Below are 72,089 nucleotides of genomic sequence, written 5' to 3'. Positions count from 1 at the left end.
CTGTTCCCAACCCATCACTGTTATAATCAAGTCCACCCATTTTGATGCTAGTCACCTTGTTCTCTTTCCTTCCACTTTTCCCAGCATTATTCTTTATGTGTGCCCAATGTGTGATCATTCCAATTTAGAAATAAATCATTAGCCTGGTAATGCAGGGAAACCCAGACTATTATCCGGCAAACATAAGAATCCAAAAAACAAAGCAAAAAGCCCTGGTTTTAAATGCACATTCGAGGAAAATATTGACAAAAGTGGATTGGAATCATAGACAGGCTAAAGGCTAATGCTTGCCGATTCCTCCTCATTATAGCTTTTGTTGCTTTGAATTATTCATTTTATGGTTTCTCACATGAGGAAAAAAAAATTCTTACAATTGTTCTAGATTGGTAGGTATAATTGAAGGGTTGAGAAGTTTTGGGATAGAGTATTGCGGAGCTGGCAGCAGATTGGACAGTGAGGAGGTTGGGGAGGAACATGGGCCAGTCCTGGAGTCTGGGGAAGGTTCTGACGAGGGCTCTGTGTTGGAGGCAGAGATGGGGCCACGGTCATCTGACAGTTATCAGCTGCCTTTAGAGTCAGACATCAGTGAGGCAGACAAACAGCTGGAGCCTGTTCCCAGTGTGTGCGTGTGCAGAGTTGCCAGACGAAGGGAACAGGTAAGGAACAAGGGTCTACTTAGCAAAGTCACAGGTGGGCGGTGAATGGCCCCTCCCATAGGGAATAAAAGAGGAGTGAAAGGGGAGGGGTGATTGCAGGAGACAATTAGTTCATTCCTGCATTCTTGCAAGTATTGTGGCGTCTGAAAGATATTGGTCTGGCCACTCTCCAAGCCTGACAAAGGTTGGTAGTTGTGATCTATCTTGAAAGACTGTGAGCCAGGACTTTGCTGGAGAGGAATCCACTGTAAATTAAATAAAAGAGGTTTATCGGGATGAGGACTTGGCTTCGTACTGCTGGGGAAGCCTAGGTCAGAACAGAGGATGACTGGGAGAATTGGTTTGGTCTATTGGTTAAGGCACCAGACTAGAAACCAGGATTCTGTGAGTTCTAGTCATGCTTTAGTGTGAAAGGCAGGTGAGTGACTTTAAGTCAGTCATTGTTTCTCAGCCTAACTCCCCTCACTTGTTCTTGTGGGGAAAATAGGAAGAGGAAGAGGTATTAGGTGTGTTCACTAGCAGGTCATTTATACAGATAGTAAATGAATAAAAACAAAAAATATAAATAAGTTTAAAGTTTTATATGAATACTCACTTCGTAAAGAGCATAGAAAGGAATGTTAAGGATATGGGTAGACAGAGGGTGATTTTTCCAATCTGGCTTTTTTTTTATAGAATTAATTAGGTAATTATTTGTACAAATGGCCCTGTTAATTTTAAGTGTTATGGAAGCAAGGATGTAATCATGCTTTCCTCAGCATGACAAGAGGCAGCCTATTTAGGAAAGTATTTGAAGCTGCATCTACCAAACAAAATGTTTCTTTCGTTATATATTTATTATATTAGCTCTTTTCTCTAAAGAGATGTGAATAGTCTTGCCTTCACAGTAATGCTATGAAGTTTATCGGGAAAGCAAAAAGTTTGTTTCTGGAGCTTCACAATTAAACAGGGATTTGAATTCTTTGCTTTTTTTCCATATCAGATTCTCAATTTATAGATCTCTGGTCACACAAAATTATGGCAGGTTTTCTTGTGTGTTGCAGAAATGGCTGATCCTGGGCAATGAAAGGTTGTATCCTAGCACTCTGACTTTGAGAGAAATAGGTTTTCATAATCTCTATTGTCTTTTTGGCCATTAAAAAGTCCAAAAGTAAAATAGAAATCAGCCATGCTTTCTTCTTGTTGCATAGCATAAAGGCATTATAGGTGCCTTTGGGAGAAAATCCAGGGATAAACAAAATCAGTTTTTATTTTTAAAAAAGAAGCTAAGGTGTTTAAAAAAACTTCCTGCAAATTACAAAATAAGATAGCATTCTAAAAAAATAGTCCTGGGCTATTATAAATTTATCATTTTTTTTCCTTGAGAGAAGTTGCAAATTAAGATTACAGCCTAGCGGAAGAGTCTACATAAAATATATTCTTCCTCCGCTTAAAATCAAAGCTCTAAGGTCACCAGAAACATGAAAATTCCTAATTATGCTTAAAAGAAATAATATCAGATTTATACTTTTTTCAAAAATATGTAAACAAACACAAACAGAAAAATAATAAAAGAGTAAAGCATAAATGATTAAAAAACTAAAATGTTGAAGAGGTTATAGAAGAAAAATTCAATCCTCTGGACGGACGGACACACACACATACCAATTTGCTGGCAAACCTAAATTCTGATCAGAGGCTATATGTTATGATCTTGGCCCCATGGTTTTGGATGCTCAGTTGGCAGTCTTTTCCTCCAATTCTACCATTGTCTTTTTAAAGAAGTCAAATCTGCTCTTCCTAAAATAGAGAGTTGGGATGTGGCATCTCCCTGTATATGTGTCTAAGAGCCATTCCCCAAAAGGGAATGCTTTCTGTGTTTATCAGGAAACCTAAAAGAATTGAGAATGTTTCACTTGATGGCCTATATCCATAACTAGCTGAATACCTATGCTTCACAATGAAACTATGCAATCGGGCTATGCAGGAGAAATTCGGTTCACAATCCATTAGCTCAATGATGGTCAGTAATTGAAACACGTAAGGGAATATTGCTCCTGCTGCCTTGAACCTGGAAGCAATTTCATAGGTGGAAGGCATAGACATTTTGGTGAGGTACTGATGTTTAGTACTGTAAGGAGCCCCAGACTGCTCCTGAGTGGAACGTCTGCCAGTTTGAACTGAAGTAACAGAATGCGAGGCAACTGGCAGTTGGAACAGAGTTCTTTTCAGGGGGGAGGGGGAGTAGAATGTCTAACTTCTTAACATCAGAACATGTTAATATAAGGCAACTGGCAATTGGAACAGAGTTCTTTTCAGGTGGGAAGGGGGAGTAGAACTCTTTAGCATCAGAGTGTGTTAATTATTGTATAAGGAATACTAATGATCTGATGGTCATTTAAAAAAAAACATTTCTTAGCAAGTACCTAGAAGCCAAAAGGAACATACATGCCAAATTTCAAAGTTTGTAGGCTTTATGGTTCTGGAGATTTCCTGATGATTGAGTGATATTTGCCTTTTATATATATATAAATGAATAAATGAATATGTGTGTGTGTGTGTGTGTGTGTGTGTGTGTGTGTGTTTTCGTAGATTTTCACGGGTGTAGGTATGCTGGTTTTGTTATATATATATATATATATATATATATGTTTTCTGAGGTTTTCGTGGGTGTTTGTATGTACATCTTTGGTTGTTCGGTTTTCTCCCGCGTAGATTTGGAAGTATCTTCACGATGTTTCGATGAAGTCTCATTCATCATCTTCAGGCTGGTGCTTCCGGCTTGGTGCTTCCAGGAGCAATGTGAGATCTCAGCCGGTTCCTCTTTTTAACTGCCAGTGGGGGTTTGAGCTGATTGGGTGGGAGCTTGGCTGCATTCTGATTGGGTGGGGGTGTATTCTGATTGGTAGGGGGCTTGGCTGTGCTCTGATTGGATGGGAGTTTGGCTGTGCTCTGATTGGATGGGGGCGTGTTCTGTTTGGGTGGGGGCCTGGTTGTGCTTGTGTTAGTCTGAGTTGCAGAGGGATTTGAGCTGGTGAGCTGCGTTACTGTTGTTTGGCTTCCCGTTTGTGGTCTTGCCACATCTCCGTGGTGGGCATCAGTTTGCTTCATGTATGGGTTGGAGGGGTTTAAAGTGGATAATAATGCAGCTGTGGTCTGGCTTCTGGCTTGTGGTCATCATCGGTGTGGGTTTGGGCTTGCTTTTTGCGTGGATGTGTGATAGTGACATCCTGTGTGGTTTTCGTGAGTGTGGGTCTGGCATCATTCTTTGTGTTAGGGACTCGTTTGTCAGTGAGGGCGGGTTTCCAAATGGCTGGTAGGCGGGAGGTATCATCTCGTTTATTCATGCTGTGTGGTCGTTTTTCTATCTCAATAGCTTCTCTGATTATTCTGTTGTTAAAGTGTTCAATTTTGGCAATAGTTCTGGTGTTTTTAAAGTCTATATCATGTCCTGTGGCTTTGAGGTGTTGGACCAGGGAAGAAGTTGGTTCCTCCTTTCTGACTGAGTTTTTGTGTTCTTCAATGCATGGGATTTCATATACTCCTTGATTTTCTAACTCTATTTTGTCTTTGGGGTTTCTTAGGATGGTGGATATTTTTCGGTTTGTGTAGAATGCTGTCTTGATGTTGTGTTTGTGGAGGATCTTGCTGATTCTGTCTGTGGTGCCTTTTATGTATGGGAGGAGGGCTTTGCCGTTTTCTTGTTCACTGTCTTGGATTTTACACACACAAACCACTATTTGCACGCACTCTCACACCACCACCCAGCACAGATCAACTCTGTAGCCAAGACACTCATCTCCAGAACAAAACGCTTAGCTGACGAACAACACCTCAAAACTGAACTACACACTCTCACCAACGTACTAACATCCAACGGATTCCAAAGAAAAAATATCACTAACCTAATCCAAAAAGAAAACCCCACTAAAATCCATTTATATTTGTGTTATATTTGTACTGATAAATAAATAAAGGGAGACTAGTATAGATCTATTTCGAGCTAATTAACTCTCATCAGCTAGCCATACCCTTACTGGGATTCGAATCTGGGCTGTATTATATCTTAGGAACGGGTCTAATACAGCCCAGGTTCGAATCCCAGTAAGGGTATGGCTAGCTGATGAGAGTTAATTAGCTTGAAATAGATCTATACTAGTCTCCCTTTATTTATTTATCAGTACAAATACAACACAAATATAAAAAGGCAACATTAAAAATAAAAATATGGTTTTCTGCCTGCATGGTCTTCTGTGATAAGCCGAAGGACAGAAAGAGGGAGTAGTGACCTTCCTCCCATATTTAGGCATACCAGGGGTTGTGTATATGTATGTATGTATGTATATATATGTATATATATATTTATATATATATATATATATATTATTTATCAGTACAATTACAACATATGTGTATATATATATATATATATATATATATATATATATATATATATATATATATATATATATATATATATATATATATATATATATATATATATATATATATATATATATATATATATATATATATATATATATATATATATATATATATATATATATAGTAGATTAGGATGTCCTAATGGCTCCCTAGGACACACCATCTACCAGAAAAAAACACACACCAACCGCTACTTAAATGCACAATCCCATCACCACCCTGCACAGATCAACTCTGTAGCCAAGACCCTCATCTCCAGAACCAAACGCCTAGCTGACAAAGACCACCTGAAAACTGAATTACACAAACTCACAAATGTATTAATCTCCAATGGATTCCAAAGAAAAACAATCACCGACCTAATCCAAAAAGAGACTCCCCCAAAAAACCAAGACACAGAACAGGACAATGGCATCGCCCTCCTCCCTTATATCAAAGGCACCACAGATAAAATCAGCAAAATTCTCCACAAGCACAATATCAGGACAGCCTTCACCACTGACCAAAAAATAGCCAACATCTTAAGAAACCCCAACGACAAAATCCGGCTAGAAAACCAAGGAGTCTACAAAATACCATGCAAAATCTGCCCAGCAATATACATAGGACAAACAAACAGAAGGATAAATGCACGCATCACAGAACACAAGAACGCAGTAAGAAAAAAAGAAAAAACTTCCTCCCTTTTCCAGCACCTTAAAGCTACAGGACATGAAATCAACTTTGAAAGAGCCAGGTTAATCTCCAAAACAGAACACCTCCACAAGAGAATAATCATGGAAGCCATCGAAATAGAGAAACACCCCCACAACATGAACAAACGTGATGATACCTCCCGCCTACCAAACATCTGGAAACCAGCCCTAGCCAACAAACGAACACCACCCACCACCCAAGCCGTTAAAATACAAAACAACAATGCACACACAGCCTGCACCAATCAGCACCAATCTACCAATCATGATACAACCACACAACCAATCATTCCACTTACTGAAACAAACCCAGCACCCCATCCCCTCCCACCAAGACTTACAGAAAGACGGCAGCTCCGGTCACATTTTAAGCCCACAGCTTGAAGATGGGAGGTGAGATCCTGCCGAAACGTTGCAAAGACAATCTCAACCTTACACGGGAAAAGACCTTTCACAGGTGTAGGTATGCTGGTTTTGTTGTATTCGGGTCTTTTCCCGTGTAAGGTTGAGATTGTCTTTGCAACGTTTCGGCAGGATCTCACCTCCCATCTTCAAGCGTGGGCTTAAAAAAAAAAAAAAAGCCCATGCTTGAAGATGGCAGGTGAGATCCTGCCGAAACGTTGCAAAGACAATCTCAACCTTACACAGGAAAAGACCCGAATACAACAAAACCAGCATATATATATATATAATCGGAGCTTCCGTCTTTCTGTAAGTGGAATGATTGGTTGTGTGGTTGTATCATGATTGGTAGATTGGTGCTGATTGGTGCAGGCTGTGTGTGCATTGTTGTTTTGTATTTTAACGGCTTGGGTGGTGGGTGGTGTTCGTTTGTTGGCTAGGGCTGGTTTCCAGATGTTTGGTAGGCGGGAGGTATCATCACGTTTGTTCATGTTGTGGGGGTGTTTCTCTATTTCAATGGCTTCCATGATTATTCTCTTGTGGAGGTGTTCTGTTTTGGAGATTAACCTGGCTCCTTCAAAGTTGATTTCATGTCCTGTAGCTTTAAGGTGCTGGAAAAGGGAGGAAGTTTTTTCTTTTTTTCTTACTGCGTTCTTGTGTTCTGTGATGCGTGCATTTATCCTTCTGTTTGTTTGTCCTATGTATATTGTTGGGCAGATTTTGCATGGTATTTTGTAGACTCCTTGGTTTTCTAGCCGGATTTTGTCGTTGGGGTTTCTTAAGATGTTGGCTATTTTTTGGTCAGTGGTGAAGGCTGTCCTGATATTGTGCTTGTGGAGAATTTTGCTGATTTTATCTGTGTTGCCTTTGATATAAGGGAGGAGGGCGATGCCATTGTCCTGTTCTGTGTCTTGGTTTTTTGGGGGAGTCTCCTTTTGGATTAGGTTGGTGATTGTTTTTCTTTGGAATCCATTGGAGATTAATACATTTGTGAGTTTGTGTAATTCAGTTTTCAGGTGGTCTTTGTCAGCTAGGCAAAGCTACAAAATCTACAAAAAAACCTAATGGCTCCCTAGGACACACCATCTACCAGAAAAAAACACACACCAACCGCTACTTAAATGCACAATCCCATCACCACCCTGCACAGATCAATTCTGTAGCCAAGACCCTCATCTCCAGAACCAAATGCCTAGCCGACAAATGCCTAGCCGTTTCCAGATGTTTGGTAGGTGGGAGGTATCATCACGTTTGTTCATGCTGTGGGGGTGTTTCTCTATTTCGATGGCTTCCATGATTATTCTCCTACCAAACATCTGGAAACCAGCCCTAGCCAACAAACGAACACCACCCACCACCCAAGCCATTACAATACAAAACAACAATGCACACACAGCCTGCACCAATCCGCACCAATCTACCAATCATGATACAACCACACAACCAATCATTCCACTTACTGAAACAAAGCCAGCACCCCATCCCCTCCCACCAAGACTTACAGAAAGAAGGCAGCTCCGTTCCCATTTTAAGCCCACATTTTGAGCCCACGCTTGAAGATGGCAGGTGAGATCCTGCCGAAACGTTGCAAAGACAATCTCAACCTTACACGGGAAAAGACCCGAATACAACAAAACCAGCATACCTACACCCGTGAAAATGTATGAATATATATATATATATATATATATATATATATATATATATATGTGTGTGTGTGTGTGTGTGTGTGTGTGTGTGTGTGTGTGTGTGTGTGTGTGTGTGTGTGTGTGTGTATGAATGAATGAATGAATGAATGAATGAATGAATGAATGAATGAATGAATGAATGAATGAATGAATGAGATGGCTTAGGGTTTGGCAAAGGAATTATTTAAATGTTTGCATTTTTTCAACCCTGCATTAGTATTTAAGTTCTATAAGCTGAATACTCTACATATTTAAACAGGGTTGAATTTCACTAACATTTCTGGAGTACTGACTTTAGCCACAGTTTTTACAAATAAACTCTATTAAGGGGGAAAATCTTTAGAAATTTGCATTATAAAATTATGAATACAGTATGCAGAGAAAAAAATTATTGGATAATTGGATGTGGGACAAAACAGATCCTCCTGCAATTATGATGAGTGATGTATTGTGGTTCATTTATCAGAAAAAAAACACTTCTTGGTTGAGTGAGACTGAACCAAGAGCTTCAACAGAGAAGTTACAGAGAGTGCCTTTTTGAAAAAAGAAGAAAAACTCATGCAAATAATCCCATCAATCTACAGTATAAATAATCACTTTTTCCTTTTATCACTTTTGTCTTTCCATTATTGTACTCTCTGGAGACTACAGATAGCCAAACCTTTGATCTGTGCTATCTACTATCCTTCAGCTGTCCATAACTTTACAAATCCAACATTCACTATTTCCACTTAATTTCCATAAATGTTTTAAAAAAATAAGTAAAAGAGCAGAAAAAGTAACAGCTAGACTTTTTCTCAGCATATAAATGTATGCAAAGCAGACATTTCACTATTTAGACCAGAAAATAAAATGTGAGAAAAGCATTAAAGTCAGATTGATCAAACAGCATGATTAGTAGTGAATAAAAGTAAATAACTCTATTTTCCTCTACAGTTTCTTTTTATTCATTGAAAGTGTTCACCAAACAATGGATGCAGCAAAAGTGCCCATTGACTATTTTATTTAGAATTGCAAAGGCTCCTGATTTGAATCTTTGAAAAGGCTTATTAAGGACACAATGACTAAAATATAGTTAGAGGTTAAGTACAGTCAGAGATTTTAAATGGCTCAGAAATAAGGAAGCAATGAGATCAGGGGTGGCCTGCTACGGGTTTGGCCAGATTCAGGAGAACCCATAGCTAACATTATGGCCAGTTTGGAGAACCTCCAAATCCCACCTCTGGCTGGCCCCACTTATCCCACCCTTCCCTGCCCCTCCCAGGAGTTGCCATGTGGCCCATTTTGGATGTTAGGTAAGTGCAGGGCTCTGGAGGCTCAGGTAGGGGGTGGAATGGGCCTCCCAGAAGTTCCGGAAGGCCAGAAACGTTTCTGGTCTCCACAGCGCCTCCGGAGCCTAGGGGAAGCAGTTTTTTTCCCTCCCAGAGGCTCGAGAAAAGCCTCCGGAGCCTGGGGAAGGCGAAAATGCCCCCCCCCCCCATGGTGCAGGAGGTCGGCTATGCCACTCCCACCGTGGCCACACCCACTCAGCAACTGGGCAGAGAACCCGTTGCTGAAATTTTTGAAGCCCACCGCTGAATGAGATAGAGGTTGTCAACAGGGAGAAGGGTTCACAACAACAAGGGACCCCATCCATGTCACTGCTTGATCGTGGGCTTCCAAATAAAGAGGATTGGTAGGTGACAGCGCATGGATAAAATATGTGCCTAGCATTTGTTATGCTTTTCAAGATTGAATATGGAAAGTGTATGAAAGACTTAACATACACACACACACACACACACACACAGCCTGATTACCTCTCAACACAATAGTAGATGAAATTCAATTTAGATAAGTGCATGGTAAATTGGCAGACTACAATGAATGGAACAATCAGAACTACTTGAACATACTGATGTGTTGCGAATTCAAACTAATTCTAAAAGGAGAAGCGTATCTCTTGACAGCATTGGGGAATGCCCGAAGTGCCAAAATGGTGGATAAAAATCATTCTGTTTCAAAATTGGAAGGAAGGCGACTTTAAAATAGATTTCCCTAGCTTGGCCCTCTTCTACTGAAATGTTAGAACTATAACTCCCCAGAATTCTCAGCCAAACCTGTTCAGTTTGCAGTCTCACTATACCTGGAGGGCTTCTGTTCGGGAAAGATTGGTCTGAAGCAGGGGTGGGCTTCAAAAATTTCAACAATGGGTTCTCTGCCCGGCTGCTGGTGGGTGTGACCATGATGGGAGTGGCCTATTTGGCCTCCTGCACCATGGCGGGGGGGGGGCATTTTCACTCTCCCCAGCCTCCAGTGGCTTTCCTCGAGCCTCTAGGAGGGCAAAACTGCCTCCCCGAGCTCCAGAGGTCCTCCGGAGGCCGGAAACGGCTCCAGAACTCCCGGGAGGCCTGTTTTACCCCCTCCCTGAGCCTCCGCATGGGCACTGCATTTACCTCGCTTCCAAAATGGGCCGTGTGAAGACTCCTGGTAGGGGCGGGATGGGAGGGGGCTGGTGGGAAGGGCCAAACAGGAGTGGGATTTAGAGGTTCTCTGAACTGGCCATAACATTAGCTACGGGTTCTCCTAAACCCAGGCAAACCCGTAACAGCCCACCCCTTGTCTGAAGTATAGGTAGTCCTCTACTTACAATGGTTTATTTAGTGACTGTTATAACACCACTAAAAAGGGGACTTTTATGTCCATTTTTCACACTTACACTCCCATAGCCACATGATAAAAATTCAGACACTTGACAACTGATTCAGATATATGACCATTGCTGCATCCCAGGGTCATGTGATTATCTTCTGTGATCTTCTGCCAAGCAACGGCAATGGGGAAGCCTGATTTACTTAGCAACCATGTTAGCAAATTAACAAACGCAATGATTCACCACTGTGACAAGAAAGGTCGTAAAATGGGACAAAACTCACTTAGCAAATGTCTCATTTAGCAACATAAATGTTGGGCTCAATTATGGTCGTAAGTCGAGGACTACCTGCAGAGGAGAGGATAATTGTTGACAAAAATGAAACAATGCCATGGATACATGAAAGTCAGTCTAGTCCAGGGGTGTCCAAACTTGGGAACTTTAAGACTTGTGGACTTCAACTCCCAGAATTCCCCAGCCAGCTGGCTGGGGAATTCTGGGAGTTGAAGTCCACAAGTCTTAAAGTTCCCAAGTTTGGACACCCCTGGTCTAGTCAAATATGTGGGCAATATTACCAGGCTGTGACCGGGTTGCATAAGCTCCACTTGTGTGAACTGCGCACACAACATGTATGCCTGTTGCTTGTTCAAAACCATCCCTTCTCTCCCCCCCCCCCACCCATTGTTGCTGCCGTCGCCACCACCAGTCCGCAAAGCTGAAAAGGTTGACCGACCTACAAGAACAAATAACCAAGACAATCTTATTACTAAACCCAAGCCTGAAAGCCATATTGAAATGCAAATGGAGGCATTGAAAACAAAAAATATTAATGGTGAATAGAATTCATCTCATTCATTGAAGAGAGGGGAGAGGGAGAGGGAGGGAGGGAGAGAGAAAGAGAGAAAGAAAGAGATCAAATTCAAATGTCTGAGCCTAAGTTAGAGAGAATTGATTCAATACTGAAAGATGTACAGTAGTGAGCAGTTTTTCTGAAAAGGTAGGACAGCACTTTCTATTTTTAAATGGGTAATTTGTTTTAATTTTAAGAATAACAAAAAGCATGCAATCCTTTCTCTCTTCAGAATAGATTATATAGAGACAAAAGCAGTTGATATTTGAATGCAATATATAACCTGATATTTGGATGAAATACCACCTGTCTTCTGAACCTGTATTAGAACTTGCCCCTTTGCATGAGACTACCTGTAATCAGGGGGCATCAATGCAGTTTTTTAAAGTGTATTCCAAAGGAATATAACTATGGGCCAAATCTTAACATCAGGATTAGCCTGCTACAATGTTGAATGATACACCTATTTTAAGCAGTGGATCAGGAAGTGAATCTAGAAAACCATCAGCTAGTGCATTTATATTGAAAAAAGCCTGGGTATCATTGCCAGGCTTCATTGAAGAATTTAGAGAGCAAGAGAAATGAAGAATTCTGATAATATATACAAAGTATATATAATATGACTGGTTATAATATTAGTCAAGTGTATATCTCCTGCAGTTTTGCCCAACAGAGTAGCAAGCATCTCAATTTTTTGTTAGAGAACAGAGGGAAGTAGAATCTGTTGTGGCCCGCCAGTGGCCTGTGGAGCTAACAGCAGATTTGGACAGTGAGGCAGTTGGGAAGGAATATGGGCCAGTCCTGGAGTCTGATGAGGGCTCTGGTCAGAGACAGAGAGGGGGCCGGAGCCATATGCCAATTATCAGCTGCCTTCAGAGTCAGACATCAGTGAGGCAGACAAACAGCTGGGTCCTGTTCCCAGTGTGTGCATGCACAGAGTTACCAAACGAAGGGAACAGCTAAAGAACAGGGGTTGACTTGGGAGTAAGGCCACAGGTGGATGATGAATGGCCCCTCCCAGAGGAAATAAAAGAGGAGCGAAAGGGGAGTGGAGTTTGCAAGAGACAATTAGTTTGCTTAATTGTCAAGAATCTTTGACAAGTTTTGCAGTTTTGCAGACTACTGCAATGCTCTCTACATGGGGCTGCCCCTGAGCACCCGGAAGCTTCAGCTGGTCCAGAATGCAGCCGCACGGGTTGTCATGGGGGTACCTAGGTGCTCCCATGTTACACCCCTTTTAGGCGGCCTGCACTGGTTGCCGGTTGTTTTCCGGATGCGATTCAAGGTATTAATTATGACCTTTAAAGCGCTCCATGGCTTAGGCCCAGGGTACCTGCGAGACCACCTACTGCCATCTGTAGCCTCCCACCATCCAGTACGATCCCACAGAGTTGGCGTTCTCAGAGTGCCGTCGGCCAGACAGTGTTGGCTGGTGACCCCCAGGGGGAGAGCCTTCTCTGTGGGAGCGCCTTCCCTCTGGAATGAGCTGCCCCCGGAGCTTCGCATAATCCCTGACCTCCGGTCCTTCCGACGCGCCCTAAAAAGTTGGCTTTTCCAGCAAGCCAGCCTGGCCTGTTAATTTTAACTCATTTTAAATGTATTGTCTTATAAATTCAGTTTGTTTTTTGGATATGGATTTTTTTTTAAAAAATTTTTGGGATGTATGTTTTTTAATGTTGTACGCCGCCCTGAGTCCTTTTGGAGAAGGGCGGCATATAAATCCAAATAAACAAAACAAACAAAAACAAACAAACAAACAGATATCGGCCTGTCAGCTCTCCAAGCCAGATAAGGTCTGTGACTGTAAATCCTTCCTCAAAAGACTGCTGGATGTGAATGAGAAGAATTCACAGTAAATTAATAAAAGGGGTTTTTGTCGGGACAAGGAGTCTGCTTCATGCTCTTGGGAAGCCTCGATCAGAACAAAATCCTAGTACTGCATGCCACAGCCAGGTTGCATACTAGAGCCATCCAGAATAATTTGGGCACTGCCTAAATCCAAAATAAAATGTAAAAAATAAACAAGCTGAAGTAGCCATTCCAAGAACTCTACCTCAATTATACACATCACTATAAAATGTCAGTTTTTTGAGAATTAGCAATTTGCATTTTGGCATGGTGGAACTACCTACGGAGACGACTGCCAAAGTTTTGCGCTTCCCAATTCTCTCATCAGCCTTTTGCCACTCTTCTAAATTAATTAAATTCACGCAGCACTTCTGTCTGTGGCTACTGGAAATGCATATCAAACAAGACATTTCCCCAATGGCATCTAGATCAGTGCTCATTGTCTAATAAAAAGACCTTTTTAAAAAAAGTTTGAAAGTAAATATGTTTTAATTTAATAAGCTGGTTGCAGTTATGGTAGAGGACTAGCAAACTCTTATTATGAGCCAAAGTCTCTTCTTCCATGAAACAGTAGATGTCTCTTATCTGCAATATGGCCATTGATCTTAAAATTAAATAGGTCACCAGAGAATAGCAATAGCTCTCTAATGTTAAAGGTGAATGACTAAATTTACAAGCCCTGCCAACTCTGAAGTAGTGCAGCAGTTGGCCCTCCTTAGAGACTATCCCACAGGTGCTCAGAAAATGAATTTATAATGTTTAATATCTTGTGCTCAAGGAATTCATTACTGGCCAAGGCCACCATTACTAATAAGCTACACATCCAGAGTCTGCTGTTTAATTTGGCAGGCTAAGAACCTTGCAAATACCTGTGTGGCCTTCTGTGGGGAGAGTTAGATGTGAGTTTAAAAAAAGCTTCTACACTGATTGGATTTTTCCCCTTCCTTTGTTTCCTCTTGTGTAATTTTAAATCTGAAAGTTCAAAGATGAAAAATGGCAGTCTTTGGGGGTTTATGAATTGAATGCCTTCTGACCCGGCTGATACATAGTTTGTTTGTTTTTATTGTGCCATCTTTTCCAAAATTGCTAAGAGGGAAAGTTGGCATGGTCTGAATAAGTGTAGTTAATATTGAATAAGTGGTAATGTCTCTTTAGGTAGAAGTAGTTTGGCCCGTACTGAATAAAGTCTCATGTGAAAATATTCTCTAAGGTATCCAGCCAAAGTTTCTCTATTTCTCAAGCTGAGTTCAAGCATGCAGCTTGAACCCTGAAGGCATTTTTGGAAGGGTTTTTTTCCCTATATCAATGTGCCTTCAAACACAATTCTCACATGGCAACATGTGAGAAATTAGACTGCTTAATTTTATGTAGACAGTCTAATGGCCAGAATGAAATACTAATGTGTTCTGCACAGCTTGTTTTAGAGCTATATTGCTGGAGTTTATTGTGTTCCACTCTGTATTTCATTGGGAGAGGGGTGTTTTATAATGTACTTCACACAGAAAATATTTCTGATTAGGTGGAACAAACTTAAAATATACAACACAATAGCTAAATAAAATGCAATCCTTTTTTCTATGACTGTTCCACTGGAAGACTGTTCACAGTAAATGTATCAAGTGGAAGATTAGCTTCTGCCTAAATTCCTAATATAAGCAACATGTTATTCAAATAGCTGGTAAATGTTGTTTATTAGGGATAAATAAATATAGGCTATATATCACAGCTGTCAGTAGAATAGGCAGAGTATTTATCTCATTTATTTATAATTCACTTACTATGTCAATGGGACTACAAGCTAGTTTGCAATTGTAGCCTCTTCAAAATAAGTAAATATAACCTGGTTTTCTGACATGTTGAAGGATGTCTGTAAACCATTATCCAATCCAATCCAATTCTTATTACATCTTCTGCACCAAAAATCCAATAATGGTTAGTATCACTCAAGTCAAAGAGAATACCTAACATGAGAGCCTCTGGTATGGTATCAGTAGAAATAGGAAGCATTTAAGTCTATATTACTCATAGTGCTACAAGTATATCATCAGAGGCTCTATCACCCTAACCCTATTTATTTACTGTCAAGATTACTAAATTGAGTACATTTTTCACAGGTTCTATGATCAATGGCCTTAGGAAAGAAAAGCAAGCAGCAAGTAACCTCGACAGAGTGATTTCGTGAATCTGCTTTAACAGATTATTGTTGGAAAACAACAGTGATTAAATATTTTGTGGTGGAGTTTTATGAAAGGTGAACAGCCAGTGCCTTAGGGCAGAGGATGAAGGAATTATTTATAGTTTTTGGTGTTTCTTTTAGGTGTATACCCAAAAGGGCTGACATGTGAAAGGGACCTTAGATGTCAGGAAAAACTGGAAACATCTGTTAGAAGCAAATTAGGAAAAAGAAACTGCTCCCTGCCCACTGTTTGTATGTAGAAATACACTGTATTTACTATGTATAGCAAGATTTAAGCCCAAAGATAAATTAAAAAAAATATGCTTTTCCTGAAACCATTTTTGATGTGAAAATTTCTTTTTACAACTCTACTGTAAGTTATGTTCGCTTACAGCAGGGGTGTCCAAACTTGGGAACTTTAAGACTTGTGGACTTCAACTCCCAGAATTCCCCAGCCAGCATGGGGAATTCTGGGAGTTGAAGTCCACAAGTCTTAAAGTTCCCAAGTTTGGACACCCCTGGCTTACAGCAAGGAGACTCTTGATTGATGATGCAGAAAACCCAAGCAACCCAAAAGCTCTCATTTCTATGCAGTATTCAGAATCACACCAAATTGACAATTCAAATGATGCATAAGAACTGATTCTACTTTACACATACATGGCTGTAATTTGCTCTGCTTCACTGACAGCAAAATTGCAGGGTTTTTCTCATGAATATGTAATTTGCCACGTTGAATTATAAAGTGCGGAAAAATCAATTTCACGCAGTTGTGCAACAAGGTGGCAAAGACAAAGAGGTTGCAACTTTCAAGGTGAAGGGAGCCAACTGGCAAGCTGTTGAGGTTGATGCCTAATCTTAGAGAGGTAAGATGGCGGGAATCTAAAAAAGAAACTTGAATTTTACCAGGTTGAGATTCTGAAGTAGGTGACCTTCAAAGTTGCTTGAGTAGATTTAGCGACCTTTCTAAAGAAGGGTCATGACAAAACCTTTTCTTTTGTATTTACTTGTATTGGTTGCACACACACATATATATATTTAGAACAGTGTATGATTGCATTAACCTCTCAGATGTCTTGTTGGGAACCAGTTTAATGTTTAAACATTTTTCAGAGAATGACCTACAAAAAGTGCATGACTATAACAAAGTACGTATATTAAGGAAGTCATGGATGACGGTTATCAAAATGGGAATATATTGGAAGTGACATTGGAGGAAATCTGTCAGAAGACATTTGTCATGTAGACTTCACCTGCTAATAAGGCAAAAATCAGCAATTATTTCAAAAGGAATGTGGTCTCGGTTTGGATAAATCAGCTGGATTGCTTAGTATCAACATCACCATTTAATCTGGAGGAAAAGTAGAGTCCTAAGAGAGACGATATTAGAATGGCCATAGTCCATTGAGGGAAAGTTTCATCCTTCCACCGATGCTGAACAAGAAAAGATTCATTGTCTCTTCAGCGATCATGAGGGAAGGAAAGAATCCACCATGAAGGGCGGACTTGCAGGAAATGTTATGCAATCTTGGGGGGGGGCTCAATTTTTGCCTTGATTTTGTTAATATCAAAGTAGTTGAAGTTCACTGGATCAAAAAGATTTATAGGAATGCTCCCTTTATTGGTAACAGGCACTTGAAAGCCTAACCAGCTTTCTTCCTTGTCCATCTTTATTCTAAACAGTATCAAAGGGAATGTCAGGGGCAAATGACCAGGTCCACAGTCTAATTAAACTGATTTATTGATGCATAGTCTATCCACAGGAATCTCCTTAACTAATAATTAACATTTGATTGAAGTTAGATAAGGCCAATGGAAATCAAGAGGGGTTGGCCTTTATTTGTGGCTTTGTAGGGATTCTAGGCTGATCCCTCTTTTAACTCTGCCCTCAGGTTCCGCCACTCCTTCTATAGGTTTTGACCTTCTTTCTCACACTGTGTAATCTTTTCTGCAAGTAGCCCCTTAATGGTTTGTTCACACCCAGTCAAGTTGTCCCACTGTAGGAGTTTATAGCAGTAGGATGATTCTCCTGCATCAGTTACCTATCTGTAAAGAAATGTAAGGCTGACCTTAGGGATAGGAAAGATCCTAGTTTCCTATTTCTGGTTCTTAGTTTCTGGAATACATGGAATCAGAAGAACCCCTTAGAAGGACTATAGTGCACCTTATTCCAATTTATTCCAAGCAAATATCTCTACTTCCAGCAGGTTTGGGAGCAAAAGAGCCATACTGAATAATTCCTAGAGTCTTAATGCTTCCTATTTAGGAAGAAGGTTCAACCACTCAGCATCTATACAGGGGTGGGTTTCAGCCGGTACGGACTGGTACGGGCATACCAGTTGGTGAAATTTAGCATGCCGTTCTTCCAGAGGCCCCGTACCCATATCCTCATCTCCTGTTCCTTCTTCGGCTGTTGGACAAGCCCACATGGCATGCGCTGCTCTCTTCTCTTTGACAGCAGCCACGTTTCCAATGAAGGGGAATCCATGCAATTTCCTCCCTCTGCATGGATTTCCCACCTCCTTCATTGGAAATGAGGCGGCTGTCAAAGAGAAGAGAGCAGTGTGCGCCACGTGGGCTTGTCCCATGAATCCTCACCTCCTGTTCCTTCTTCGGCTGTTGGACAAGCCCATGTGGCATTCGCTTCCCTCTTCTCTTTGACAGCCGCCTCATTTCCAATGAAGAGGGTGGGGAATCTATGCGATGAAGGCTCCGGGATGAGGGACGGAATCTTTTCCGTGGGACAGTAAAGCCCCATCTGCCAGGGGGCGAGGGACCCAGCTGCCCTGCTGCCTCTGGCGGACAGGGCTTTACTGTCCCATGGCGAAGATTCCATCCCTCATCCTGGAGCCTTCATAATGGCGTGAACTTGTTCTGACTCTCCCAGGCTTGTCCAGAGGCTTCCCTCTGAGAGTCTGTAATTGTGTGGGGTGTGTGCGCGCCTATGTTTTCCATGGCATGGGGCCGCAGCCATCTTTTGGGCCACTAGCAACATAAAAAGAGGAACCAGGCAGGGAGAGAATGGGAACAAAGCCGCCGGCCTGAACTGCAGAACCAATGGCAGGGAGATGGCGAGGCTCTGTGCAGCCAGCAATGACTCCAGAGCCCATCCACAGGGGCAGGAAGACGAGGAACACAAGGGGGACCAGGGGGGCCTTGTCCTTCTGAAGAGGACCTGCCAAAGAGGGCCTGTCCCCGAAGAGGGCAGATGTGGTGGCATCGGTCTTGGGATGTTCCACGGAGCCCCCCCAGGGAAAAACGCCGCTGCCAGGTACTTTTAAGTGGGGATGACTTTTTAACCAGGCGGCTGTCAAAGAGAGAAGGGCAGCGCATGCCACGTGAGCTTCTCACAACCTTCTTCGGCTGTTGGACAAGCCCACGTGGCACGCACTGTTCCTTTCTCTTTGACAGCCACCTTGTTTCCAATGGGGGGGGGATGCATTTGTTTTTTTCTCCCTCTGCGTGGATTCCCCACCACCTTCATTGGAAACGAGGTGGCTCTCTCTCTCTCTCTCTCCCTCTCTCTCTCTCTCTCTCTCTCTCTCTCTCTCACACACACACACACACACACACACACACACGTGTAAGAGGGACTGGATCAGCTGGGAGGCTGGCAAAAAAGAAACCTCTGTTTCTCCCAGCCAGCCACCACCAGCCGGTGGGCGTCAGGGGTGAGCAGTAAATGAAGAGAGCTCTGGCCATCATCCCCACCTCCTTCCTCTGCGAGCCGCAGCAGTGTAGAAACAGAGGCTTCTTTTTTGCCAGCCTCCCAGCTGATCCAGTCACCCTTACACATGCACCTTGCATTGTAGCAAGTGGTGTATGTGTATGCGTGTGTGCGTGCCTTCTGTAGCGCACCCAACACCTTCGGACACCCACCAGGTCACCCGCCGAGCAGCAGAGAAATCTGGCTTTGGCAAAAGGAAAACAAGTCATTTGAAATTAGCCCTCTCTGCCGCTCTGCTAAAAAGGTGGGAACCAAGGCCAAGAGATAACAGGACGACTAACCATATTCGGTTAAACCCCAGAGCAGTAAGAGGCTGAATTAGGAGCTCTGTGAATTGGCTTGTAGGACACAGAATGTCTGATCATAGGATTTATTGGGCACAGGTTTTAGTTCATAGAATATATCTACAAATATAATTGGAAGGGATGTGTGTGTGAGAGAGAGAGGGAGAGAGAGAAAGAGAGAAAGGAAGGAAGAAAGGGAGGGAGGAAGGGAGATACAAGAAAAGAAGGAAGGAAGGAAGGAATGGTGGGAGAGTGAGAGAGAAAAAGAGAGACAAAGATAGAAAGAGAAGGAGAGAGAAAAAAGAGAAAGAAGGAAAGAGAAAGAAAGGAAGGAAGGAAGGAAGGAAGGAAGAAAAAAGAAAGAAATAAAAAGGTAGAGAGACAAAAGGAAGGAAGGAAAGAAGGAAGGAAGGAAGGAAAGAAGAAATAGAAAGAGAACTTATGACCACAATTGAGCCCAAAATTTTGGTTGCTAAGCAAGAGCGTTAAGTGAGTTTCACCACATTTTTCAAGTTGGCCATGCCCACCCGGTCACATGACCGCCGAGCCAATCCCACAAAACAGGCCACATTTACAGAATAGGTTCTAAAACATTTTGAAACCCATCACTGCATCTATGCCATAGAATTTGAATCAAGCTGAAATTCAATACAGTTTGTAAAGCTATACATCTGCAATATAATTCCAACTGGTTTGAAATATCCCAGTTTATTGAACTATTACAGTTTATTTCACTAAACAGAGCCATCATCGTTTGGAGCACAAATATATAGGAAGGATCAAAAATAAAAAAGAATTGTATAACGTCTATTTGTCTGTATGGTTTTAGCTTCCAACAAGAAATTGAAAAGGGGTTGTTGTTGTTTTGTCTTACTTGACATGAGCCTTTCTAAATCTGAGACAGTAAAAATCTTTAAGCCCAAATATATATAAAATTGGAAGACGGTTTTTTTGTTGTTAATTTGATCAAAGGAGAGAAATACTCCTCATTACATTTCCATTAGTTAAATTGCTGCATTATAATTTTACCTGCATGCTAATTGATCCAAAGGTTTAAACGTTCTGTATTAACTTACTATTTTTATACTTCCTATTAGCACTGTTAATGATCTAATCATTAATATTTGATTTTGTTTTGTCTGTGGATTGGTTCTGGATAGCTATAATTTGAAAAGATTGTTCTTCCATCCGAAGCTGCCTTGCCTTTTAGCTATTTTCTCATATGTTGGCCAAGGTCACAACCTCTATTCTTGGCCAGTGGATTATGGAGCAATTCCCACAGAGTTCAATTAAACTGTTCCTCTCCACTGCTCTACATGTACAGCCATTGGTGCTGTGCAATTCCATTCAATATACGAACGAACCGGTAGTAAAATAAATTGAAACCCACCACTGCTCCGAACTAAGTTGTTTCAGGCTCTGATGGAAGCAAGCAATGGAAATGCCTGCAGATACCATCCTTGTCCATTGTCCAATCTGACTTTCATTTTTAAGTTTACATTTACTGCATGAAATATCAAAATTAAATGGGAAGCTAATACACTGCCAAGCACCCATTTCTTTTGTCACCTTTCTTTACAGGAACATTTCTGGGCCTCACCTAGACATTTTTAGAAAAGAAATGAGACCAAGAACTGCATATAATCCAGGTTTGTTTATTTAACTGTGGCTCCCTGTTCAAAAGCTAAAAGCTATGTTCTAGTTTTAGTGATAATTCTGACAATGAGAAGAGGTGGTAAGGAGCAACCTTGCCAATTTGCATTCTGGAGTTTTGGGAGACTGCTCATTCCTTAGCAATAGTATTGCTTTTCAAGAAGACCTTTAACAGGTCCCCTTTATCCCCTTTAGATGTCCATATGGGACAATTGAATTCTGGCAAAGCCATGTTTGATGTAACTCAGTGCTATGTCATGTAGAGCAGGAGTGTCAAACTCAATGCCTGGGGGCTGGATCCAGAAATCTTCCACCAACCAGTGCAATTATTTTTTTTTTCTCTTTGATGAAGTACTGTTTGACTCAAATGAGTAGTTAGTTCTTAGCCCTGAGACAACCAACCAAATGAATCACCAGGCACAAGAAATCTTCTTGCAGCAGGTTCCTTTATTGTTGCAAAGGACTAAGGTGACCAACCGTCCTCCTTTAGGGAGGACAGTCCTTCTTTTGTAAGTTCTGTCCTCCCTCGAAAAGTGTCCTCCTATATGTCCTCCCTTTTGATATTTGAAGGCTAATCTGTTGCGCGTTATGTGACGTATTTTATTAAACAGTTTTTAATGGTGGTTTTTTTTACTTCATCGCAAGTATATTGAACAGATATTGAATCTTGTGTTGAATTTTTATCTAAAGAAATGCTAGACATTAAAATAGACAACAATTGTCTCTTTGAAGAAATTAGAAGACTGAATGTATATTTAAATTCTGAAAAATTAATACAATGGGAAAATCAACATGTTGAAATTGATAAAAGATGGGTGGATATCTTCAGCCATTTCAAAAATGAACATATTCCATTTGAACATTTATTTATACTTGTTCAATTTACGTTGTGCTGCCCTGGAACTAATGCAGCAGTTGAAAGAGTTTTTTTCAATTGCCAATGATTTTTCAACAAGTGAGAAATCGAGATTGAATGTTGATACTCTAGCTGCAGCATTTGCCGTAAAATTCAATATGAAGGATATTTCTTGTTCAGATATTTCCAATATATTGTTAGAAGATGATACATTGACAAAAAATATTAATTCAATGGAAAAGTACTCATTCAAATAATAATTAACAGGCATGTAAGCATAATTACAATATAAAATGTTGCAAATGTTTTTATTATGCATATATCATATTTTAGTGTATTATTGTTGCAATGAATAAAATATTTCTTTTATTTACGATATATTTTTTCCAATTTATTTGTCCTCCTTTTCATTGTAAAAAAGTTGGTCACCTTAGCATTTTGGACAATAGAACGTGTTTTGTCCTCCTTTTCATTGTAAAAAAGTTGGTCACCTTACAAAGGACTAAAGTGGGGGAGACCTCTAAACAATGTGAAACACACTCATTGGCACACTTACAGAAAAGTGAAGACACTGATTGGTTACATTTTGAGGTAGATAGGAGAGGCCTCTCTCTCAGCCACTTGTCACATTTTGATTGGTTCGTAAATGCTGTAATACCTTATTTGGCAACTTGCTGACTCATCTCCTCTCAGCAAAGATCAACAAGTGGTCCCTGCCTATGTCCTACCCCGCAGGTGGCTGCACTTCGTGTGCTATTATGCATATTTCATGGCACAGCCCTTTTCCATTTCTTGTATCTCAGTATGTTTTTCATACATTGCCATCACTGCGTGGGAACACATGGCAAAATATGTCATGGCATAAATATTGCAAATTACATGCCTTTCAGATATCAGGATGCAAATATATATGGGTGAGATATGCACCATGATACCATCATGTGTGTGTTTCCAGTTTTGAGTAATCATGGTTTGCTGGTTTCTTCGGATACCAGAATAAAAGAATGCTAATATTTCTGTTAATTTTACAATTGGAGATTACAAGATTCCATAGATGGTTAAATTCTTCCCCTATGTAGTTGTCCTGGACTCGCTAATCCACAACCCAATGGCTTTATGGAAATCTATCCAAGCAGTTAACCTTACTTGACATTTAACAAAGGACACAGTATTTCAATATCTAAATTTTATTAAATGCTGCAAGTTCCAGTAAAAGTATAAAAAATAAACAATAGTATATGATCACAGCATGAATAACAACTAGCAGCCATACTCCATTAAAAAAACACCATGTGTTCCTAGCTATAATGTAGCCTAATCACTGTCTAGAGTCTAGACTAAAAAATATAACTGCCCCTATACCCCACAAGGTCTAAACTCCCTAAAAGTGTGAAAGGAAACACACCTCATCTGTGACACCTGCAGATAGGTCAAGATTGCAGTCAAAGAACCATGAGTGACTTCTTTGAATGGAAATGTCAGCATTCCGAGTAACACATCTGCCAAAAGCAGAACTCCGAGGCAGGTAGATTCCTCAATGAACATGTTTATTGGATACATCATATCGGCACAGCTAGTGAAAACCAACTCAAAAATTTCCCACCGTTCTTTGCCTAATTAAAAGAGCAAATGTTTCCCTCATTCCCCACTGGTCACATTGTCTAATGAAAGTAGCTGGCAGGCTGCTTGGTCACTCCTCTCCTCCTTTAATTGCCACCTGTTGGATGACCTTGGTTCCCACAAGAAAACTATTTGTTTTGACTGTTAACCAGCCTACTTCCTTATCCCTTCTGCCCTTCAAGTTTGTGGCAACTATGAGGCAGCAAAAGGTGGCTTCAACCAGGTTCCTTTCAGAGTTGACAGGAAGTTAGAGGCTACAATGGGCTCACTTCCCTTCTCTTTCCCATCAATGTTTGTAAGAGGAAGTGATACAGTGGTGGGTTTCTGCCGGTTTGCACTGGATCGGGTGAACCGGTTGGTGAATTTCACCGATCCGGTGAGAGGAGGTTCGACCGGTGAACCCAGAAGTAACTTCTGGAACGCCTGCCCCAGGCCTGTTGCTCGCTTGCTCTTGCTGTCCCGTCACAGCTCGCTCCCTCCCTCGCCCGTCCACACTAAACTAGGCTAGCCCAGCCTGCCGCTCACTGATTGGCTGGAGTTCATATGTCCATCACGTATGCCATGTGGCCGAAAGCCCCCCGCCCCCCTCTCCAGCCTCACCTGGCTTGCTAAGCCTGCCAGGTGGCGTGCTTAGCGACAACCCTTGTCCCTCCAGTCCAGTCTTACCTGTCCTGCTGCCTCACTGCCTGCCTGCTCCCTGCTGCATCCATCCATTGCATCTGATCCATCGCATCAGAGAGTTGCTGATTCTGCCTGCTGGTAAGTGACCAGGTTTTTTTTTTCTTTTATTTTTTTAATGTATTTTAAAATATTATTTTATTTATTGTGCATAGAATTTTTTAAAATAGTTTTACTTAAAACTATTGAGTATAGAATATTTTAAATGGTTTACTTCAATTTATTTTGTGTTGATTCTTTTTTTAAATTGTCTTAGACTATTTAAAAAAAGATTCTATCCAAAATAAATTAAAATAAACCATTTTAAAAAATTCTATACTCAATACTTTAAAATGTATTGTGCTTGGAATTGTTTCAAATTGTTTTATTGTAATTTATTGTGTATGGAATATTTTTAATGGTTTCATTTTAAATTATTGTGTGTGGAATAGTTTGAAATGGTTACAGTATAAATTATTGCTGTACCCTTAAAATGATTACAGTATAAATTATTGCTGGTGGAATAATGGTTACAGTATACTATTGCTGGTACAATACCTTAAAATGGTTACAGTATAAATTATTGCTGGTGGAATACTTAACAATGGTTCTTAAGGATTTTTTTTATTTATAGAATATCTTTTTTTAAATTATTTTTAGGGATTTTTTATTTTTTAATTGTTTATAAAATATATTTACTACAAGAAATGTTATTCTTTTTTACAAATGTTTTCTTTGTGATGCAATATGTTGCTTTTAAGTGTTCAGACCAGTTTTATGTGTCTCAAAGTGGCTGCTTTTCTATGGGCAGGCCAGGTTGGTGCAAGGCAGCTTTGCCAGATTTAGTGTGTTTCACCCCCCTTGTTTAGGTAATTGTTTGGTGGTTGCTGGTTCTGTGAGCTTCCTGGCACTATCCTTTATAATTTCCCACAATGCCTTGATGGTTTTTATTCCAGTGGCTTTGTCTTTCGTGCCCTTAGGGTTAGGGGAAAAAAAACTGGTTTCATTTGCAGTCTTTTTTTGGGGGGGAGGAATCCTTATTTTTTGGTGTTTTCCTGGCACTGTCATAGTTTGTGTGGGTGTGGGTGTGTAATGTCCCGCAGTTATCTATGCATTAATAATGATCAAGTAATATTTCCTTTATACGTTTTAGTGACCTTTCCTTATATAATTGGTGTTTTCTTTCATACTTTTGGATTTCTAATTTCCATTTCTTTTAGTTAGCAATTGCTAAAATAAATCCCACGTGAAAAAGTATTCAAAGCCTTTATTTTAATTGTCCATTTATTTATTCCTACAGATTGTAATATTTATTCATTTTCATTTCTCTGTTTTTCCACTGTTGTGCAAACACAATTCCAGCAGCTGCTAACGTGTAAAATTAAATATATATTGTACTCCCTTTCAAATAGCCAATAAAATATTTCTGGTTTTAATTCCATATTTTGCTTTACCATTGCTTCTAACCGCTAACTTCTGAATAGCTACTTGGACTGACCTAACAACCAAGAAAGCAATAACACAAGTAAGTACTTGTGTATCTCTTTCATTGTGTTATTCTTATGTAAGGTGTAAGTGCAAGCGATTAAACTCTTGCTTTCTGTGTCTTTCCTTTGTGCAGGTTGTTGAAGCAAAGTGATAAGGTGGCGTGCAGAAGACCTGCAAGCCAGTGGTCCTTCCTCTGTAAGTAGCTGTCTTTATTGTTGGGTGTGCTCTGTTCTGGGTTCATCCTTGAGACAGTGAAGTGCAAGCGATCTTTCTGTGTCTCTCCTTTGTGCAGGTTATTGGAGCAAAGTGGTGAGGTGGTGGTGCAGAAGACCAGCAAGGCAGTAATCTTCATTCTGTAAGTAGCTGTCTTTATTGTTTTGTGTGCTAGTTTCATCCCAATGCAGTGCATGCAGTTAAAGTCTTGCTTTCTGTGTCTCTCCTTTGTGCAGGTTATTGGAGCAAGGTGGTGAGGTGGTGGTGCAGAAGACCAGCAAGGCAGTAATCTTCCCTCTGTAAGTAGCTGTCTTTATTGTTTTGTGTGCTGGTTTCATCCCAATGCAGTGCATGCAATGAAAGAGTTCATTTCTGTGTCTCTTCTTTGTGCAGCCCATTCATTGGAGTCAGTGATACTGAAGACTGGCAAGAACAGTCATCTTCTGTAAGTAGCTCTTTTATTGTTTTTGTACTTATTTTAATCTTATTGTAGTTCATCCATTAGGGCAAAGAATTCAGTGACATCGTCTTGGCCACTTTCACCCAGTCACATGGCCGGCAAACCACTCCCACCAAGTCACATGGCCGGCAAGCCACTCCCACCTGGTCACATGGCTGGCAAGCCACTCCCACGCGGTCACCTTGCCAGTAAGCCACTCCCACCCAGTCACATGGCTGGCAAACCACTCCCACCTGGTCACATGGCCGGCAAGCCACTCCCACAAAGCAGGCCACACCCACAGAGTAGGTTCCAAAAATTTGATGAGACAAGAAAGGGGAAACATGTAATAATCCCTGAACACTTCCTTGTAAAGGGAACATGCTGCACCTATTTTGGCCAGTATGGTCAGGGTTGCTAAACTTTATCTATAAGCTAGCTAAACAGAAGGAAATTAACCCTGTCCTGCTGGAGCAGCAAATGCTCTGGGAACAGAACAATAGTACTAAAGATTATTCTAGGTTTCCATTGAATTCAAGGCTTCTAAAAATAACCACAACCATGCTGTCTGATTTCAAACCTCATGCTAATCCTTGGTTTATTTATTAGGAGTTGTTTCAACTTCTACCCTCAGAATGATACTATAGAGCACTGCACACCAGAACAACTAGACACATGAACTGTTTTTTCCCGAATGCTATCACTTTGCTAAACAAATAATTCCCTCAACACTGTCAAACTATTTACTAAGTCTGCATTACTATTACTATTAATCTTCTCATCGTTCCTATCACCCATCTCCTCCCCAGTGACGTGCGGTCAGGGGAGGCAGGGGAGGCAGAGCCTCACCACTGTCAATCATGAGAAGGGAAAAAAATGTAAACGGGAAAAGGCGAGTGCTGAAGTGAGGTTAGCTAGCTGCTGCCTCACCGTGAATGACTGCCTGTTTAAAAAAGCCTCTAAAGCTCTGAGCTCTGCCGCGAGGGAAAGAAAGCGCTTTAGTCAGTGGGGTGTCGGGGGAGAGGAGAGAATGCTCAGGCATTCTCTCCTCCTCTCCCCCACACCCCGCTGACTAAAGCGCTTTCTTTCACCCACCTGAGGCTCTGCCGCTAGGGAAAGAAAGCGCTTTAGTCAGTGGGGTGTCGGGGGAGAGGAGAGAATGCTCAGGCATTCTCTCCTCCTCTCCCCCACACCCCGCTGACTAAAGCGCTTTCTTTCACCCACCTGAGCTCTTCTGCGGGCGAAAGAAAGCACTTTAGTCAGTGAGGTGTCGGGGGAGAGGAGGAGAGATTCGACACCTCACTGACTAAAGTGCTTTCTTTCGCCCACCTGAGCTTTTCCGTGGGCGAAAGAAAGCGCTTTAGTCAGTGGGGTGTCGGCGGAGAGGAGAGAAAGCTCAGGCATTCTCTCCTCCTCTCCCCCACACCCCGCTGACTAAAGCGCTTTCTTTCGCCCGCCTGAGCTCTTCCGCGGGCGAAAGAAAGCACTTTAGTCAGTGAGGTGTCGGGGGAGAGGATGAGAGATTCGACACCTCACTGGCTAAAGCACTTTCTTTCGCCCACGGCACAGCTCAGACAGGCGAAAGAAAGCGCTTTAGTCAGTGGGGTGTTGGGGGAGAGGAGAGATTCTATCCTCTCCCCTGACACCCCACTGACTAAAGCGCTTTCTTTCGCCCGCGGCAGAGTTCAGGCAGGTGGACGCTCAGAGCCCCTGGAGCCCGTGCTCCCTCACAGCTCCTGTCGTCCTGCATCCCGGGAAGTAGCTGTGCTGGGAAGTCCTGGCTGGCAGTTTGGCTTCCAGAGCAGGTGGTGCGGGCGCCGGTGGGCTCCTCTGGGCTCTTGCCTTCCCAAAGCGCGTCCTTGTTTTGCGAAAAGCAAAAGAATGGAGAAGAAATGGGGAAGCTTTGGGTGGGAAATGAGGCCATGGAAGAGAGTTTTGCCCTTTGCTGGTGAACATGGATCGGTCTTGCCCCCATCCTGGAGAGATCCCACTCTGGGCTGGCTTTCAGAGACGTGAAAGGCTCTTTCCTCAGGCAGGCATCTTTTCCAATGAAATAGATCGAGACAGGAAGATCATTTTATTACATTTGAACGTTTTGACTAAAACGGATTCTCTCATTCAAGGAGGGAACCCAAAGACCATCTTTCCGTCCCATATATCAAAGAAAATGCCATTGGACAGGGCAAAAATAACTCCTCCTTTGCCCTGGAAATCAGCTACATGGAATTAAACACTATAATCCAACTTCTGTGTGTGTGTGTGTGTTTGTGTATTTGAGAGGGGGGAGGGAGGAGAGAGGGAGGAAGGAGGGGAAGGTAAAAGAAAAAGAAAAAGAAGGAATAAAACTTATTTAAATAAGTTTAAAGCTGTTGCTTTAAATCGGAACTGAGCATGCCTGGCTGTGGAATTCTGGGAGTTGAAGTCCACAAGTCTAAAAAAATTGCTGCCTCACTAGCCATAAACTTCACCGCACGTCACTGCTCCTCCCACTTATGACTGTATGACTGTAACTTTGTTGATTGTATCCTTATGATTTATATTGATTGTTTCCTAGTATGATTTGATTGTTTATTTGTACCCTATGACTGTCATTAAGTGTTGTGTCTTATGATTTTTGACAATGTATCTTTTCTTTTATGTACACTGAGAGTACCAAAGACAAATTCCTTGTGTGTCCAATCACACTTGGCCAATAAAGAATTATTCTATTCCATTCTATTCTATTCTATTCTATTCCATTCCATTCCATTCTACCAGAATGTATTTGTATAAAAGCAAATAAATAATTATTATGATAAATTAATAATTTATGTTATTAATATTAATTACTATTATATTATTTAGAGAGTCAAGGAATTGAAATGGAAATGGGTTGGTCACATAGAAGAACTGATGGCGGGTGGACTAAGGCAGTTTTATAAAATGGATTCAAATTGATAAAAAGTGTCCACAAAAAAGTGTCAATCCTAAAACAAGATGGATTGACAACATCAATAAGTATTCCAGGCCTAATTGGCAAAAGAAAGCTCAAGACCATATGGGTTGAAATATGCAGAATAGGCCTTCATCCTACTGTAGATAAACAATGGCTAGAATCATCATCATCTTCTAACAACCCTATAATCCCTTGTGGGGTGGAGTCTGGGCAACTGAATGCAGCTAGCAGAGTGTTTTAATGGCTGGATGCCCTTCCTGTCACCAATGCGGAGTTTTGTTCAGCAGATATATTCTCAGTGTGCCCCAAGAGAGAAATATCTAGGATCGAACTCACAGCCTCCTGATTGTGAGGCAAGAACATTACCTCTAGGCCACCACACCACTCCATAAACAATGGCTAGAAGGATGATTATGATGAAATAATAATTCTCGAGAGGTTACTATGGGGCCAACTGAAGTTTGCACACAATAGAAAGGAGGTGATATTCTCCTTCATTCTTCTTTACTATTTTCATTTGCTGCTCTAAATAATGAAGAACCCCTTCGATTTTTCGGAGATATGCCACCTTCCTTTTGGTGTTGCTCAGCAGTATCATCCACACACCAACCTCCTTTATATTCCACGAATAAAACACATTTTTACCCACCTTCTAAATTTTAGACATTGTTTAGGGAAACAGTTGCATGAAGTTGAGTTTTGTAAGTCAGTGCCTTATATACCCTGGAGACCCTCTGTATGTTTTCAACACAGTGGCGTAGCGTGGGTTGTCAGCACCCGGGGCAAGTAATTTGCGCCCCCTAACCCGAGGGCGGCCCAACTGCAGCTGCCCCTGGGTCGGCATCAGTCAAGTGAGGCTCTCCATGCTGGCCTCCTGCCTTCCTCCCGAGGAGGAGCTCAACAGGGCAGCGGGAAAAGGCTCGACTGAAGGGAAGCAGGTGCCGCGGGGGTGGGAGGCGCACCGGGGGCTTTGGGAAGGCACTGGCTCCCCGGGGCACTCCAGGCGGAGCGGGAGGACACGGTGGCGTTGCAGCGGCGGGCAGACGGAGCGCAGTGCCGCTCTCCTTCGGCTCCCGCGGGGGTGGCGCGGCGGGTCTTGGCGGCTCCGCTGGGAGGTAGGCAGTGCGCAGGAGGGGCCTGGGCGGGCCGGGGCCAGGGAGCTTAGTTCGCGGGCCGAGCCGGGCGCGGAAAGAGGCGGCCACAGTCCGGCAAAGGGCGGCGCGGGGCGAGTCAGGGCGCCCCCCCAGATGTTGCGCCCGGTGCGGCCGGCCCCCCCTGCACCCCCCACGCTACGCCACTGTTTCAACATTAGAGCTTATAGTTTTTTTTAAAAAAAAAGTTCAATTTTGAATGTATTTTCTTTGTCAGCATGCATTCATTAGCTTCCTTCCTTTGATATACTGTTGTACATACATTCATATTAGTGATTGGAAAGAAAAGAAGGTCTTTGTCTTTATCCTTCAGGTTGCACAGCATTGGTTTTTTTTTTCCTCAGTTGCATTTTGAGGTTAGGTTTAGTTTAGCAGATGCATAATCGAACACCCTTGAGGATACTTCATGGAATCTGGGTGTTTTGTTCAGCTCCAAATGAATCCCTAATATGGGTCATACATTTTTTATAAGGAAGATAGACTTGCTTGGTAATTGCTTCTAAGTGTAAGATCTCAGGGTTTATCTGAGACACTCTATTGATTCAATCTCCTCTGTCTGTTGGACAATTGGAAACAGATCGGCCTGGCATTCTGCATTTGAGAAGGTTTTTTTTTTAAAAAAAAAGAAATCCATTATTATCAAAGGATTGTGTTTTGTCGTCTTGTGCTATTTTAAACAGAATCTTTGTGTATTGCAACTTCTGTTCTGTATCTTGCAGAAGCTGGCCAAGAAAAGACTCATTAGAACAGAGATTAGTCTGCTTTGAAGCAAACAGCTGGAATACTATGCACCGTCTCAATTTTATACTGCATGCAGTGGTTTTGGCTTGGAGGGATCTGGGCTACCATTTGGTTCCACTCTATCTCTGTCTGTTTACAATCAAGGTTTTTTTTTTTCCATGCACACACCACTGCACAGCAGGCTTGCTTTGGGCAACATGCCTCTTTGTTGCAGGACAGAAATTCAATAAAGAAAATACCTCGCTTCTTCCTGTGCTCCTCCTGCAACATCAGAATGGAGGAAACATGGAAAGATAGGATTACACCTTAAGGCAGATTGTGTGCTTTCTTCTCTGCTTCTACCCATCTCCCTCATTCTGAAGTTACTGCAGCTCTGTGGAATGGAAAGTGCAACAGGTTAAGAGAACTCTAAAGTCTCGACGAAGATTGGGTTTAAAAGTGGAAAATTATCTTTACTTATTCTTTTTTTCTTCTTGACCAGAAAACTTTCTGAAAGAAAACAATGAAGATATAAATCAGGGGTGTCAAACTTGCGTCGTCACATTGTTATCACATGACGTATTGAGACTCCCCCCCCCCTTTGCTAAAATGGGGGTGAGGATGGCCAACGCATGATGCATCTGAGTTGCGAGTGTGACACTCCTGATACAAATTGTTATGGTGGTCCATTAGATAATGGTCTCCTATCAGTTTTATGGAGAGCTGTTTTAAAGGAGGATGACAAGGCAGGAGACAGCTTCATTCTCCTAGTGCAATAATGATTTATTTTTTCTCCCCCTCCTAGTTTCTAGTTAGAATATGAAAAAGATCAATTGGTATTCATTAGAAAGGGATGTCCCTAAACCTAAGGCTTCCCATTGCTAATCTCTAATCCAGCAATTGTAATTCCGCAACCAATATCATAGTGGATTGGTTGCTTGTTTGCTAGACATTGCGTGACACAATTCCAACTTTTTGTCTACTACTTTTTGTCTATATTTCATGACTTTAATGATAGATTCTAACCCCGCTGTCATCTGTGTTTATTTTATGGTAATGTTTTTCATGGACTCAATTTAATACTGGTTTTTGACCTCGTTGTTAGCTGCTAGGAAACCTTGCTTGAAGAATATAGCAATATATAAAGTGTGAGAATATGATGCCACTATCTGTAAACTATCTGAGATGTAAAGATGCAATATATAAACTATGAGAACAAATAATAATGTCCCTCACTGTAAACTATCTGAGATGTAAGAGGAGGTTAGAGGATGCTGATCCCATGTAATGAGGAAGAAATCATTCAGTCCTAAGTTTGGATGATATCCATTCAAAGAGTTACAAATTAATATTTTTTTTCTTAGTCATGAGTCCTTGACATTCATGCTAAATAGTAATATAATCAATAGAACCTCTCATAAAATTAGACCTCTTTGTTAGACCTTGTTGATCTGTTTTTGCATTGCCAATATAATAAGGATTGTTATTATCTGACTAGCTACAGTCATATAGATCAAGGGTGTCAAACTCACGTTGTCATGTCATTGTCATGTGACGTATCGGGACTTTCCCCGCCTTGCTAAACCAGGGATGGCCGTGGCCAGAAGGTGACACATCCAGCCAGTGGGCCATGAGTTTGACACCCCTGATATAGGTAGTCCTTGACATACAATGGTTCATTTAGTGACTGAATGAAGTGACTTTTAAAAGTGACTTAGGATGATTTTTCACATTTATGACAATTGCAGCATCCCCATGGTCATGTGATTTACATTTGGATGCTTGACAACTGACTCACATTTATGATAGTTGCCATGTCCCAGAACTATGTGATCCCCTTTTGCCACCTTCGGACAAGCAAACTCAATGGGGAAACCAGATTCACTTAACAGTCGTGTTCCCAGTTTAAGAACTGCAGTGACTCACTTAATAAAGGTGGCAAGTAAAAAGTCATAAAATGGGACAAACGTAACAAACTTATCACTTAATAACATAAATGCTGGGTTCAATTGTGGCCATACGGTGAGGACTACCTGTATTACGATCTAGTAGATGGAAGAGAAGATAAAAAGTTCCTGCTAAAACTATGTGCGAACACAGTAAAACAATCAAGTTGGACAGCAATTGTGCAAAAACATCTTCAGGCGATCAAGCTGTCTAGGTTTGGAAGCTAAGCAGAGTTAGACCTGGTCCATATCCCAGAGAATCCAAGGCCTATATGATGTATTGTGAAATTTAAAAGAAGACAATGTTTTGAAAGTTAACATTGGCAAATCATTTCTTTATTACAGTTGAGGAAGCTACGTAAAATAGGTTCCATTCCAGTTTGAATTGGAAAGGTTTTTACACTATATTACATATTTTACATATTATTCACTATTTCATGTGAATAATATGAGCATATTGTATGAGCTAGCAAGTGAAAATCTCACAGAATTGATGATTTTGTGATATTTTACCCATCTCACTTATTTTTTAAATTATATCTAGCTAACTAGCTAGCTAGCTAGCTAGCTAGCTATCATCTATTTTTTTTAAAAAAAGACTTACCCCAATAGACAAACACTCTTGAATGGTTTACAGTAAAACCTCTCCACCTCAGAAATACAATTTTAGGGCAATGCACACTTTATTATCATATTATAGGGACCATATTACCTAATTCTTGCTTATGCTATGTTCCTGATACAAATCTTTCTCTCTCACCAGGACTGGGATAACTTTCTTTCTCAAATCGCTTTCCTTCCTCCACATGACTGATTTTTATACTACCCAAGTTTTCACAATTATGAAATCCTAGACTTTCTTTGGATTATAAAGATTTATTGGATTGTTACTAAAAAATGTAAATTATTCAGTTTGGATCCTTGAAATAGGCAGCAACAGTCTTCTATATAATACTATAATGTAGCTCCCCAACATTTCCACAACTGGTTTAGAAAATAGCTTGAGAACGACATGGTCCAAATTGGGAAAGCTGAATGGAGACATGTCTGATAAAAAGGAAGCACAGAATTAATGGAGTTAAAACAAGGTCCAAGCAAATATGTTGAGCTCTTACATAAGTTTGAGTTAAGATATAGGCAGCACCTTAGAGCAGGGGTCCCCAAGCCCTGGTCTGTGGACCAACACTGGTCCACCACATGCCAGAAACTGGGCCACACAAACAAGCAAAACCCCATTCATAAGATGCAGGCAGAACACAAAACAATGTGTCCTCCGGTCCATGGAAAAACTTGTCTCCACAGAACAGGTCCCTGATGCCCAAAAGGTTGGGGGCTGGTCAGTGGTGGGATTCAATTTTTTTTACTACCAGTGGACATGGTGTGGCTTGGGTGTGTGTGGCTTGGTGGGCGTGGAAGGGGAAGGTTACTGCAAAATCCCCATTCCCTCCTGATCAGCCAGGACTCAGGAGGCAGAGAATAGATGTGGTCAGGGCCAGTCAGATGTGGTATTTACCAATTCTCTGAATTACTCAAAATTTCTGCTGCCGGTTCTCCAGAACTGGTCAGAACCTGGTGAATACCACCTTTGGGGCTGCTGCCTTAGAGCCATGAAATGGGAACCAGGAGCTCCATGGGGAAAGCTTCTAATCCTGAAAAAGGACAGGTCTGGATAAAGAACAAAGCTGAAGAGAATGTGAAGTTTGTAACGTTCCAGAAAACCTTGTTGCTTGAACAAGAGATTCCCATTTTCTTTTCAAGATGTCCTAGCAACCATCTTGGGAGTGCAGAGACGTTATTACATTAGCCTAGCTAACCTGAGAAATTGATGCTTGTAGCTCTTAAGAGATTTAAAATTACGTTTTGTAATGTGCCAATAATTCTTCAAGGCCTTCAGTTTGAAAATAATTGCAGTGTAATCAGCAAATGTTCACAACTGTAAACACATAGAAGACTATTTTCTTTTCTTTTTTTGACATTGACACACTCCAGGAGATGACACTCAACAGTATTAAATAAGTGCAATTTACTGAACATGTTTCAACTCTAAAAGGCAACTTTTTCTTTCTTTGGCTTAATTAAAAAAAAAAAACTTTCAAGCACCTTGAAGAAAGCCAGGACCAGATTAGCACTCTCAGTCTGCCAAGAGTGTGCTGCTGAATACTGAATTGCTTCACTTCTAACTAGGAGGTTGGGAAAGCAGTGATTTTCAGTACTTTACTGTAAAGTAGAATAAAATATGGATTAAAATATAAGAATGAAGACGTGACATAAAAGGGACAGTTAGAAGCTTGCTTAAAGGGACAGGGAAATGTCATCAGCCTTCAACCACAACATGTTCCAGCATGTCAAAAGTCCAAAACCACAAGGTTCAAATAAAGTTCGTTAATAACACGTAGTCCATACCTGCAACAAAAGGAGAAGTAAGACCCCCCATTTCCTTATAAGGCTTTTTCCTCAAGGTAACCAATAAGAAATGAGTTAAGTGTTTCCGTGTTATGTTGCCTTTGAGAATGTATAAGAATGCGTGCTTCGATAATGAAGGTTGTTCAGAATTTGCAATGTTAGCCATGTGCTAGCTTTCTGAACCTGGCTGCCAAATAAGCTTTTCCTGTATCCTGAGAAGTCTAAAGCCTGTATTTTCTGCAACAACTGAATGACAAGGTTTTTTTTTTTAATGGCATTTTGAAACATATATTATCCTACCCCATTATAAATTTTACAATACATACAACCTTCAATAAATGTAACGGAAGAACATTGCAACTAGTTACACTAGCTATAAATACTCAAAATGTTCCATCCCTTATTTCAGCATTTATTCAATTTTTTTAGAAATTTGTGCTAAAAATTCATTATTTTCAAAATGAATTGCCAGTAGTGGACTCCCCTGAAATATGGATTTGGGATCCTTTGAATCCATGAAAACAACTTCTGTAGAGTTCTTAGTGCTCCTTGAACTGGGTTGTTTTCTTGCAGACATTTCCTTACCCAACCAGGTAACATCATCAGTGCTAGAAGGGGATAGGGTTTGTTCTCTCTTTATATACAAGTGATGAGCTTGGTCAGTTTTGGTGGGGGTGTTCCTTGTGGTTCCTTGATTTGGCTGTTGTTTGATTTATTTATTTTTTGCCTGAGTTAGTAGTTCCTTGGTTGGGATATTGTTTATTGCTTGATTGTTGGTCTGGTATTAATCCTGGTATCAACCTCTGCTTATGTGGGTGTTGATTGCTGGCAAAGAGGTGTTTTAGACTTTTTGTCTCACTTTTTTTTTAGCTTTTTGATTGTCTTGTTTTGAATGGCATGTAGATGTTGTTTATCTCTATGTGCTTGTTGATGGCTAATTGAACTGAATGCCAGGCTTCCACAAATTCTGTAGTGTTTTTTTGGCCTCAGCTTAATCATGGATGCTCATAGTTTGCCAGTTGAAGATAAGATATGTCTGTCCATGTGTTATGCAATTAAGGAGTTCTCACCATGTCTTTTAACTGCTAATTGATGGGTGTGCTCCACTAGTCTTTTGCCTGTCTTCTATATTTACATGTTGCAGTTCTTTCCTTTTTTAAAAAAAATCTCTGAAGACTCTAGCAAATATTATACTTTAAAATAATTTGAATGGTATTTGCATATATTTTTAAAAATGGACCTATTGTTGTTGTGTTGTCCATATGATTTGTGTTAGCCATCAGATGAACTGCTTATATTCATGAAATTTTCACAAATATTCACATAACTGCACTGTAAAATGTAAAGAAGTGAAAGCAGAACATCATTTGAAAGTATTCTGCTGAATGGGACCAACAATTTAATTAACACAAACAGAAAGTAATTTCTAAACTTAAATCAATATAGCTGGATTGTGATGATGAATTCAGGGTCTTGCTTTTTCTGCTTATATAACAGTGGATGTTTTTGTTCTGCTGGTGTTTGATCACCTGTTCATCTGTTATTAATATATGAGCTAAGTTTATCCTCCCAAAGGCCATCATGTTTGACAGTCACTGTTAGCCCAAGGGCAAGTTAGCACGGACTGAATATTCCTTTTAAATTCTGCATCACTTTAATAATCAAATTAATATGGATTTCAGATCAGTTTCTCAGCATGTGGAGCTTAGAAACAAAAAAAATTGAATTTGCTTTAACTTGGAATTTGTTTCATGGTTTTTCTTTTTCTGTCTGTTTTTTAAATTTATTTTGACAGCATGGTAGAAAACTGATGGATTTTCTTGAGCTTTGTCAAAGGCCAAGTAAATGTTGACTTCTGCAAATGTCAGATAACTTGCTGGCACCTGTTTTATCTGGACTGTGCTTGGAAGTCTGCTCTAGGACAACTTTACCTGGCTGACTTCCTCTTGACTTTTAAAGAGCTCTTATTTCAGCAGATTTATAAGAAAAGCTATTGGGAGAGAAGTAGAAAATCCTTTAGTAACCAGAACTGAATCTCCTTTTCTTGAGAGGTCCAGAGTTCCCAGTAGGCACGGCAACATTAGGAAATAGCTAATGCAAAGTTGTTTGGTCTGTATTGTGTATGGGTTTTTAAAATTTATTATTATTTAGGATGACTATTTTGTAGCTTTTGTGTGATTTTAGACATGCTAAAGTTACCTTCAGGCTTGAAACAAAATGATGATGATTTCTCTTCCTTCTCCACCCCCAAAAACCCAATACCACTGCCAATTTGAGGCATGGTGCCACCAAAATCTGGCAGTGTCACTTGAAAAGGGGGCTCAGCAGTTCACCAAAAGAGAGTTTAAAGTGCAAGTATGAAGAATGAAGTGGATTAGCTGGAACTACCAATTCTTGAGCCAGAAGAACCAATGCATCAAATCTGAAAACGTTCCTCCAATCTAAAAGCCATGAAGAGAACAACTATACTTACTCACTCAAAAAGGTGGAAGGAAAACAGCATAGATTATAGAATCAACCACACCACCAAATTTCAGCAGAGAAAATGTGTGATTTACAGACTATAGTGCTCACAATTTGAAGGATCTGGATTGAAATTGATTGCTGGAATTAAGAAATAAATTAAATGCATATATCTCTAGGCTGTTAACTCTGCATTCAATTCACAAGGACAGGATACATGGACATTTAAATAACTACCGGGGTGAAAACATCTCTCCCAATGAAAAACCCAAGACACTCAAAAAGTCAGACAATATTTGATTTTAAGACTATGCCTGCTGGATGGAGGATGAAAAGAATGCCTTGTCCTCCTTAAGCTTCGGCAGGAGGCCTCTGGAAGGTAAGTCACTTCCATTTCAACCATTAATTTCCTCCACTCTAAATAGTCTAAAATCATGAGCCCAAAATTTGGCCATTTTGCTAACAAATTTCAGCAATATAATATTGGATTACTAGGGCCACACAAAAAAAGCAAAGGGAAATCATCAAAGCCATTAAAAAGTGAAAGTTAGACTATTTTGAACATGTGATGCGACACCAGAAAAATATGGCATCCTTCACTTAATCCTCCAGGGAAAGATTGAAGGCAGATGAGGTCCAGGCAGAATAAGAACATTTATTTATTTATTTTCAACATTTATAGACCGCCCCCTCTCCCCGAAGGGACTCGGGGCGGTGTACAGGCATCTCATTAAAAACCAGATACAAAAGATAAATACCCTTAAATACCCTTAAAAGCGGATTAAACCTAAATTCAGCTGTACAGAATAATAAAAGTTAAAAATCAGCTAAAAAGCGTACCCCTAAATATTTAAAAATGTAGACTTGAGGGACTAAAATTGGGATTAGGCCAGGCCGGCTAAATTGAACAGGTGGGTTTTAAGCTTCTTACGGAAGGAGCGGAGGTCGGTGGTAGTTCTGATGTCAGGGGGGAGGTCATTCCAGAGGGTCGGGCCCATCACAGAGAAGGCCCTACTCCTGGGTGTCGCCCGCTGGCATTGCCTAGTGGACGGCACCCGGAGGAGTCCCTCTCTGTGAGAGCGAATCGGCCGAAGGGATGTATGGGGCAGGATACGATCCCGCAAATAGCTAGGTCCTGTGCCATGGCTTGGACAAAATTTAGCAGTGCTTTTTCATGCAGCTGTTGACAAAAATAGGATCTCCAACATGATCACCAATGTCCAATGATGGATATGGCACAACAACAAGAGGAAGAGCCACAAAGAAGCTACTGATAGTATGTGAGTTTCTAGGCATCCATCTCTCCTATAAAATGAGCCCCACACTTTTTAATGGTCATTGAATTTCAGAGGCATAATTTTAGACTAATGTGGTGGTTTCAAAGGCAAATGGGTTTACAGCTCCTATGCCTACTCAGTTCCATCCTTCCTTGGTCTTCCAGGTTCAAAATTGCTCACAGTTCTTCAGTGACATACAACCACACCATAAGGTATCCAATAGGTGTTAAGCTGTTCAGAACAGCAAATTCTGGGTTCATTCCTGGCCTCCAAGAACATGAGCATGTATTGACTTAAGGATCATAGACAGTATTGTATTTTTGGCTTTGTAGTGGTGGGTTCCCTCAACAAGAAGTACTGTATGTTTTTCATTGCCAAATTTTGGTGTTTTGAGTTCTAGGTATTGCACTATTTAATCAAGTGGATGAATACATTTCTATGTAAATTAACTGGATAGGCAATATGCTATCATTTAAAGCAAAATAATTCTCAAAAGTGTCTGTATTTGATGTATTTATTTTGCCTGGGCTGGGAGTATGGCTCAATTATAACGATGTATATACAATAGATGACAAAAGGCTCTTTAGAAATCAAGATCTCATCATCATGGTTAATAAGCAGTGGGAAAGATTTCATCGTCATACTTAATAAGCAGTAGGAAAGGAAAGAAATCTTCCTCAAATCTGGAATATGTGGGGAAAAAATGAAACAAACAACACCTACAATCCTGGAAGCAAAAAAGAAATGTCTTGAGATAATATAAGAACAAAGAAGGATTCTAAGGTAAAAAAATAACCACTCATAATATGCATATGAATAATGGAAATGCTTTTAAATACATGAACACAAGGAAACTGTTTTCTGGTAAAGGATTATTGAGATAGGCTTGAGGAAAAGATATGTTAGCCATTAGAAAGCAATCAGCTGATCTGGAAAGAAGAGATGAGGAAGAAATTCAAATTTGGCCCATTTTGACTCTCATAGGTATAAGAGGGAAGGCAAACAAGATTTTGCCAGGATTTAAAATTCTCTTGAAGGTAAAGGTTCCCCTCACACATATGTGCTATGTTTTCCTGACTCTAGGGGGCGGTGCTCATCTCTGTTTCAAAGCTGAAGAGCCAGTGCTGTCCGAAGACATCTCCATGGTCATGTGGCCAGCATGACTAAATGCTGAAGGCACACAAATTGCGGTTATCTTCCCACTAAAGGTGGTCCCTATTTTTGTACTTGCATTTTTACATGCTTTCGAACTGCTAGGTTGGCAGAAGCTGAGATGAGGAACGGAAAGTCACTCCATTACATGGCACTAGGGATTCTAACTGCCTAACTGCCGACCTTTCTGATCGACAAGCTCAGCGTCTTAGCCACTGAGCCACCGTGTCCCTATGAGCCACAATGTCCCTAAAATTCTCTTATTATAGTTTATATCAATATAAATTTCATATTTTTTGCAATGTCTGTTTCTTCAAAGAGTTGTACTGCAAAATCTTACGAAGCATTGGGCAAGGATTTTTTTTTTAAAGGAACCATTCCAGAAACGTTTAATGAATGCTTGGACTTTATCTTTCCTGCATAAAATGTAATTATGCTCCTTTCCCTGCAATGCTAATACAACAGAGATCTCTGGGGAACAGAAGCAAAATGCTTTAAAATCTCTTTCGCATGAATCCCTAATCCTTAAAATCTCCTTTGTACTATATTGTAGGAATCCCACTCCTAGGCATTGGTCTCTTTTGTTTCCAGACAGCTCTGCGTGTATTGGTGCGGGATTGTATGGCAGTGCCAAATTGGCAGAGACGTCTGACAGAAATCACAGCGACGGCGCAGACAAATGACAGTTTGGGGTCATTTGGACAATGAGAGAATGATGCATGTGATGTCACTTGCCTCCTTCCCTCTCCCTTGGACAACCATGGACCCAGCATGCCAATTTGGAAACCAAAAGATTTTCCATCTCTTTCTGTTATCGTCGGTGGAGCAATCAAGCTGGAGAATCTGTTGAAATGAAAACTGCTGCAGCATCTGCAACTCCTAGAGCGATAATGGGTTTGGGTGTCTTTTTCTCCGCCCCCTCCCCCCCCCCAAAAAAAAACAAAATTCCAGAAGCACCGCTTTCAAGCTGAAAGATCTGCATCTCAATTGCTTATGTAGGATTACATACCACCACATGCTCTAATGGAAAATATAACGTTGAAAAGTAGGGTAGGGCAGGAGAATAATTCTTCAAGGCCCTCTAAAGAGTTGGGGGGCTTCTGATCATTAACACCTAACAGTCAATTAAATTGGCACTTAAAGTTAATTCAGTAGAGCAGGTTACTGTTTTATTTTTTCCTGGAGGAGAATGCTCTGAGCACAGCATGGTTCTTCTAACATACTTTAATGTTTCTACTTCCTTTTCGGGTGGTGCCACACACAAACGTAAGGCAAGCTATTCTTATTGGTTTTTAAATTTTGATTGGCCAAGTCTCACATCATAGGCTAAGACAGGGCTATCAAACTCCTGGCCCACGGGCCGGATACGTGACGTGCTGGCCACGTCCAAACCCGGTTTAGCGAAGGGGGAGGGAGTCCCGATGCCACCATGACAATGTGAGTTTGACACCCCTGGGCTAAGAGAAAGCAACTGGCCCAAGTCACCCAGCTGCCTTTCATGTTCTAGTTCCACTTTATACCTAAGGTGGAACTAGAACTCCCAGTTCCTAGTTTCTAGCCTCATGACTTAACCACTAGACCAAAATGGCTCTCATTTAAGCTTTTGAAAGTACGTGTGTGTAAAGCCATTTAAGAAAAAGCAAAACAGTTCATATCCCAACATGGTTTAATAAAAAGAAAAGGAATAGGAATAGGAACTGGGAATTGCAAGAAAAACAACGGCATTTGGATTGGTTCAAAAATGTTTCAATTACTTTCAGTTTGCCTATGGTGTTTCCATGACTGTGTATAATGCTGTTAATACAAAAACTGACACCAACCTCCTTGAAAAGAGAAATAAAATGTTTAGTCTTTTTCTTCTGCAAAGGATTTGTTGAACTACATTTATCTCCTACCTAGAGAATTTTTGTTTCTCTGTCTGCTTCTTCCTGCTCTAAAGCCTAATAACCATTCCATACAAAAAAACCAAAGAATTAAATTCATTCATTTAAAAAAAATGGCATGGAAAGCATTTGAATGTCTCTGTGTCCCTGTGATTTTGGCAGGCTAGGATTAATTTGCCAGTAATCCAACCACACTGGTGTGAAAAAAGTAGATATACCTTTAGAAAGGCATTCCCAATAAAATGTGGGTTGTTTGATTTTGTTGTTGTTGTTGAAGTCTTCCCCAATTTTTCATCTTATTCTTACTAACCATATTAAGAAACAGCTTTATGAGGGATAATTCCGGATATATAATTTATTCTTTATTTATTAATCAAATTTATATTGCCATCCATATCTTAAAAAGTGACTCCAGATGGTGCACAATAATGAAATAGAAAGCAATATATTTATAAAAACAAACATTTAAAATATTTAAAAGTCCAATTTTAAGAAAATTAGAAGTTAATTAAAATTAGCAATATATAAGTCCCAAGCAGAGAGAGAATGCGTATATCCATTTCAATAGTGGAGCCATCATAATACGTCTCCCTGGGAACTCTAGACCTGGTGACCTAATCAAATCTTAAGGAACTTCCAGGACATCAAGAGGGATGGACCAAACCTAATTTTGGGAGGGGGGGTGTTTCATAAAGCAGGCATCATAGCATTGAAGGCTACCTGGGACCTACCAAATATAAGTCTCTGCCTGGCATCTACCAAATGTAGTTTATGCACATAATGTGTTTTAGGTAGGATTAGGTTAGGGCAGGGGTGGGTTCCTGCCAGTTCTAACCTCTTCTATAGAAGAGGTTCCACAAATCTACAGTGCTGTTTAGAACCGGTTCCAGTTCCCCCCCACCTGTCCGCACCACGCTTGCCCCACCCACCGCTCACTGATTGGCTGGCTTACCAATCACCCCGCCTGCCTCTAAGAGTCCTATCTAAACCTTAAAATCTTAAAGCTGTCAAGTTTGAACATCCCTGGAGTTTTTTTCCTAAAGGGTTAGGGGTGCAAAGGTCTTGAAACTTGACAGCTTTAAGACTTGCGTGCTTCAAATACCAGAGTTTCTGAGCCAACATTTTGGTTGCTAAGCAATAGCATTGTTAAGTGAGTTTCACCACATTTTACAAGTTGGCCATGCCCACCCAGTCACATGGCTGCCAAGCCACTCCCGCCCAGTCACATGGCTGCCAAGCCACTCCCACCTAGTCACATGGCCAGCAAGCCACTCCCACAAAGCAGGCCACACCTACAGAAGAGGTTCTAAAAAAATTTGAAACCCACCACTGGGTTAGGGTATGATAATATTCAGTCACACAATCACACACAAAACAAAATCTTTAATTCTGGGTTATATCTTTATCTAAGCACCAGCTGAGGAGCCTAATGTATTATTAAAAGAATGTTAGAGCCCTAAAACTGAATTCTGCTCAGTATTAACCTAGGAGACAATTAAATTAGTTTCACACTAGTGCCTTTTTACGGTCTTGGAATACCTGTCTTGATAGATTCATCCAATATAACAATTCTCAACTCATTTAGTGACTGTTCAAAATTACAACAGCATTGAAAAAAGTGACTTATGACTAACGGTGGAATTAACTTACCTATCGATTCCCAAATGTGCTTGTGCATTACATCGGGGCAGATGGGCGGAGCTTCCCAAAGCCACCGCTACTGGTTCACCTGAACCAGAGAGAACCAGCTGAATGCCACCTCTGCTTATGACCATTTTTCCCACTTACAACCAAATCAAAATTCTTGATGCTTGGCAACTGGCATGTATTTATCACTATTGCAATAACTCGGGGTCATTTTGTGACCTTCTGACAAGCAAAATCAATGGGGAAGCCAGATTCACTTAACAACCATGTTACTAACTTAACAACTGCAGTGATTCCATTAACAACTGTCGTAAGGTTGTAAAATGGGGCAAACTTCACTTAACAATTGCCTCACTTAGCAACAGAACATTAGACCTCAATTGTGGTCATGAGTTGAGGACTACCTGTGTTAAAAATATTCCTTCCTAGATTTGGCCACTTCCCACTTCAGTTGGGCAGTAAATACTTCCCATTCATGAGAAGTCGCCATGTCTAAGCAAAAAACTCTATCTATTGTTCCTACTGGGAGCTCTCAAATTCAGGGATTAGCTACAGATCTATTCTCGGGAGATCTGTCACTTTGTAGTGGCAAAGATTTTTAAAGAAGATAATCCTTTTCGATTCCCTTTGGCATCTTCCTGAAGTTCACATTGGCACTGGGGGAATTAAGAGAAGGAGACGCCTATGTTTCAGCTGCCACCATCGTGGGGAATCTGGCTTCCCCATTGACTTTGCTCATCAGAACATCACAAAACGTGATCACATGACTCCAGGACACTGCAACTGTCATAAATATGAGCCAGTTGCCAAGTGTCTGAATTTTGATTACATGATCAAAATGGCTTTTCCAAGAAGGATGAGAAGCGAAACATCATTCATGAGAAACAAAGAAAGTCCAGTTGCCATTTGACAAAGCACCTTTGAAACAACCATGACTGAGACTCTCCACTGATACTAACCATGGTGTCTATGGAGGGTGTAAGTGTGAAAAATGGGGATGTTGTAAGTGTGAAAAATGGTCATAAATCAGTGTTGTTGTAACTTCGAACAGTCACTAAATAAAGTTCAGGACAACCTGCATTTGACATGCTTTGAGACTGTCCTTGTATAGTGAGAAATGACAAAATGGCCACTTTGACAATGGTATAGCTAACTTACATCTGCCTCAGGCATAGATTGCGGTCAAGAGGAAATAACTATTGATATATTCTGTTGATATATCACTGGAGTTGGTGGCTAAGTTGCTGAGCTTGCCGATAAGAAAGATCAGCAGTTTGGTGGTTTGAATCCCTAGTGCCGCATAACGGAGTGAGCTCCTGTTACTTGTCCCAGCTTCTGGCAACCTAGCAGTTTGAAAGCATGTAAAAATGCAAGTAGAAAAATAGGAACCACCTTTGGTGGGAAGATAACAGCACTCTGTGAGCCTTTGACATTTAGTCATGCAGGCCACATGACCATGGAGACATCTTCGGACAGCGCTGGCTCTTCGGCTTTGAAACAGAGATGAGCACCCCCCCCTAGAGTCGGGAACGACTAGCACATACCTTTACCTATTCTGTTGATGTAACTCTGGTATGTTTATTACATGGCTAGGTGGAAGTAGGGAAATATACTTAGTTATGCCTTCTGTGAGAAAAGTTGGCTTCAAGCTCAAGCCACCAAGATCATATTCCCACCTTAGGGTCAGGATTGCATAATAACTGTCTCGTATATACAATAAATTGTGTTGTTTTTTTTTTCCCTGCAACTGATCGTCTATTTGGGCTACACCAAAAGTAGCTTGAGATTAATTTCAGAAGTAGGAATAAAGGATAAAGCGGGTGGGAGGTAATAAATTAACTTTTGCCAAATTAATTTCACAAAGCCTTCCTTTTTCTTTGTCGCCCTCCCACAAAAGCAGCCTTTTCATAATTATCCCAAGAAACCTGCTAATGTGAGTGTCTTTAATTGTTTTTAAATAAGGGAGACAATGCTGTATTTAATTAGAAGGAAGCCTTTGAAGACCTTTTAATTCCATGAGAATTACAGCATGCTGCTGCCACTAAATGTTTGTTTTTAGAACTGCTCGTTTTTCAAGAGGAACTTCCCAAAAATGGTGGGTGGGGGAGGAGAAAATTACAGTTTGTGAGCAGATTAGACCTGGTCAAGCAATGAGAACTTCCAAACTTGCTCTTGAAAAGCTGTAACACAAATAACCACATGAAATGAAATGGTTTGGAACAGTATGTTGTATAGATTGACTTAACTTGTGCAAACTCAGACCAGAGAAGGGCTGAGTTTGCACAAGTCATGAAAATGCTTCTGCGTATTTCGGAGAGTCTTTGGGGAGGGGAGTGTCTCTTAAGCAGGATCGTTTTTTTAAAAATAAAGGTAGATAATGGCCTGGAAAGGCAGAAAATTCACTACTGTAATAATAACGGCAAATAGAGAAAGGGGAGAAAATCCTTTATAGATCAAAATGTTCAAAAGAGAAAGAGTGCATCATATTAAAAATGAGAAGCTCCCATTCCTTTAAGGAGGCTCAGAGATGACTTTTGTTTCACTTGCACAAGGGCTCTTATCTGCCTCTCCTCCCCTTGCTACATCTATGGCTTTCACGGTCTCCCTTAAACCGCCCCCCCTCCAAAAAATATCCACTCCAGGAATGAGTCATGTTGTGAAAAATGGCTGGATGGGAAAATGAGTGGAAAGGGAGTCTTCCAGATGGATAGAATTCCTGTTATTGGTCCTGCCACAATTTCAGAGAAACTAGAATATTATCAGCTTTAAATATAATGGAAAGCACATGTGTACATGTTTTGTGCATTTGGAGAAAGCCCTGATGGAATAGGACCTCTATCAGAGGTGGTATTCTACTGGTTCGGGCTGGATTGCCTGAAGCAGTAACAGAAGTCCCTGGTGGCTCCGCCCACCTGCAACCGGCTCTATGGCATCCCATTTAGGCCATTTTCTTTTGCCAAAAGTGCATGCGCGGAAGGATCTGTGCATGCGCAGAGGTGGCATGTGCAAGCGAAGTGAGTGTGTGTGTGCGCGCATTTCCAAACCAGTAGGGAAGGTAAGTGTGTACCACCCTTGACCTCTATATGTTGTAGGATTAACCCTTTCTTTGCTTATCCTGTTCCCCAACAGGGCCAGCCTCAGAAGCTGCCATGAACACTGGACTTGGTGTGGGGAAAGGAAGATAGTCATTATAGTGAATTCCTGTGAGCCACGGTGATTTTGAAATATGAACATCCTTGCACAAATGATGCAGTTTTGTAGTAGGATCATGATCTCTGCAAGCATGAAAGTTTCATCTTTGGGATGACCATTTGCCCAATTTGACTCTTGGATGGATTTCATTAAGCCACGGATAAGAGAGATGAGGAAAGGACAATGGGGAGGGGGAAGAGGAGGAAAATTAAATTCACCGTCCCTGTTAGATCAGGTAATGGATAGACACACACAGGCTTAATGGTAACAACAGCTCTTTATTAAGTACAAGTGAGAACAATCCAGCGAAGGTTGAGTCTGACAGCAGCCCTTTTATAGCATTATATATAACATTCTTTGACCAATAGGATTAAACCTCTGCTCCCACTGGAACAGAGGACCTTGGTGAAAACCACTGTAGTTTGAACAAGTATCTAACACCCCTCCCCTCTTGGATGGAACAATCCTACTTGTTACGTAGTCAAGCAGGTAGGCGGGTTTTTGGGTAGCTCTGCTTGACCTGCGCAGTTCAGTAGAAGAGGTTTCCTTGGACAGGTTGGACGGACCTGTTTACTCCGCAGCTCCACTTGGTGGAAGCTCCTGGAACCTTTCACAGGCCACAGCTGGAGCTTCTAGAGCCGGTTCGCTCGGAGCTCGCTGCGGGCCTACAACATAACCAGATAAGTTTCCTGGTACTCTCGAGCTTGAGCTGGCCATGGAAGGAGTGTTTGCTCCATTTGGGTAGGGTTGGCTAACTCGTGCAGGGGATACCTCTGGTTGTCTAAGAGTGGAGTTGGAAAGCGGCCACGGAGTTGATCAATATGCCTTCTCGAATTCCTACCGTTCTCGAGCTCTAGGAGGTAAGAGCGAGGGCCAGTGATGCCTATCGCTGTGGCAGGAATCCACAGAGTTCCCCCGGTGTAGTTGTGGGTGTATACCAAATCCCCTATGCTAAATGTCCGAATCTTGCTTAGCAAATAGTGGTCAACGTGTGTTTGCCAATCTCCCAGGCCCATCCTAGAGAGGGCCTCTTTTGCAGATCTCACCATTCTCTCTGCCTGACCATTGGAGGCCGGATGGAAAGGTGCGACCAGGGCATGCCTGATTCCCTGAGCTGCTAGGAAGGCTTCAAATTGCATGGCCGTGAATTGGGGCCCGTTGTCAGAGACCAAGACTTAGGGCAGGCCATGCATGGAGAAGTGTCTCCATAGCACCTTGATGACCACTTCTGCCGTAGTGGAGGTCATCAGGACTACCTCTAACCATTTCGAGTAGGCATCCACAACTATGAGAAATGTCTAGCTGTGAACTGGGCCAGCAAAGTCAATGTGCACCCTAGATCATGGTGCTTGAGGTCGCTCCCACTCCTTAGCGGGCGCCTCTGGGGGAGCTGGTCTGGACTCCTGGCACGGTGTGCAGGTAGCCACCCATTCTTCGATCCCCCTATCCATGTTAGGCCACTACACGTAACTCCTAGCCAAAGACTTCATCCTGACAATTCCAGGATGCCCTACGTGTAAAGCCTCTAATACTGCAATGTACAGTTTGGGTGGAACAACGACCCGTTTCCCCCCCCCCCCCCAGCAAACAGCCATTAATAACCAATAACTCATCACATTTGGTAAAATACATTTTGAAATCAACCCCAACAGGCCCCTTGGGCCATCCCCTCCACACCAAGTTCATAATTTGCTTGATGGTGTACTCCTTTGCAGAGTGACGGGCAACATCACTGGATGAGACAGGCCCAGTCTCAAGGCAGTCAATGAGGAGGACTGGTGTCTCGGGGGTAGGGTCAGCGAGAAGTTCCGGCAGCGGGCAGCGGCTTAACATGTCAGCGTGCCCCAAAGTGGAACCTGGTCAGTGGATGAGACGGTAGGAGTAGGCAGCTAAGAAGATGGTCCACCTGGTCATGTGAGGTGATAATTACACTGGGGTAGGTCAGTCCCCAGCCAGTAAGCCCAACAATGGCTTGTGGTCCTTAACCAGTTCAAAGTCCCAGCCATATACATGGAGCCTCTTTACTCCAGCCACTGGAGCCAAAGCCTCATGGTCCAGCTGGCTGTAGTTCTGTGGCGGACAAGGTCCTGGAGTAAAATGCAATACAGACTTTGGTTCCATTGGGCATGCAGTGGCTGAGGATGCCACCGACGCCAAATGGGGAAGCGTCGCAGGTCAGCACCAATAGCAGGGTTTGGCTGCATTGTAATAGAAAGGAGTCCGCCAACAGGAGTCGTTTTACTGTGGCAAATGCGGCAGACTCGGCTCTGCCCCAGGACCACTTCGTGTTCTTAGTCAGGAGACGGTGTAAAGGCTCAGCAACAGTGGCTTTCTGTTTCAGAAAGATGCTGTAGAAATTAAGGAGCCCAAGGAACGCCTGCAGCTCGGTTTGATTGTGAGGTGTGGGGGCGTCCTGAATAGCTTCAATTTTTTGTGTGGTCAGGTGAATCCCAGACCCATCGATTAAGTACCCTAGGAATTCAACCCTTGGCACATTAATTTAGCATTTCTCTTTTTTGAGACGGAGGCCTTTGTCTCTAATTCGAGCCTAAACTGTTCATACACATTTCAAAAGTTGCGCCTCATTTGTAGCTGACACCAAGATGTTGTCGAAATAGGGGATGACTCTTGGAATCCCCTGCAAAAGCCATTCCATGACAATTTGGAACAGTCCAGGGGTGATACTAACGCCGAATTGCAGGCGATGACATTTGAATGCACCCCTGTGCATCACAATGGTTTGGGCCTCTGCCGTAGTGCTATCTACAGGCAATTGTTGGTATGCCTGCGCCATGTCCAATTTTGCGAAAAATTTTCCGGGGCCTAATGAATGAAGGAGGTGCTGTACAATGGGTACAGGGTAGGCGCTTTGTTGTTGCGCTTTATTTATTGTGCACTTGTAGTCCGCACAGATGCGGACAGACCTGTCAGATTTGACAGGTGTCACTATAGGGGTCTCCCAGCGTGCATGATTGACTGGCTCTAGGATTCCCTGGCCTACGAGCTTGTCAATTTCCCTGTCAATTTTGGGGCGGAGAGCAAAGGTACTCACCTGAGTTTTAGCCTTATTGGGGCTATGTTGGGTCCAAACTAAAGGAAATTGGAGTCCCCACATACTTACCCAGACCGGTGCCGAAGACGTCCTCATACTCCTTAAAGATGGCTTCAGTGCCATCGTCTTTCAAGGTGTTGATACCAGTCACTTCTAGGCCCAGGGCTTGGAACCAATCTAGCCCTAGGAGGCTCTGCAGGTTGCCGCTGACCACTATCACTGGGAGTTTCCCACTGAACTGCTTGAACTTCACCTGGAAGGTGCCTTGGCCCATGATGGGGACCCGGTTTCCCTGGTAATCGCATAGGCAGATGTCAGGAGTGCGAAGATGCTGCTTCTTTAGGCTAGGGATAGCCTGATTTAGGGTAGACCACAGCATGATGGTCAGTGATGACCCCATGTTGATCTCCATCTCACATGGAGAGTCCTCGATGAGGACTGTGACCTTCAGCTTTTTGGGCCGCCTGATAGAGTAGGTGACTCTATTGTCGTCCTTTGAGTGCCGTGGTGGCTTCTACCAGCCCCCTTGGTTGGGCCTCTGTTGGTGGTTTGGTGCGCTTCGAGGCTGCCGAGCAGTGGCAGGGAATTCGCTCCGGCACACCTTGGTGATGTGCCCCTTTCGCAGTGCTGGCAGGTTGCGTCATGGAAACGGCAAGCTGATCTGGCATGGTCTCCTCTGCAGCTAGCGCAAGATGGGAGATGTGGTTTGAATTTGCATGGCAGCTGGCCGCGGCTACTGTGCATGAGGCAGCTTTCATCTTCCTCGCCTTCTGAGCTCTCGGGTTCTGCAGCCTCGTGATGTAGCGTGTACTCTTTCGCGCGTCTTGTGGAACGCTTTGGCGCTGCAGAGTCTCGGTAGATTTGATGGCTGATTCGGATGCCTGGCCTCGTCCAAGGCAATCTGCAGAGTGAGGTTAGATTTAGCGAGTAACCTCCTCTGTAATGTAATGTCCCGCACACCACAAATTATGTGGTCCAGAATCAGCTCGTCCAGGTCTCGGAATTCACAGTACGCTGTGGCCTTGCGAAGTGCCGCAACATACTCATTAATCGACTCGCCCTCTTTGTGGTTCCTGATGTTAAACTCATGCCGGCGAACGTGCTTGGATGGCTTGAGGGCATAATGGGTCCTCAGCGTTTGCTGGAGCATGCACCAGGCGACTGATTGCAGCGGTGTTGGCTCAGAGATGTCTTTCGCCGTCTCAAACACTTCCCGGCCACAGTATCCGAGGAACATGTTCTTCTTGCGGCCTTCAGAAAGCCCCATGAGGTCCTTTGCCTCAAGGAAGCAGTCAAATCGTAACATGTACGAGTCCCAGTGCTCGGTGACTGGGTCATACAGAGTTGGTGGGGCATGCATGGACATTTTGTGTTCTGAGGGCATTTTGGAACATCCCGCTCAAAAATGGCTGCTCGAAGCCGCACTGAGCTCTGGGATGGATGTACTTGCTGGATTGTTATGCTCTTTTTGGTTCGCCTAGTTGCCTTCCAATCCCACCTTCGTCGCTAGTATTAGATTGGGTAATGGATAGGCACACACAGGCTTAACCGTAACAACAGCTCTTTATTAAGTACAACAAGTGAGAACTATCAGTCCCCCCAAAGCTATCCTTTTATCTCATTACTGTCTATCTTGTTAGCTCTAGTATTGGAGACCTTAATTATGGAAACATGAGTTACCTAATCAGTTTAAATGAATAAATATATGTTCAAAAAGGAGATCCCTTGCATAATGTAAATTATGCATAATATAATATCACCCCCAGCAAAGAAAAATGTCCAAAGCTCCTTGAGCTGCTTGATTTTAAATTTGACTACCATTATAGGGCAATTACTCCTCCAGGCACCTGAGAGAGAGATAAAGAAAAATAATTTGCCCAGTGTTGAGCAGGCCTGCAATTCATACCTCCCCAATTGTCTGCATGAATATGACGCTTCACTAATGAGTTTTCACTTTGCAGGCAATATACACTTCAAAGAACTCCGCCACTGAGTTGCTTTTCAAATGTGCCAACTCTATTTGCATTATACAGCCACACATGCTGCATTGAAAAAAAAAGAGGGAGGGAGAAATTAATGGTTATGAGTTCTGATAACTAAAGAATCAACCTGAGTAGAACTAGTATTGTGAATACCATTTTTGGAGCAGATGAGCCGAGGTGGCGCAGTAGTTAGAGTGCAGTACTGCAGGCTACTTCAGCTGACTGCTAGCTGCAGTTCAGCAGTTCAAATCTCACAGACTCAATCTTCCATCCTTCCGAGGTGGGTAAAATGAGGACCCAGATTGTTGGGGGCAATATACTGACTCTGTAAACTGCTTAGAGAGGGCTGTAAAAGCACCATGAAACAGTGTATAAGTCTAAGTGCTATTTCTATGACTGGCCAAGGATATTGGGTTGTCTGGATTAAAAACTAAAACTGTCCCCATCCACATATCCAAAAATGTATTACAGCTTCCGTCTTCTATTCTGATAGTGTGAGGGCTCGGAGAGGCAGGAGATTTTCTTGGCATTCTTTCATCTGTCAGTCAGACTACATTTGAAGTCACCAGACGTGCTTTAAGGGCTGATCTCAAGCTTTGAAAATCTTTCCCAAGCCAATTTGAGAGCAAACTGCAGCAATTTAATTCATTAATGGAGAGTATGATTTAGAAAAATGGAGTTTCATTGTCATGGAGGGCATCACCTCATTGGATATTTTTTTAAAAAATAAACCTCAGCCCAATGTTGCTATATATTTTTTCTTTTCATTAGTTGAGAATCAACCACTAATTGTAACATTCCCCGATATATAAGGTTGGAAAAGATAGTGGATTAGGTGTTTTTTTTAGAATCTTCTATGTTCAAGTCTTTTAGAAGTACTCTCTATAGAGTTTGTGCATTTTCCATGCAAATGCTAAAAACCTAGCTCTCGTGAGAGCTGATTTATCCTGACCATCCAAAGGGAAGGATGTGGTGTACTTCCTGAGAAACAATGGTGGACTGAAGAGAACTCCGCTTTCAGTGAAGCTGATGACCATGCCAAATTGGCAGAATGAGGAACCAGTGAACAGATAAGTACCTCAAAGTCCCTCTGTGGATAAATGGGAGGACCTGGGGTAATCCACAAGCACTCCATTCAAAAGCTCCGGTGAAGAGACCATAAAACAATGACTCTGGTGCACTTTAGGGCTCAAGCCCAAACAAACCTTTAAACAAACATTGGATTTGCACACTTCCTTTCTTTTGGAAATTACTTGTTAACTGCTTTTAACCCCCATAACTTTAACCTTAAGCCTTAAAGTTAAACCTTAAACTGTCTACTGTTGACCTCACCCCATTCCTAAGAGGTCTGTAAAGGGGCGTGCATAAGCGCACCAATGTGCCTACTGCCCCTGTCCTACTGTCCCCACTTATTCATATCCATTTTCTGAATTCATCATCATGTTTATGTACTTATATCTGTTATTTTATACATGCTTGACAAAATAAATAGATAAATATTAAGAATTTTCAGACCAACAAGTTTCATCACACTAAGAGATTCTCCCTCAACCCTCTCTGAAAGAAGTTTTAATTAAGAAATTTTTTTAAAATATGCCAAAGTAAATGGCAAAAAGTTGATTAGAACTTATTTTGAAAGCTATAAATATTATAAATGGCCAGATGGATTGAAAATAAGATATTGAAATTAATTATAAGAATCCCTCCTGTGGATTGTTTAAAATTCTATTAAAAATATATAAAGATTTTGAATCTTAAGTATAAGAAATCTACCCTTGGGAAAATATTGTGGATTACAGAAAAACATGAAAAGAGGAGACTTTGAAGGCTGGACACCAGAGGCAAACAGGGGAAAAAAACTGAGATTATAATTAAAGGAGAGCAGAGCCACCAATACAGAATGGAGAAAAGTAATCCAATTATTTGGAAATATTTGATTATATTTGGGAACAATGGGCTCAGAAATTTCTATTAAGATTATCTACTACCATAAAAAGTGGTTTAAAAGAAGTGATAGAAGTGGTTACAACTGTGAATCAGGCTATTTTGGATTTAGATTTAAAATGACAAGTTACAAGAATGATTGTGGAAGAAGGAGAGGCAGGGCCTGGGGTCAGAGTCAAAAGAGGAATCAGCCTAGTCATTATCTTACCACAAGCAGTTCAAGTCCAACACTTCCTGAATTCTGTTAATTCCTTTCTAGTGCCGATTTAGTGATGACCATTAGTTGACTAGATTATTGTGTTTAGGCATGAATAATAAACCAACTTAAGTGGAACTTATTGTGTGGTCTTGCTTCTTCTCTCCTGACAATGAAATGGAAAAAGATGTTATACTGGATTTACAAATGAAATGGACTGATGTATTAATAATTAAAAGGAACACACAAATTATAAATCAGAAGAGTGACTTGGGCAACATTCCTATCTTGGACTTACCAAAAAGATATATTAAACATCTTAATAAGTTCCTGAGAAGAGATAAAAGAAAAATGAAGACAAATCAGGTTTTGGGACACTATTCACAGATTTTTACAGACATTCACAGACATCAAGATTTTTAAAAGCAAAAGAAGTAATATACTGTAAAATTTGCTTATTTGATCATTAAAATATGTATGACTCAGTGGTGAAATTCAATTTTTTTTACTACCAGTTCTGTGGGTGTGGCTTGGTGGGTGTGGTGTGGCGGGTGGGCATGGCTCGGTGGGCGTGGCAGGGGAAGGATACTGCAAAATCTCCATTTCCACCCCACTCTGGGGCCAGCCAGAAGTGACATTTGCCAGTTCTCCAAATTACTCTAAATTTCCACCCGGTCTCCAAACTACTAAAAATTTTTGCTACCAGTTCTCCAGAACCTGTTAGACACCTGCTGGATTTCACCCCGGTATGACTTCTAGTTCACCCCGGTATGACTTCTAGTAGTTCTTAATGGGATTTTTTCTCAATGAGGCCGAATAATAAGGCTTTAAAGATTTGCTTATAGATAAGACATGGGAGGAATACATACTTTCAGAGAAACTGATAAGATACAGTGTAAAATAAAGCATTACCAAAAAAAAGGCTTATTTCATTAATATTTTCTTAAATTTTGTTATTTCTGGTATAATGTAGATTGTATTATTTTTGGTATGTGTAGGAGTTTCTGAGAGGAGACAAAGTGATAGGAAATAAATGTGCTGGATGCTATTTGAAGAGATTAAAGATCAAGATTGTTGATGTTGTTTCTGATAGGTCTTTATAGATAAGAGATGAGATATGGGAAGAAAAGGTCCTTTGGTGAAACGTTAAAGGGGATAAGTAACTGAAATTGCTTAGGCTTTTCTTGAGGAAGAGGAAAGTCATTTTTTCATTTCTTATTTTTCTTTTTCTTTGCACTTTTTTTGTATTTTTCTTACATTGTATTCTTCATATTTTTAAACTTTAATTTAAAAAAATATTTTAAAAAAGAGGAAGGGATATATCCTGACCCTATCATGGCCAGCAATCTCAAGTCTTGCCAAGCTGGACAGGATCTGCACCTAACATGACTTCTATTGTTGTTCTTTTCATCTACTGATCTTAGAAACCACACTCTTAGATTATTTCCAAAGGATCTCCAAAATTACCATTAATCTTTAGTCTTCACAGTGTAGGAAGTTAGCAACCACCCCTTTCTTAGAAAAATGAAATGTTTTCGAAAATATTAAAAGGGCAGAATATTTCCCCCTAAAAGAGAAGCAGAAATTCAGCTCCCCCCACCTTGTCAATGGGCCATTAAAACCTGAGCCAGTCTACCTCCTTCAAACAGAGCTTTAGTAGAATTACCCAAAGCCCTTTCAATACATCATCACCCAGCAAAGGCTCAACCAAGCTTGGGACTCAGGACAGCCTACAGAGTTGCCCCTGCATGGCCCCATGGGAGTCTGCCAGCCAATCAGAATACAAGCTCAAATTCAAAAGCCCAGAGAGGGCATAAATCCAGGGCAGTCTCAGCATCTCTTCCCCCCAGGACTTCAAACCATGTGGTCCTGCCCATCATCAATAAATCTTTCCAAGCAACTTCCATGAATCCAGTGTCTTTCCCCACTGGGAACTGAACCCAGAAGGATATTTCTTCCAACAACAGTTTGATTCAGGAGAGACTTCATCCTCGCCTTCCTTGCTTTCTTCAGTTGGCATTGTTTTTCATCAAGGTCTGTTGTGTGTATTCCTCTCTGCCCCCCACCCCACCACCTCATGATCTTGTCCTTCATCCTCAATGCTTTGAGTGACTGATCTTGCTCTGGTTGCAAAAGTTACTAAGAGTTGAAGAAACTTCACACAATCCAATCTTCTTCTTCCCCTCTACGACATAGCATTTAGCTCAGGAAAAGATCATCCTTACGAATGATGATGTGTGTGAAAATATACATATGAAAGGTGCTAATTAATTCAAAATAATTACGATTACTTTTACTTTAGCTGAGTTGGAACATTGCACAATTACCTTATTAGATTTCACTAACCAGTTAAAATGACTTATGATCAAAAATTTTCATGTAGAAGTAAATTATATCAAAATAACTTATTTAATCACATTCTAAAAGTCATCTTTTCACATTATATCCATACAGATGTAATCCCTACTTTCATCATAAAAAAAACCAAATCTTTTAAAATGAAGCTTCTCCTTGGAGAAGAAATGACAGCAGAATCTGATTAATAAGAAGAGGATCGATTGAAATTAAATTAGAAGCTTCATGGTTTCTGAAGATTCAGTGGAGAGAAAATAAGACTTTTTGTTTTATTTTGCTTTTTCCTTTCAGAATTTATAACTATTGTTAGAAAGCAACATCTAGGGTAATTTCTGGGATGCTGGAGTGCTTATTTTGATAAGTGACACAGGCATCACAATATATATTAATCTGGTATCACTTCAGACTGCTATAATATAAACAGATAGGAAGATTTAGGAGTCTAAATAATGGAGACAGCCTAAAAAAAGAAAATAGTTACATCAGCCAGTACTCAATATACTGAGTGCTCTACTGCTCTTGCATATGTATATTAACACCATCCCTGTATAACAAAAGATGCGTATTTCCTGCAGATGGTTGAGGAAATCCCAACTCATGCCAAAGGTGGCAAGCATACCTAATATTCCTTCTTTCTCCTATTTTCCCCGCAGCAACAACCCTGTGAGGTGAAAGAGTGACTGGCCCAAAGTCACCAGGGGCTGGCTTTCTTGCCAAAGGTGGGACTGGAACTCATACTCTCTTGGTTTCTAGGATGGCATCTTAACTCCTATAACAAATGGGTATGTTTATTAAATTTAATTAAAAAGTTTCCATCAGCGGTGGGATTCACTTATCTTCCCTACCAGTTCACAAATGTGAGCACGTGTGCACTTCGCTTGCACGCACTGCACCTGCGTGCTGCCTTCTGTGCATGCGCAGTGCTTGCGCATTATGTTGGAGCAGGTGGGTGGAGCCTTTCACAGCCACCGCTATCAGAACAAAACTGGTTGAATACCATTTCTGGTTTGCATGACTTCTTTCCAATCGCCCTCTTTCATGGCTGCCTGCAAGCAAAGTGAAAAACATTGAAGCAACTCTGCCATTGAATTGAATTAAAACAGCAATGTATTATCCATTAACACACAATCAAAACACATACAAGCATTTCACAGCTGTGCCTATGGCTGGTGCCAATTACATCTACTTTTAAAGGATGTGTTGGGACATTTATTGTTGACTTAACTTTTAAATGGTAGGGACACCGACTCCTGGATTGAGCAGATTCATATATTTTTTTTAATATATACATGTCCCATATCCACTTTTTTGCATTAATCTCTGCTAATGGACTTCTAGATTCTAGCAAAAGACACAGTAAATCTTGTTTTGTCTGCCTGCCCTGGGCTAAAACAACTTCCCTTTTTCCTTGAAATATTTTTTTTTAAATAACCAGATACCAAAATCTGATCTATCAACGTTCACAAGTGAATCTTGATAGATAGTCTTGGATGAATTTGGCCCTGTTTGCCCTCAAGTCTCAAAGCAAAGCAAACATATGCCAAATACAAATATTATTTATGAACTGACTTTAGCTGGTAGGTGTTGAACGTCCAGGGAAATTTCCTGCGGCAACTACTGAAGGCCCAAAGCAGTGAACTGAAATCCCCTGTCCAATGGCACCTCTGTGCCATCCAGCAATCTGTAAGTAAGCAGAGCTCTCACACCATAAGGATAAATCTCAGCAATGAGGATATTTATTTCATCATAATGCATAAACACATTATCATAAGGCATTACATTCTTAATTTTCCAGAAAATGCTGTTTAGCCCAGCACTATTGAACTCCTTTGTCCAGCAATTGTGGAAAAAATGGTTTAAACAGAGTTGCCTTTTGAAGATACAGTAAGAATTAAAGGATGAGGAAAGTTTGAAATTCTTGCTTTGTTATTGAAGTAGATGTTATCAGTCCTCCTTCCATTTTACCCTAAGTTGAATGATATCTGAAACACAGACATAGAAGTCTAAGAATATGACATTAGAAGTGCTGATTTCACATTTCTTGTATTGCATAAATACCAAATTTGGTCAAAACAATAAAACTTACCAAAAATCTAGCAGTAAATTACCTCATCATAGATCCCATAATCAGAACATTGGCAAAAATTGGCACAACACCCAAGATTCCAGAAATATGAGCTTCCATGAAATGTTGGAATATTTTAGGGGCCAGAGAAATTTCCCAAAGTAGACACTTAACTCAGAATGCCTTGAATTGGATGATAGTTTGGATATCTGTGGTACAGGGATGGTATTGACTTACCTTCCCTACCAGTTCACAAATGTGAGCGCGTGCACACACAGCCTTCTGCGCATGCACTTTTGACGAAAAAACCCGCAATTTCCACTACTGGTTCGGGCTAACCACTCCAAACTGGTAGAATACCACCTCTGCTGTGGTAGCATTATCAACAACCAGTTGTTATTACACTGTAGCGAGGTCAAGTTTTGCAAAGACTTTCCCCAAAGCAAGAACAGGCAAGGAATTGATTTGACCAGTGGCCCCTGACATGTATACTGCTTAATTTTCCATGCACTTATCACTACATATCAGTGGTGAAATTCAAATTTTTTTACTACCAGTTCTGGACATGTCTTCTATTGGCAAGAACCAGTTCCTTCCTTAAATATTTTTGACTTCCCTTGTTGTAAAAATGATTGGAAGCTTCTCTTGAAAACAGCCATTTCTGAATATACCCATTACAGCTTCCAGCCCACTTTTTTCTTTCTAACCACAGAGAAAACATCATGTCCTTGGAACGGGCACGCAATTTGGGCGTCCTCCTTGATGCCCGGCTGTCAATGGATGACCATGTGGCAGCCGTGGCAAGGGGGGCATTCCACCAGGTTCGCCTGGTGCGCCAATTGCGCCCCCTACTGGACCGGGATGCCCTACGCACGGTCACTCATGCGCTGGTGACGTCCCGCCTGGATTACTGCAACGCTCTCTACATGGGGCTGCCCTTGGGACGCCCCCGGAGACTGCAGTTAGTTCAGAACGCAGCCGCGTGGGCTGTGATGGGGAGTACGAGGTACTCCCACGTAACACCTCTCCTGCGCGAGCTGCACTGGCTACCTGTGGTTTTTCGGGTGCATTTCAGGGTGCTGATTACCATCTTTAAAGCGCTCCACGGCACGGGACCTAGTTACTTACGGGATCGCATCCTCCCACATACATCCCTGCGGCCAATTCGCTCACACAGGGAGGGGCTTCTCCTGGTGCCGTCCACTAGGCAATGCCAACGGGCGACACCAAGGAGTAGGGCCTTCTCTGTGATGGGCCCAACCCTCTGGAATGACCTCCCCCCCACCCCCCGACATCAGAACCACTACTGACCTCCGCTCCTTCCAGCAAAAATTGAAGACTCACCTGTTCCGATTAGCAGGCCTGGCATAATTACAACTGTTCCTCCTGGCAAATGCACTATTAACTGGTTTTAAAGGGGTATTGCTTTTAATTTAATTTGTGTGTGTTTTAGGGTTTAAAATTATATTTATATATACTGGCTCTGTACAGTTCTTTTAATTCTATTTTAACCTCCTCCATTCTAACTGTACATATTCAATTCTATTTATTGTATTTTGTATATTCTTTACATGGACTGTACACCGCCCCGAGTCCCTTTTGGGAGAGAGGGCAGTCTAGAAGCACGGTAAAATAAATAAATAAATAAATAATGTCCTTAGCAATCAGGGAAGTTGTTTCACAGGAGGCTCCTGTGAAAATGGGCAACACAAAATGTTATTCTGTCAGTCCACTGAGGTAAACCAAGTTACAAAATAGACACTAGGACTACTGTAACTCTATTGTGTAGGAAAACAAAATCTTGAAAACCTGAGAGCTTACCTCTACTCCTGTTATATGAAAAAGAATCATGGTGATGTTATCTCTAATTTCTTTCTTAGCCCTTCTTCCTTCTCAAGGTTAAGTTGATGTTTTGTTAACCCTTCTTGAATTTTTTGACAAGGTTTGTTCTATATTCTTCTTGTTGGGAGTCAACAAGAGTCAGAGTCCACAGCTCCTATTCCCACCTTCTGTTAACATTGTTAGAAACATTCCGAACACAGTAAAATTGCTAACCTTCATTATCATATGAACAATCACATTCATGTAAAACTAAGTGATTGGTATAGTCCTTGGTTTTCCACTAAAGGACCTTGAACGACATACTTTTTGGATGTCTCCCTTACACAATCTGTGTTCCACATCCTTGAATCTAAACACAGAGTGTTTATGTAGCTTGCCACATTCTGAATATGGATAGGTATAGCTGGCTTTATCTGAAGACATTGTGAAGGGTGCATTTTCTGTATCTGGCTGATCCTGTCCTATATTTTTAGTTTTCTAGATATCCACAATACAGGTCCTCAACTTGCAACAGTTCATTTAGTGACCGTTCAAAGTTACAATGGCACTGAAAAAAAGTGACTTATGACCATTTTTCATACTTTTGAGTGTTGCAGCATCCCCTGGTCATGTGATCAAAATTCAGATGCTTCAGATGCAGTTGACTCATATGTCAGCTTTGGAAGCTATATTACCACCAAAAGCTTCCAGGCTGCCACATTTTTGTGCTTGGGAAATTAGGAGGGGAGATTTAATAGAGGGAATGTAGTTAGACATAATAGCATTCTTCTTTTCAATCAAGGTCATGGTATTCCTGCACCTGGAAGAGGAGTGGTTGAGTTGGGACGGATTGTGATTGGACCATGTGATGGACTGAGTTGGGACGGATTGTGATTGGGCCATGTGATAGACTGAGTTGGGACGGATTGTGATTGGGCCATGTGATGGACTGAGTTGGGACGGATTGTGATTGGACCATGTGATGGACTGAGTTGGGACGGATTGTGATTGGGCCATGTGATAGACTGAGTTGGGACGGATTGTGATTGGGCCATGTGATGGACTGAGTTGAGACGGATTGTGATTGGGCCATGTGATGGACTGAGTTGGGACGGATTGTGATTGGGCCATGTGACGGACTGATGGGTGCAGGGGCTGGGTTTGGGCTTTTGATTTACTGAGGGAAAACCCAGAACTCTCAGATTCAGGTTTTCCCAGATGTGCCAGTATAACTACTCTAATAAAAGGGAACTTTGAGAAAATGCCTGTCTCAAAGTTTTTCATTGGAGTTGGGTTCTTCTGGAACACTGACATCATATTTATGACATTTGCAATGTCTGGGGGCCATGTGATCATCTTGTGCGACCTTCTGACAAGCAAAATCATTGGGAAAGCCAGATTCACATAACAATTTAATAACTGTGGTGATTCACTTAACAATGGCAAGAAAGGTTCTAAAATGGGGCAAAACCCACTTAACAAATGTCTCACTTAACAACAGAAATTTTCGGCTCCATTGTGGTCATAAGTCAAGGACTAGCTGTACTTACATCACCTGATTCCTGTGACATAAAGTAATTCAGTTTCCCTGGCTCAAGCCCTTTCTGGAACCACAACAAATGTCAGTTTTGGTTTAGACAACTTCTTCTGGAGTGGGGGGAGGGAGAATGCTTCATCATAAGAAATGTAAAAGCCCCCCCCCCCAAAAAAAAACCTCCACCCCAAAACAAAATGGCAATCTCGAGATAAATTAAATGGCTCTGGTGTCAATGCCTTGCTTGGCTTTTTGAACTTGTTTATGAAATTTAAATAGTCATACAATAACGAATAGTATTAGCAAGGAATTATCTTTCAGGAATTTCAAAAGGTCTTCAAATATTTGATGAAGAACACGAGTGCAAATATTACTGAAAACGTCTGGGATACTCAAACACTCAAAAGGATAGCTGGTTTTTTGTCAGAGCTATTTATTTAGTGAGGAAAAACTGAAGAGATTCCTGTATAAGAATCCCAGGAAACAGGGTAACTTTTCAACCAGGTTCTTTGTTGTGACCAAGACTGATAATTAAAAAAACAAATAAACCCAAAACCTCCCGTTGGAGATTATGTCTAGCTGTATATCAAAGTAATTGAACTGACTTCCATAAGTCATTGAAAGCTTGACTTTACTCCCAGTTTTTCAGAAAGCCCCTGTCCCTGCCCCACCCTCTACTCACCAGGTAGTACCCCCCCACACACACGCACACTTTTAAAACCACATTAGCTGAAGTTCACCAAAAATGTGTACAATGCTTGCTATTGTAGATGATACAATATATACAAGTGAATACCTACAGCCCCATCTAGGTGATTTCCTTCCTTCCTTCCTTCCTTCCTTCCCTCCCTCCTTCTTTCCTTCCTTTCTCTTTCTTGAAAAAAATGTTAACATATTGCTCAGATCCTAGACATAAAAATTTGCTTGGATTGAAGGTATTCACCTGTGATTATTTAAGTAATTGGAACAGTGACTTTATGTATTATATATACCTTAAAGAAACTGGATTTTAGAATAAGACTTGCTTAGGTCTGGATCACTTTCCATTGTCCTTATAGACCTCTCTCCCTTTGGGCAATATTCTTTAATTTCGCAAAGTTTTTCTCCTTAAAAAAACAGTGTCTTTTTGAGTAAGTGGGTTCCTCTGGTGCTTTGGTAGAGCCATGTCGCCATGGAAACTGAAGAGAGGTAACCATGGATGCCCCTCCCGAGCCCTTTATAAGGAATATGACTGCACACTAAATAGAGACAGCTGTCCATATCTCTGGGAGCAGTGGGATGGCAAAAAGGAGTACAATCCAGGACACCCATATTGTGTAGTGGCAAGGAAGCAATGTTAACAGAGAGCTACTAACATGTTTCCATGGAAACCAAAAGATTCCTTTATCTTTGAGCAACTCAGGATCTTTGATTCTCAGAGGGAGTTCTATAGGCTGTAAACTAATTTTTGGAATCAAAACACAGTAGAAGCCCTGTATAGTAGCCACTACATCCATTTTGCTTACATATACCAGCTTCCAGACCTCTCCCACAGAAGTAACCTTTCATCAGATTCATCTGAGCAATTCTGGAAACAAAATTATGGTCTTAAGACTTTAGTTGATTTCCCAGACACACATTAAGAACAATCTATGTGCTGTCACTTGTACATAAGTTACACCTGTTTCCCCAATTTGCTTGATCACCATCTCTTCCATCTGGAGTTTTTAAAGTGACCTGAGTAAATAACCTTTTTTAAAAAAATTCACACGTGTTCTGAGATGGGTTTTTATATCATATATTATCATCTGGAGGTTCTTTTTGCAACATCAGTTCTGCTGTAGCTGAAGATTCTGTTTTGTTGGAAGAAATATCCAACTTGTTCCATGCAGGGACAAAGACACTGGAAACATGGAGGCTGATTGGAAAGAGGGTTTAATGGAGCAGAACCATCAAGCATATGGTCCTAATGCAGCTGACCACATGGAGTGGAGAGTGAGGGTTATTTATACTCTTTCTTGGGCCTTGCCCTTGAGCTTCCTGTTCCTGTGCAAGAAATGTATTCTATTGGCTGTAGTCAGACTCCCACGGGGCCATGTTTTGCTGAATCAAGTTTTTGGTTGAAGCCTGGAGCGTGATGTAATTTCCCCAGGTGATTTTGTAATGCAGTGAGCCCTACTGCTAGATAACCCTATTATGTCCTGAAGGGTCATGTCTTAATCCCATCACCTTGGAGCTGAAGGTCTTTTGTTTGGAGATAGGCTGGCCCAGTCCTTCTCAATGGGCACCAAATATTTGCTGGGGGCAAGGAGCTGAAGCTCTGGGTTTCTGTCTTTAGAAACATGTTTCTCTTTTAGGGGAAATATAATATTCTGCCTTTTTAAATAGTTCTCAAAATATTTCATTCTTCTAAGAGGGGTGACTTCCCTCAGTTTATTAGCACCATATATGGTCGACTCTTCTGGCTCTCTTCAGCTTTCAATAACTGAGAATCCTGTCATGTTGACTTTTAAACCAACCTTGTGGTCTGGCCTCCTTGCACATTTCAGACAGAGCCTGCAAAGATGAAAACTTTCCAGCAGCGCTTGACCTGCTTAGGAGCCTAAATCAAAATAGGATTGGTGTTCTCCAGGCGATGAATTATATAACTTTTTCTTGGTGTCCTAATTTTGGATCCCACTGACAGGAATTGGATTCCCACAGCATATCAGGACAAGGTTTTCCCAAGTTATATACCATATTTTTTGGACTATAAGATGCACCAGAGTATAAGACGCACCAAGATTTTGAAGAGGTACATTTTTTTAAAAAGTTTTTGCCCTCCCTGGCCCCCAGGAGCACTCTGCAGGCCTCCCAAACCCTTTCCATGTCCTGTTTTTTTGTGAAGGCCTGTAGGGGCTGGGGAGGGCAAAGAATGAGCAAAAACCAGTCTATTTTTCATGAAAATGGGCCCGTTTTTGCAAAAAATGGGGCATGCAGAGAATTTGAAAGGCCTACAGAGTGCTCTTGGGGGCTTAGGAGAGCAAAAACAGCCCCATTTTCCCCCACTCATTTTTGCCCTCCCCAGCCCCCGGGAGCACTTTGCAGGCCTCTCAAACTCTCTGCGCCTTCATTTTTGCAAAAAAAACGGGATGTGTGGGGCTAGGAGGCCAAAAATGCTGTATTCAGTGAAAAAGATGTACCCAGATTTTCATCCTCTTTTTTTGGGGGGGGGGGTGTCTTATATTCTGAAAAATATGGTACTTCTTCCTTTTTTCAAGAAAAGCCTTTGTGAACTATTTAAAAATCTCAAACAGAAAAAAAAACTCATTTTGTCCATCTACTCTTTAAAGACAAAAGCTAAGGCAATAATCCTATCCATGTTTGCTTAAGAATGAGCCCAATTGAACTAAAGCATGGTTCAGAGTAAAACACACACACACACACACACATCGAACAAGTGAGAGAGGGAGGGAGGGAGGGAGGGAGAGAGGGAGAGAGAAAGAGAGAGAGAGAGAGAGAGAAATTGTCTAGGTAAGAATGTGGCAGAAAACAGCAGGATGGAGTCCAAACAGTGAGAACAAAATAATTACTTTTTTAAAAAAAAATCTCAAGAACAAAGAATTTAGGAAGCGGTGTGGTGAGCCTTTGTTTTCCCTTCAAGAAAGCTGGTTTTACTGTCAAAGGAGATACTGACAAAATTAATACACCGAGCAAACATAATGGAATATTTGCCACATTATGTCATTATAACTTAGAGAAAAGGACTTTATTATAAAAATTGAAATGCTGCCTTTCGAAAAGGGCACCTTTTGCCTACCTGTTCCCTCAAGAGGATTTTTTTTGTTTTTGTTTGACAGGAACTCTGATTATCTGTATCCTTGGGGAAAAAAATAGAAAAGCTGATTTTACATCAACAGCTTCTCTTTGTCCAAAATAGATGGAAATTTCAACTTGTCATATAATGGGTGAATCTGAACTTTGGGGATATGTCTGTAATGAGAATCAATGTCAGTACAGTCTAGAACTGAGAAGACTTTGGTTCAAGGGCATGGGGAGAGGGATAAAAAAAAAGTCAGATTTGTAGTGACAATGGTGTAATTAAAGCTCAATCCCTCTGTTTTGGCATGCACACAAAATGGATAGGCTTTTCAGTGACTGCCAGCTGGATTTTAAACTGTCCACCTATGGCTGTATCTGCTGTGGTTCAGAATTTCACTTAGAGTTATGAAACTTGGCTGTTTTATTTTTACTTGATAGATTTATATCTTATCTTTTCTCCAGGTGCTCAACAAGGCTTCCACAGGAATCTCTACTTTATCCCCATGTTGGCAATCCAATAAGGTCAATCCAATGAGACAGAAGGAGTGGCCCAAAGTCACCCAGTGAATTTCTATGGTTGAAGATGGCCTTTAGCTTAGGTATCTCCAGTTCTAGCCAAACATCTTAATCTCTGTTCCATCGTAGCCTGTTACTTCCACAGTTTAAATTTAACAAACTAAAATTAAATTCCACCGTTTAAACTAAAATACTAAAACTATTTTAGGGGTTTTTTTATATATATCTTATCTTTTCTTCAGGAGCAAAACAAGGCTTCCACAGGGATCTCTACTTTATCCCCATGTTGGCAATCCAATGAGATCAATTGGGCTGAGAGAGAAGGGCCAGCCCAAAATCACCCAGGACTTTTCAGATCATAATCCTGTGAGTTTGGTTCATAAAATAAGAGACTAAATGAAATATTGCCACAGAAAGAAGTAGTAGGACTGTAAAAAGAAATATAAAGAATTTTTTTTAAATAATGTAGGTTAAGACACTGATTTTAGAATGACTTGGGATGCAAGTAAAGCTTTTATTAGTTTTATACATTTTATACAGCATAACAGTGAACTTAAAAAGAAGAGTTATGGGAAAAATAGACTTTTTTGGATAAAATAAAGGAAAAACAAGAATTCCCAGAAAAGATAAGCATTTCTCCAAAAAATAAGCTTATAAAATGACAATTATCTATGCTAACAATAATTGAAATAAAAATGAACTATATAAAGCAAAAAAAATGAATTTTCAAATAAACTAAGGAAGTAGCTAGCACATAAATTATGAAAAGAAAAAATGATACTGAAATTATGAGTGGCAGATATTGTATTAATGGACAATGAGGCTATACAAAGATAATTTCATCAACATTATTCCAATCTGTATAAAGAAAGTGTTAGATCGGGTAATGGAAAGGCACACTCAGGCTTAGGCAACAACAGCTCTTTATTGTAACAGAACAAGTATGTACAATCCAGCGAAGGTTCAGTCTGACAGCAGCTCTTTTATAGGGAGCTGTCAGATCCTTCAACCAATGAGATTGAATCTCTGTTCCCGCCAGAACAGAGGACCTTGGTGGAAACCACTATAACAGTTGCTAATATCTAACAGAAAGTGACATCTCTATAGAGAATAGATAGACTATTTAAAGAAAGAAAATTTAGCAAAGACTACAGAGGAATAGAGCTAGATTATGAATGGATCTATAATAATAAATTTCTGTAGCTATAATAAAAGATTAAACTAAGAAAGGTGCCTGGACCAGATGAATTAACAGATTCTTATTAAAAAAAATGTTTTAAACATGAATTTTATAACTTCTGCAAAACACAATGAACTCTAATCCTACAGAGAGAAAGATTGCAGAGACTTAGAAAAGGCCAGTATACCTGAAAAGCGACAAGATTTAACTTTAACAAGAAACTATAGGCTAGACATGGGCATCTTATGGACCATGGGCTACTTCCATCTTTTTTATTGTACTGTCTGGCTTCCATCAGTGGCTGGGGCACTGGCAGCCAGTGGCAGGGGGATGGTAGCCGATGGGTAGTGGCAGCCAGAGCAGGGGGATGGTAGCCGGGCGGCAGCAGAGACCCTCCATAACAGTTCCAGCTTTTCATGTGGCCCTTTGGGAAAATTAATTGCCCACCTTTGTTCTAGGCCAATATCATTACCTGGGCAGGAAAAACCAAAGGCACAAGTAGAAAGTAGGTAAAACCTGGCTCAAAAACAGTAACTGTGAGAGGGATCTTGTAGTCCTAGTGGACGATCACTTAAACATGAGCCAGCAGTGTGTGACGGCAGCCAAAAAGCTAATACAATCCCTGGTTGTATAAACAGAGGTATAGAATCAAAATCATGTGAAGTATTATTACCACTTTACAAAGCCTTAATAAGGTCACACCTGGAATACTGCATCCAGTTTTGGTTACCACATTACAAAAAAGATGTTGAGACTTTGGCAAAAATTCAAAGAAGAGCAACTAAGATGATTAAAGGCCTGGAGACAAAAACATGAAGAATGGTTGCAGGAATTGGGTATGTCCAGTCTAGAGAAAAGATTAGGGTTGACATGATAGCAGCATTCCAGTACTTGAGGGGCTGCCACAAAGAAGAGGGGGCCAACTTATTTTCTAAAGCACCAAAGGGCAATATAAGAAACAATGGATGGAAACTAATCAAGGAGAGAAGCAATTTGGAATTAAGGAGAAATGTCCTAACAGTGAGGACAAGTAACCAGTGGAACAGCTTGCTTTCAAAAGTTGTGGGTGCTTCATCACTGGAGGTTTTAAAGAAGAGACTGGACAGTCAGCCACCTATCTGAAATGATAAAGGATCTCCTGCTTGAGCAGGGGGTTGGACTAGAAGACCTCCCAGGTCCCTTACAGCTCTATTCTGATTGAACAACAATTCTTGCCAAGAGACTCAAAATAATTTTGCTAGAATTTATTCATGAGGAGCAATGGTTTTTTTAAAAAAACCTAAAAAAGCAGTTAAAAGGCAGGGTTAGAATTGTGTTGGACGTACTGGAATATTTGGCGCAACATAACGAAAACCAAGCTACATTGATTTTCTTAGATGCAGAGAAGACCTTTGACAATTTGAACTGGGCTTTTTTAAAAAACAATTTTTATTTGTTTTTGAACAAGGACAAAGAAACATTAAAAAAAAAACATCTTCCATTACAAATTGTAGAAAGTGTGTCAGTTGGTTACAGTATTTCCATGCATCTCTTCCATAGTCACCACCTGCTTTTCATATCAAATCACATATTTTAAATTCACCTATATTCATGTATATCACAATTATTATATCTCAACCTTAATTTGACCAGAATTGTTATTACATCCTTTTATATATAATATTTGAAATCTAGAATAAGATTATATGATAACATTCCATTAAATCATCCTAAGATCATCCAATCACAATACATCTTTATAACATATTCTAGATAAAGCTTTTAAACCTCCTCTCATAATCTCCATGTGTAGTTTATATAAAATTTCATATTATCAGACTAATATATCTATATGTATTGTTATCATTATTAATCATTATTTAACTATAGCTATTGTTGCTTCGTTTTATACATACTACTAGTAAACTAAATTTAGCTTAATTTTTTATTATCCATTTTAATTGCATCAATCTGTATCTTTCCAGTAATAGTACGGTCTTATATCTATTGCCATTTGTAGCATTAATGTTCTAGTTACTTTCTTAATAAATCTTGTATAAACTTCTCTTGGCAACATGTTATTCCGTTTGTATCTCATAAAAGCTTGAATCCCAACATCTGTTCTTTCCATCAGCTTATCACTAGTTAATTATTGGTTATCACTAGTGCTTCTGTCAAGATTTCTCTCCTTATCTCTGTCAATTTTTCTCTCTTTTCTTCTGTGCTTTGAAGTCTGGGGTAGAGTTCCAATCCATCTATTTCCCCTTTCCATATTCCGCTCTTGCCATTACCAACCACATTCACTTGGTTACAGTGACGTGCGGTGACGTTTATGACTGGTGAGGCACTGACACAGTGCTGGGTTTCAAATATTTTTAGACTTGTGGGCTTCAACTCCCAGAATTCCACAGCCAGGCATGCTCAGTTCCAATGTAAAGCGACAGCATTTGTTTTTCTCCTTTGCTCCTTCTTTCTTTTTCTTTTTCTTCTCCTTCCCCTCCTTCCTCCCTCTCTCCCTTCCTCCCCCTCTCTCAAACACACACACACACACACACACACACACACACACACACAGAAGTTGGATTGGACTATCTCTCCTACCCCTTCCCTCTCTCACTCACTCTCAAACAAACCCCCCCCCACACAAAAGTTGGATTGGATATCTTTTCCAGTGGCTTGAAAGCAGCTCCTCTGCCATCCCCCCCCCCCCATTCCCCTGCTGCCTTTCCCAAACACCTCCACCATTGCAAATGCAGCCTGCTGTCTTGGTGGGAAATGCCTGGAACACAATAAAGCCCACCCACCACCTCCTGCTGGCAGGCTGGGGTGAGAGGAGAGGCAGAGAAGCTGGAGGGGAGCCGAGCTGAGCCTTCCAAAAGAAAGAGGCTGGGGGAGAAGTGTGTGTACTACAGCATGGCTCTTTGCCTGGCTTCCTGCCTCCTCCTGTGGTCTCCTCAGTGCTCCCTTGTGCTCTCCCTCCCCAAGTGTAGTTTGATTGCAGGTGGAGCCACGTTGCCTTTTCAAACTTGTAATCAGTGAAGCTGGGCTAGATTTTTATATAGTTTTATCCAGCTGTGTGTGTGAGAGAGAGAAATGAATGGGGGCCTGGGGAGGAAGTCACTACACTTGGGGAGGGAGAGCACCAGTGAGGTTAAGCAGAGTTGATTGCAGGTGGAGCCACGTTGCCTTTTCAAACTTGTAATCAGTGAAGCTGGGCTAGATTTTTATATAGTTTTATCCAGCTGTGTGTGTGTGAGAGAGAAATGAATGGGGGCCTGGGGAGGAAGTCACTACACTTGGGGAGGGAGAGCACCAGTGAGGTTAAGCAGAGTTGATTGCAGGTGGAGCCACGTTGCCTTTTCAAACTTGTAATCAGTGAAGCTGGGCTAGATTTTTATATAGTTTTATCCAGCTGTGTGTGTGAGAGAGAGAAATGAATGGGGGCCTGGGGAGGAAGTCACTACACTTGGGGAGGGAGAGCACCAGTGAGGTTAAGCAGAGTCATCCACGGTGAGGCAGCAACTAGCTCAGCTTTTTCCTTTTACTTTTTTTTTTCATGATGAGAGTGGTGAGGCTGTGCCTCACCTGCCTCACCTGACTGCACGTCACTGCTTGGTTATCAGTTTTCTTATCTCTTTGCTCATTTTTTTCTTCCATCTTTTGAACTATGTCCTCCACTTTCTTCATTTGGTAAACATCCTCAGTTTGTCCATCAAATTTTTCTGTTTTGTATTCCATATTCTCCAATCTCTTTTCAATTCTCTCTGTCACAACTAATAGATTTTGAATTTCAAACATAATCATTTGCAATGTTACAGTTTCTTTTCCCTGCTGAGCTATTCTTTCAATTTTGCAGACACTGCCAGTATAGGGTTCAAGGCAGTGGTGGGTTTCTGACGGTTTGCACCAGATTGGGCGAACCAGTTGGTGAATTTCACCGATCCAGTGAGAGGAGGTTCAACCAGTGGACCCGGAAGTAACTTCCAGAATGCCTGCCCTGGTCCTGTCACTCGCTCGCCCTTGCTGTCCCATCGTAGCTCGCTCACTCCCCTGCCCGTCTGCACTAAACTAAGCTAGCCCAGCCCACCACTCACTGATTGGCTGGAGTCCAGCCAATCAGTGAGGGGGCTGGAGGTGACCCATTTAAAAGCATGGTGCCAGAGTCTTTCTCATTCCCGAGCAGCTGTTGCATTGCATTTGCTGATCGGTCCTCCCTTCACTTCGCCTTCGAGCAGCTTGCTGCTTCCCTCAGGTAAGCAACTAAGCACGAGGGGGGGGCAGCGGGAGGCTAGCTTATGCCAGCTCGCAAAAGCCGTGGGCTGGCGTATGCCGCCATGCGGCCAAAAGCAGGTGGGTGGTGGGTGGCCTAGCATTTGTGAGGGAAGGCCCTCAGGCCTTCCCTAGTGAAAGCCGCGGGCTGGCGTACGGTGCCACGCAGCTGAAAGCGGGTGGGCAGCAGGCAGCCTAGCATTCATGAGGGAAGGCCTTCAGACCTTCCCTAGCGAAAGCCATGGGCTGGCGCATGGCACCACGCGGCTAAAAAACCCCTGACCCCCCTCTCCAGCCTTGCCTGGCTGGCTAGGCCTGCCAGGCAGCATGCGTAGCGA

Source organism: Natrix helvetica, assembly GCF_964273705.1.
Source record: "Natrix helvetica genome assembly, chromosome: 2".
NCBI lineage: Eukaryota > Metazoa > Chordata > Lepidosauria > Squamata > Natricidae > Natrix > Natrix helvetica.
The sequence above is the reverse complement of the archived record's forward strand: the minus strand, read 5'-3'. Positions refer to the sequence as shown.